This window comes from Benincasa hispida, chromosome 9, assembly GCF_027475165.1.
Source record: "Benincasa hispida cultivar pf3 chromosome 9, pf3_genome.v1.1, whole genome shotgun sequence".
Lineage (NCBI taxonomy): Eukaryota > Viridiplantae > Streptophyta > Magnoliopsida > Cucurbitales > Cucurbitaceae > Benincasa > Benincasa hispida.
Genome location: NC_143486.1, coordinates 44,753,029 through 44,825,117, shown reverse-complemented (window position 1 = coordinate 44,825,117; position 72,089 = coordinate 44,753,029). Strand labels below are relative to the sequence as shown.

Below are 72,089 nucleotides of genomic sequence, written 5' to 3'. Positions count from 1 at the left end.
CCACTGCCTTAATGAACCTGGATAATGTGCCCCTTAATATAGTGCTTTGGCGGAGATGGGTTGTACCTCCAATTGGGACTGCATATGGGGAAACGACGATATCAGTCTACCTAACTGACGAGAAAGACTGGCAGCAGCCCATCATAGATTACCTTAAGCATGGAAGGCTCCTGGATGACCTCCACCATAAAACCGAGGTTCGAAGGAGGGCCGCGCATTTCATTTACTACAAAGGGGTCCTATATCGTCGATCCCTTGAAGTACTTTTCCTTCGATGCCTCAATAAAGAAGAGTTGGCGAAGGCTTTGGAGGAAGCACACACAGGCGTATACAACGTGCATCAAGCTGAACCAAAGCTACAGTTCCAACTGAAAAGAATGGGTTACTATTGGTCGGGAATGATCCAGGACTCAATGGATTACGCAAAGAAGTGTGAAGCCTGTCAATATCACACGAATTTCATTCATCAACCGCTCGAGCCTCTGTATCTGACCATAGTCTCGTGGCCTTTCGAAGCATGGAGGCTTGATCTGGTCGGCCCTATAACACCTAAGTCGTCAGCAGGGCACTTCTACATCCTCGCAACCACTGATTACTTCTCAAGATGGGCTGAGGCTATCGCGCTAAGGGAAGCTAAAAAAGAAAACGTGGTGGATTTTATCCGCACTCATATCATCTATCGGTACGGTATTCCCCATCGGATCATGACGGATAACGGGAGACAATTCTTCAATAGTTTGATGGACAGGTTGTATGAAAAATTCAAATTCAAACAGTATAAGTCATCCATATATAATGTCACCGCAAATGGGTTGGCTGAGGCATTTAACAAGACATTGTGCAACCCGCTGAAGAAAATTGTTTCCAAGTCGAAGAGAGATTGGCAGGAGAAGATCGGTGAAGTGTTGTGGGCTTATCGCACCACTCACCATACCCCTATAGGACTCACCCCGTACTTTCTCGTTTATGGGGTAGAAGTTGTCCTTCCTTTGGAAAGAGAAATTCCATCGCTAAGAATGGCGGTGCAAAAAGGGCTGACTATAGAGGACAATGCCAAATTGCAGCTCTAAGAGTTGGAAGCACTAGATGAAAAATGATTAGAAGCTCAACAAGCATTGGAATGTTACAGGCGTGAATGTCTAAAGCCTTCGATAAGCATGTAAAGCCTTAGTCCTTTCAATTCGGTGATCTAGTGCTCGCCGTAAGGAGACCAATTATCACGACAAGACATACGGGGAACAAGTTTACACCTAAATGGGATGGGCCCTACGTCTTCAAAGAAATCTACACAAATGGAGCGTACAAGATAGTTGATCAAGATGGGCTAAGAATTGGCCCAATAAATGGCAAGTTTCTCAAGAAGTTTTACACTTAACAAATGTAAAAAATTGGCCAAGATGGGCTTAACAAGATAGTTGATCAAGATGGCTAAGAATTGGCTTAATCAATGGCAAGTTTCTCAAGAAGTTTTACGCTTAACAAATGTTAAAAAAAAAAAAAACCTTTGTACGAACTATGTTACGACTTGATCCCTGTCATTATAAAGAATACATAGGCAACTTAAAGAAATTTAAGTTCAATCGCACATAAAAAAAAAAAAAAAAAATCTTTTTGAACTACATTATGACTTGATCTCTATCATTAAGAAGGGTATTTAGGCAGCTTGAAAGAAACTTTGAGTTTAGTCCAGTTAAAAAAAAAAAAACATGAACTACGTCATGATTTGATCCCTTTCTTTAAAGGTACGAAGGAAACTTAAAGAAATTTAAGTTTAGTCCATCAGAAAAGGTACCACAACCACCTAAGTATGATATTACAAGATTGATGTTGATCATCCCCGTTAAAGAATGACACTCCAGATTGAAGATGTTCATCCTTATTGGGGGCAACACAATGGATTGAAGATGTTCATCCCTCGTAAGGAGCCAACACAGTGAATAAAAGGCACACACTTGGAATGCGCTTCGCTTCCTCTTTAAAATCAAACTTAGATGCTCCTCCATCTTCAAGTTCAGAGGCTTCGTTGATGCTCTTCAATCTTCAAGTTTAGATGCTTCAAGCTCAAATGCGAAGGATTCATCGATTCTTTAAAGCTCAAATGCAGAGGATTCGTCGATGCTTCATCAAACTCAAATGCGGAGGATTTGCCAATGCTTTGTTAAACTCAGACGTGAAGGTCTCATCGATCTTCTCCATCTTCAAGTTCAGAGACTCCATCGAAGTTGTTCCATCTTCAAGTTCAAGATTGGCATGGATAGCCCCACTTGCATCTTCAAGTTCAAGGTCGATGTGCATGGCTCCGCTCCATCTTCAAGTTCAAGGTCGGTGTGCATGACTCTGATCCATCTTCAAGCTCAAAGGTCGGTATGTATGGCTCCGCTTGATCTTCAAGTTCATGGTCGGTATGCATAGCTCGGCTCCATCTTCAATGACTTGGTCTACAAAATTATGACGCAGCTTCGCTTCATCTCCAAAGTCTTGCGTGGTTCGCTTCATCTCCAAACTGATGACGCGGCTTCACTTTGTCTTAAAGTCGTGGCGTGGCTTCTCTTCATCTCCAAACTGATAGCGCAGCTTCGTTTCATCTCCAAAATGTTGACACAATTTCGCTTTATCTCCAAAGTCTGGCGTGGTTCACTTCATCTCCAAAGTTATGGTGTGGCTTCGCTTCATCTCCAAAGTTATGGCGTGGCCGCTTCATCTCCAAACTAATGGCGCAACTTTGCTTCATTTCCAAAGTCGTGGTGCGGTTTCGTTTCCTCTCCAAAATGTTGGCGTGGCTTCGCTTCATCTCCAAAGTCGTGGCGTGGCTTCGTTTCATCTCCGAACTAATGGCGCGGTTTCACTTCATCTCCAAACTGATGACACGACTTCACTCCATCTTCAAAGTCGTGGTGCGGTTTTGTTTCCTCTCCAAAATATTTGTATAACTTCACCCCTTCTCCAAAATGTTGGTGTAGCTTCGCTTCCTCTCCAAAAATGTGGGTGTGGTTCCACTTCATATGCGAGATCAAGTTTGGTTTGCCTAGCTCTACCTCATATGCGAGGACAACTCTGGTCCATCCGGCTCCACCTCATATGCGAGGACAACTTTGGTTCGTCCGGCTCCGCCTTGTATGCGAGATCGACTCTGGCCAACCTGACTCCGCTCAAAAGCTTGATGGAATATTCTTTTCATCTTCAAAGTTTGATGGCATATCCACCTCATCTTCAATACTCGATGGCATATTTCCCTTATATTCAAATTTTGATCAAGGAGTAACATAATACGGTAGACCTTTTCGAGATCCTTCCTAGGGTGATCGAATGGGAGAGTTGTAAGACTTGGTAGGGTCTCTCCCACGACGATCAGGATATGCGAACGGTGCTACAAAGTAGACCTTATCGGGATCCTCCCTAGGGTGAAAGTATGGAAGAGTTGTAAGCCTTGACGGGGCCTCTCCCACGACGATTAGGATATGCAAACGGTGCTACAAGGTAGACCTTATCGGGATCCTCCCTAAGGTGAAAGCATGGGAGAGCTGTAAGCCTTGGCGGGGCCCTTCCCACGACGATTAGGATATGCGAACGGTGCTACAAGGTAGACCTTATCGGGATCCTCCCTAGGGTGAAAGCATGGGAAAGCTGTAAGCCTTGGCGGGGCCCCTCCCACAACGATCAGAATATGTGAATGGTGCTACAAGGTAGACCTTATCAGGATCCTCCCTAGGGTGAAAGCATGGGAGAGTTGTAAGCCTTGGCGAGGCCCCTCCCACGACGATCAGGATATGTGAACGGCTACAAGGTAGACCTTATCGGGATCCTCCCTAGGGTGAAAGCATAGGAGAGCTGTAAGCCTTGACGAGGCCCCTCCCATGATGATCAGGAAGAACGAACAGGCATACAGTAGATAGACCATACCAAGGTCATCCTTATGTGCACCAAAGATTCGGTCACGCGGCCGGACATTTCTGCAACAAAAAAAATAGAGAAAAAAAAAAGAATTGTTGTTACGAAACCAACCTTATGAGAGGAGAAACCCACCTTTCGAGATTATTGATGGGTCGACTAGCCAGAAAAAGTGGTTGTATTCCCTTGATTTTCACTTTAACTCCTACAAAAGAGTAAGGGGAAAGTGTTAGCAAACCTATGAAAAATAAATAAATAAATGAATAAATATGAAATTTTCTTAAAAAAAGAAAAAAAACAAAATACGGGAAAAAAAAAGAAAGAAAGAAGAAGAAAAAAAAGAGGGGAAAGAAAATTAAAAAAATAAATAATGAAAAAAAAGGAAGAAAGAAAGAAAAAAAATTGAAAGAAGAAGAGGAAAAATAGAGAAAGAAAAGATTAGAAGAAGAGGAGGGGATGAAGATAATGAAGGGGTTTGAGGACCTATTTATAGAGGTTCCTAGGTTCTATAACAAATTAGAAAATCCAAATCAAATAAAGATTTGATTCAAAATATTAGATTTTTTATTAGATTTCCTAATTTGATTATATCCTAATGTCAAATTAAATTAAAAAAATTTCCTGTCTAATTTGATTTTATTAGATTTTGTCCTTAAATTTACCTTTAACTAAGATTTGGACATATTTCAAATTTTATTCAAAATCAAATTTAAATTGTGGATAAAATCACAAATTAAAATTTGGCCATATTCCAAATTTTATTCAAAATCAAATTGTTCAACCTTGAGATTAAATTGTAAATAAAATCTCAAATTAAAATTTGAACATATTCCCAATTTTATCCCAAAATCCAAATCATCAGACTTTTATCCTCAAGCCAAATTATTAAGGATAAAATCTCAAATTAAAATTTGGGCATATTCCAAAATTTATCCCAAATCTAAATCACCAAATCACCAGACTTTTATCCTCAATTCATAGTTTGACTGACACATCAATTGAGATCAAATTCAAGAACAAATGTATTTGGATTTTGATTCCAACTTTATATTTTTCAAAATTCATCCACCCATGTATGTGCATGAATCTCGAAAGGGGTATTTGTTGAATGAGAAATTTTGGACCAATCAAGTTGCCACGCCGTTTACTAAATTAATGACGAAATTCTAAATCATTAAATTTGGGTCCAATTAGAAGTTGACATATTTCCCGAATTAAATTGAAGACAAATTTCGATGACGCCACGCGGTTGAATCAGATGAGATTAAATTGACCCAATTTGATATTATTATTTGTGTTTAAAGTCCAAACTACAAAAAAAACTGAATTGGACCCAAATTTTAAATCAGGCCCAAAACCAACTAATTGGACCCAAGAGTCAAGCCCATGGATCAATCAAGCCCAAGTCCAACTAATTGAGCCCAAGGGCCAGGTCCATGGACCAACCAAGCCCAAGCCCAAGCCCACAAAGCCCACTTGAGAACTCTATAAATATAGAAGTTCTCTTCATTTGTGGGGGTTAGCATTTTCTACATTCAAAGAGCCCAGAGAGAATTCATCACAAGTAGAAGACTCCCAAGACTTCTGAAGCTGCACTCCTAGAAGACAGAAGACTCTTGAAGACACAAAGACTCTTCCAAGACTTCTACTTCAAGAACGTTCACATTCATCCAACTGAGAGAGAATCAGAGGATCAAGTATTAGAGATCGAACCACATCGCATCAAATCAACTTCAACATCAACACCAACTTGAGTTCAACTCCACGAAATGAAACCTCGTGTGAACAATTGGAAATGAAGAAAAGTATCTATGAACAATTGTACTTTCTATGAACGAAAAAAGGTTATTAGATGTGGCTTCACTTAACATTTGACTTGTAATCGTTTTGCATTAGACTTGTTCTTATGTCTAAGTGTTTACTTTCAATCATTGTTCTACATGTTTCTTCAACATTCATTTATTTGTTTAAACTATTTTAATCTTATAGGTTGTAAACAAAAGTTAAATTATCTTAGTTTTTTCCTAGTCGAAGCTCTATCATAGAAACATGGATCTTGAGGTTGTGGTCTTCTCTATGTATTTGTTTTCATTTTAACCTATTTTGGGAGCTCAAGTGCTTGTTGGTTTTTTTGACATTCAGTGCAAAATAAGCAGGAATATTGCTTAATTCTATAGAACTGAGGATGTTTTTCAAATACTAGAGGATCATTTTGGTGCTTTTAACACCAATAACTGGATTGGTAAAGAAGAATAAAATAAGCATGGTTATGATGAAGAAATTAATGAGGAGGCTTCCAAGTTTTATAGATTGTTGAATAATACAAAAAATAGAGCTTTTTATCCTAGGTGTAAAAAATAATCAAGTTGTCTTTCATTGTGAAGTTGTATCATCTAAAGGATTTTGGAAGTTGGAGTAATAAATTATTTACTTTACTCCCTGAGTTATTAAAAGATGTATTTTTAGAAGGCATTGATATGCCTAATAATTACTATGAGATAAGAAAAATCCACATTGTCGCCTATTCTTTCTATTTCATTCTTCTACATTGTAATTTAGGTACTACAAGTAGGTGAATTAATAATAATAAAAAAAAAAGCTTTCCTGAGATTTTATCAATAATAGTCTAAGTGTACTAAAAGTTTTTGCAAGAGAATTTTCGAAAGATTTACAAATGTTGATACATAAGTATTTATGAAAGCTATAAAATCTTTGAAAGTAGCATTATAAACCTTTACAAATGATGAAAACCTTAAAAAAAAGGTTATTTAACAATATTAATTATCAATAAATAATTTGACAATTATTGAAGACATGTGATATTTGAAAAAGAGTAATTTTCAAAGGTAAGTAACCCTTTGAATATTTTTTTTTCGATGGGACCTATTTTGACAATTTGCAAACATTGAGATAACCTTTGAAAAAAAAGGTGTATTAGAGGTCTACTAAAGGTTGTGATCTTCGGAAATTGCCAACTTTCTTGTAGTGTATAGTGGTTCGAGTAAACATTTTGCAGTAAAACTATATAGTTTGTGCATAAAACTAAATTACAACATGATTTTGACTAATAAACAAGAGTTTAGAGGTTATACATTTGAAGAACTCTTCTTCAAGTAAATCCCTCGAACTAACTCGTTCACGAACGCATCGAACAAGTCACAAACACCCCAAACGAACAACAGCAAACAGCAATGCAACTCGAACTAAAAGGTAAAGGACACAACCACTTGGTTACCTTGGTATTCTCCGTGTGAGAACCCACAAGTGGTGGGCTTTTGCTATTTCAGTTAGGAGGGTGTTTATGGTTTGGAGGAGGAAGACAATCGAGGAAGAACAAAACTATCGCATATCAAGACAGTCACAATCGTTTAGGCAATGAGACTATCGTATAGTCTCTCAAAGTCGATCGTCTAGAAGAACTCTATAGTAACTCAGATTCCTTGGAATAATAAAATCATATTTCATATATCCCATTTTGCCATAAAAACTAATTAACTTCCCACTAAGGGTGGTTAGAGAGAAAAAAAGAATTAATTACCAAATAATTAATAATTTAAATAAATATGATAACCAACTTATCATATTATATTTATAACCTATAGTTTTAATATTGTATCATATATAATATATAAACCACAGTTCTTTTTCTCTATTTTATGGCATTTAATATAAATCATATTTATATTAAATTTGACAACTATGAATCTTATTCATAGAAAATATATTTGAATCATATTCAAATATTTATTCCTCCAATTAAACAATAATGTATCAAATACATTATATCAATTATATCATATATAATTGAATTAATTTAATTACATCATATATAATTAAATTCCTTCTTATTAATTTGTGAAGGAAATCAGACATGAGGATTTCCATGAGCAGCGGAATGATCATTCCAAATTCCATTCGAAATTGAACATACAGAATTACAGTCAAGAAACGAAAACTAACCGGTCATGAACAAAACGAAATTACAGCATGCTTTACAAGATAATCAAGGGAAAAATTATACATACCTTTGAAGACTCATCTTCAAATTCCTTTGATCACAAACGCTCGTTCAATCTCCAAGACTGCATCACACGAACGCTCAAACACAGCGACTGCAACATAGCACGATCACAACGACCACCACACGAACACCGCAAACTCAACGAACGACCTCCAAAACCTCGACCTCAGTCGAGTTGAGTTAGACACCACCACAATGGCTACCTTAGTATTCTCAGTGTGAGAATCCAGAAGTGTGGGCTCTGTATGGACTTGGTTGGAGGAAGAGACCAAAGGAGTAACAATCGTGTAAACGATTGAGCAAGTGGGAGATGACAAAAGTGTATTGTATAGACGAATGCCCAATCGTTTAGAAGAAAGCAAGCTATCATATAGCAAAAGCCCCACGATCGTTTAGAAGACGATTAGCTGAGTGAACTATCGTATAGTGTCACTCCACAATTGTTTAGTTTCTCTTCAGCTATCGTTTAGTGAATCCTATTCACTTGACAGCGATTCGTGAGTGAGTTTCCGAGAATAGCAACTCTCACAAAAACTACTAAAATTAGGAAAACATTTTTCCTTTTATTTCACGGTAACCATGAAACCACCAATAACCTCCCACTCAATTGGTTATTAGAGAAAAATATATAATTATCCAATAATTAATATTATTATAAATATATATGATAACCAACTTACCATATTTATTTATAACCTATAGTTTTAATATTTCATCTCATGAAACATATAAACCATAGTTCTTTTTCTATTTCATGGTACTTAATGTAAATCTCATTTACATTAATCCTCCACTTGATGTATCTCATACATCAAACCGATCATATCATATATAATCGAATTTCCTCTTATCAATTTAAACATTTCAAATCAACACCAAGAACTGATTCTCAACTTGAATCCATTGAGCTACCAAGGGGACCTTATGAACCTGTAACTTGAAGCTCTAATGGTACGCAAATAACTGACTAAACTCTTTAGTCACGGGATCCACCATTCGTTAACTGCTAGGCACTCCACTAAAGATCGACACCTGAACTCTCCTTACTATAGATATATTTTGTGTCCATATTAACCAATCAATAGTGTGATAACCCTTCACAGATTACAGCAACCGTTATGCCTCTATAGTTACATCTAACTCTTTAAGTACCATTTATCCCTCTAATGAATATAAGTCATAGTCCTACTATAACCGAGTCCTCTTTTCCAAAGAGAAGTTATGGCCATTATATTCAAGACCTGGAATCAGCCCTTAAGGGAGCAATCTATCTACTTACCCCTGCTTCGGGGAAAGAGTGAATTCCATCTTGTGTAACTGAGTTCCCAGCTCCCAAATAATATAAATCCCTAAAAAGATAGGCATATTGAGTTGACAATCTAGCCACTCTCACCCATACTAATCAAAGGACTACCCTCAAAGGCAGGAGTTTCCAAAACACTCAGGATTGAGGTCATGTCATGGTTGTTTAGGTGAGATGTAAGCCTCAAGTATCAATGACATTATATAAAGAGACTATTCATCTCGTGGTCCGATCGTATACAAACTCTTTGTATAGGACACCCCCGCTCGCATGTCTCCACATGAATAGTTAGGATCTACCATCTATAGTAGTTCACAACACTTGCAAACCTCTACAAAGTGGGTCGTATCCGTAGTGTCACTAGGATCAGGTATCCCTTCTTTATCCTTATACTACAGACCTTTTTAGGTTATCACCTAAGGCATGATCCACTTGTATATCTCATATACATGCTTAAGTTTACATACAATAACCATGGAGCTTTGTTTATGGATATGAGTAAATGCCAGATAAAATAACTCTTATTTTATTCATAACAATCGTATAGTTTACAAACTACGAGACTTTGGGAGAATTAGGACACCAATCCCAACAATCTCCCACTTGTCTTAATGCCTCGGGAGACTAATGTACAATACATGAAAAAAAAAACAAGTATAATATATAATAAACTAAGGCATACTCTATACCCCAATATCATTTCCCACTTGCCCTAGACAAGATGTCGCATGTCCTACAGACCTAGACTCTCCAGGTGACCATCGAATACTTTAGCTATGAGAGCCTTTGTAAATGGATCAGCAACGTTGTGCTCCGACGCGATCTTCGTGACTATCACATCACCGCGATACACAATCTCTCTGATCAAGTGGTATTTCCATTCGATATGTTTGCCTCTACGATGACTCTAAGGCTCCTTCAAATTTTCCATAGCCCCGTTTTTATCAAAATAAAGAGTAATCGGCAAATCCATATTTGGAACAACTTCCAAATTTGTAAGGAATTTCCTCCCCGATGTCGATTTATAAGAATCTCTAGTAACGATCAAATCCTTATCTCCATACACGAGCATGTAGTCCCTTGTTAACCGAAGATACTTGAGGATCGTCTTGACCGCCATCTAGTGATCTAATCCCCAAATGTCAAATTTGGTACACAATATTGATTCCGAATCCGGATTTGACACCTGATGGCCTCAACATATTCCCCTCCCTGCGTCCCCTGCGACCTGGCTACGTCATCTTCACTTGCTTTGAATGCTTCTAAAAGTGATCAGCATACTTTGTCCTCACTCACATGTATCCAAGAAAAATTCCCAGGAGGTCACCCAACATAGGATTGCTCCAAGCTAAGCACGCTTAACTTTGGAGTTCCTATTATTGAGCCACCGAAAAGGAAGGTGCACCTTGTTGGTATAGGTAGTAACTTTCAATTCTTTTAACCCTTTCTTAACTATACTTTCATGTCCTCAGGATCCCTCTTATTCAGATGTGATATCGGTTCATTCATGTACCCTTTTGAACTCAGGTCGTTACATGAAGCTTACAAAAGTTGAAGCATAAGGAATCCGTCTCATCTCCTTAACCTCTTAAGGTGTCTTAGGATAGTGATTCTTAGACAAAATGATTCCATGCCTGAAGGGTAACAAACCCCTCTTGGAAACCTACATCATGTACCTTATCAACATTTGATCGATGTACGATACTTGAGACAAGGCTAACCTCTTGTTCTTATGATCCCAAATGATCTGGATTCCTAGAACATACTGAGCCTCACCCAAATCTTTCATTTGGAACTGGGCGACTAGCCATTTCTTAATGTCAGTCAGAAATCCTACATCATTCCCAATGAGTAGGATATCATCCACATACAATACCAGGAAAGCTACTGAGTTGTTGATGATCTTCTTATAAACACAAGGCTCATCAACATTCTGATCAAATCCAAATGATTTGACCGCACTATCAAATCTAATGTTCCACGATCTAGATGCTTGTTTCAGCCCATAAATGGACCTATTAAGCTTGCAAACTCTTTGCTCTTAATCTGGAACTACAAACCCCTCTGGTTGAGCCATGTAGATGGTCTTCTCAAGATTACTATTAAGAAAGGTAGTCTTGACATCCATTTGCCATATCTCATAATCATAAAATGTGGCTATGGACAGGAGTATCTTGATAAACTTGAGCATGACAATAGGTGAGAAAGTTTCCTCAAAGTCCACTCCCTCAACTTGGGTATAACCCTTTGCCACAAGTCTAGCCTTAAAGGTTTGCACCTTTACATCTACACCTCACTTTCGCTTGTAGATCCACTTATACCCTATAGGTTTTATCCCATCAGGCTGATCCACAAGCTCCCAGACTTGATTGAAGTACATAGACTCCATTTCATGGTTCATGGTCTTAATTCACTCATCTTTTTCAACATTCTCCATTGCTTGCTTAAAAGACAATGGATCCTCAACCCCATCATTAGAAATGGCCTTCCTGGCTTTAGTCAAACCCATGTAGCGATCCAGTGGGTTCATAACCCTCCCACTACATCGAGGCAATCTCAACTTTTGAGCTGGTTGACTAGATGTACCGACATCAACAACTCTTATTGATCTATCGGTCTGCTCAACAACCTTGTCGAACCCTCAGTAGTCTCAGTCTCACTAGAAATCTCATATAAAACAAGCTTACTTCGTGGTTTATGATCCCTGATGTGGACTTCTTCCAAGAAGATAGAATTTGTAGAAACAAACACTTTATTCTCACTCGAATCATAGAAGTATCCACCCCTCATTTCCCTGGGGTAGCCTACAAAAAGGCAAACTTTCGAACACAGTTCTAACTTCTTCGGGTTAGTCATAAGTACATGGGCCAGACACCCCCAAATCCTAAAGTTGCGTAAACTACCTTAACGGCCTCATCACAACTCAAAAGGTGTTTCAAAAATACTTTTCGAGGGAACGTTGTTCAAAATGTAACATGCAGTCTCCACTGCAAAACCCCAAAATGAGTCTGGAAGATTAACATAATTCATCATAGAGCGAACCATGTCTAACAAGGTTCTATTTCTTCTTTCTGATACACTATTTTGCTGAGGTGTACATGAGGCCGAGAGTTGGGACGTAATTCCATGTTCTACCATATAGTTCTGGAATTGGAGATCCATATACTCTCCACCACGATCAGATCGTAGTGTTTTGTTCTTCTTACCTAACAAGTTTTCAGATTCAGCCTTATACTCCTTGAACTTGTAAAGGGCTTCAGACTTACACTGCATTAGGTAGAGATACTCATTTGAATAATCATCTATGAAAGAGATCAAATATTCATACTTATCTCGAGCTTTAACACTCATCAGACCACAAAGGTCAGAATGTACAAGTTCCAAAGCTTCATTGGCTCTGTAACCTTTTCAAATAAAAGGTCGTTTGGTCATCTTACCTTCGAGGCATGATTCACACACCGGTAAGGAGTTTTCTTTTGAACTCTTTAGAAGTCCACATTTCACCAATTGCTCAATCCTATTGAGGTTGATATGACCTAACCTTAGATGCCAAAGATGAGCATTTTTCTTAAGAGAAACCTTTGGTCTTTTAGCTTTTGTCGTCGTACTGAACATTTTAGTATTAAACAAAGCTTTTATAACTAACAACCTTAGTACATATAAGTTATTCTCCATTGAACTAAAACCAATCTCCATTCCATTCTTGAAAATAAACACTTTACTCTCAGAAAAGGAGTTGGTATAATCTTGTTCAATGAGACAAGAAACCGAGATTAAGTTCCTCTTGATATGAGGAACTAGGAAAACATTATCCAATAACAGATAACGTTTCTTGTCCAAAAAGAACATCAGCCAACCTATAGCAACAACTGAAACAACCTCACCAGTACCGACTCAAAGAGTTAACTCTCCCTGTGGCAACGTTTTCCAGGAACTAAATCCTTGGTAAGAGGAACTGACGTGATTAGTAGCACACGAATCAAGGATCCAGGCAGAATCATCATTCTTTACCAAACACATCTCCAAGACCAATAAATCATATTTACTGTCTTTAGACATCCTCCTCTTTTGGAGAGTAGTGGGATCATTATCAGAACCTAAATAAGCTCCAAATTCCATGTTAGAGAATAGTTCTCTTCTATGAACTTTAATAGAGTCAACAACACTTGCTTTCTCTTCCTGGAGTTTAACTTGGGAACTGACACTATTGGTTCTGTCATCCATCCCTTTGTGCTAAAAAAGTGAGAACTAATGTTCAAACAAATCTTGTAACGAGTCCATGATCTTATGTGCAATGACCATGTTCTCAACCCTTTTGGTCAAAGCATGAGGTATACTAGCCAATATGTGAACTCGGGCCAATGAATTAGCCTTCATCCATACCTCATATGCATTACGAACACTTCGCAGTGCATCAAGGGTCGGGACTTGAGAAAACTCCTCAACCATGACAAACTGGAGGTCGTTTACCACGAAATACCTTTTACAAGACTCTCTCCATTGTATGTAACCGGTCAAATTAGAGGCATTAAATAGAAAATCAAACATGTTGCTGAAAAAAACTTATCGACTCCGTCTCGAGATCCATGGCTTTGACCCATTCATCCCAACATCCACCATTGCCTTCTAATAAGACAATAGATCCTCAACGTCGCCATCGGCTACCATAGCTAGGATTTCTGTGAAACCCAGATAGCAAACAAGTGGGTTCGCAACCCTCCCACTGCGTCGAGGTTCCCTTAACTCTTAAGGTGGAACTGACCTACCAAATGAACCATCATCAACAACTCCTGCTGATGAAGTAGGTCCTTCAACAACTCTTGTTGAAGTTTCAGTAGTTTCATTGGAAAGCTCACATAACATGATCTTACTACGTGGACTGTGTTCCCTAATATGATCCTCCTCTAGGAAGGTAGCATTCATAGACACAAACACTCTGTTTTCTGTAGGATCATAAAAGTAACCCCCTCGTGCACCTTTGGGGTAGCCTACAAAGAGGCACAACCTTGAACGTAGTTCCAATTTCTTTGGATTAGCCTCAAACACATATGTTGGGCAACCTCATATGCAGAAGTGAAGCAAACTAGCTTTACGCTCGTTCTACAACTCCAAAGGTGCTCTCGCAACACTCTTGGAAGGAAAACAATTGAGTATATACACTGCAGTCTCCACTGCAAAACCCTAAAACGAGTCCGATAAGGAAGCGTAACTTATCATCGACCGAACCATGTCCAACAGGGTTCTGTTTCTCCTCTCCGCTACACCATTCTACTGAGGTGTACCCGGCACTGAGAGTTGGGAAACAATTCCATGTTCTATCAAATAGTCCTGGAACCCCGAATCCAAAAACTCTCCACCTCGATCTAATCGAAGTGTCTTAATCTGTCTATCCAATGAATTTTCAACTCCAGCCTTGAACTCTTTGAACTTTTCAAAGGATTCAGACTTCCGTTGCATCAAATAAACATACCTATACCTAGGGTAATCATCAGCAAAGGTGATGAAATACTCATAGCTTCCCCTGGCTCGGACATTCATCGAACCACAGAGGTCAAAATGCACTAACTTTAGAGGCTCTTTGGCTCGATAACCTTTTCTAGGAAAAGGTCTTTTAGTCATCTTTCCCTCAAGGCAAAATTTACACATCGGTAAAGAATTTTGCTCTAACTCGCTTAGAAGTCCATTCTTCACCAACCTCTCAATCCTATTGAGATTGATGTGGCCTAATCGACGGTGCCAAAATTGGAAATTTTCTTTTGGAGAAACCTTTTGACGTTTATTTTGAGTTACAACAATTTTAAACATCTCTATGTTATGGAGGGAACTTGTTGCTAACGGCCTTAGCACATATAAGTTATTTTCCAGATATGCTGAATAGATTTCAACTCCATCTTTATGAATAAACACTTTATTCAATTGAAAATTCAGAGTATATTTACACTGTATCAGGCACTTTATAGATTCAACTCAGGAACTACATAAACATTATCTAAAATGAGAAATTTCTTATGTAAAGTCAACTAAACTCCTCTCACTGCCACAGTTGAGACGACGTGCCAAGTGCCTACTCACATCGTCATCTCACCAGCCTCCAGCTACCATCAGGATCTAATCCCCTGAAAAGAAGAACAAACATGATTAGTGGCCCTAGAGTCAATAATCCAAGCAGAATCATCATTCTCCATTAAATAAGTTTCTAACACCAGTAAATCATATTTACCCTGTTTTGCCTTGGCCTTGGCCTTAGACTTGTTCTTCTCCTTGATCCAGTGAGGACAATTCCTCTTCTAGTGCCCATCCTTGTTACAATGGAAACACTTTCCTTTGTCTCTGGGCGTTGGTCGCCTTCCTCGCTGGGCGACAAGCGGTGGGTTAGCAAGCACCTTCCCCTTCCCTTTCCACCCTTCTTCTTCTTCCACTTAGTAGTGTTAGAAGTAGAAGGTGCAAACTTAGTCCCTGAGGTCAAACCTCGACGGAACTTCTTTGAAGATAAAGCAACATTTTCCTCACCTACCTTCTTCTCCTTACTTTTCAGTAAGGATTGGAATGTCTGCAACTCGTTGAGGAGAGTTGTAAAGGTATAGTCCACTTTGTTCAAAATCGCATTGCTAACAAAGTGTAGAAAGCTATCTAGCAACGAATGCAGGATAATGCTAACCTGGCTGCCCTCATCGATCTGAGACCTATTCATCTCCGCCGCATTGAAGTGGACCATCATATTAAGCACATGTTCTCGAATAGAGGTGTCTTCCTCCATTTAGGAGTTAAAGATGCATTTCAGAGCCTCGTGTTTGAGTTGTCCAGACGGTTGTCTGAACATTCCTCACAGGGACTCCATGATCTCACGCGCTGAAACCATAGGCTCATGCTTCTTAGCCAAAACATCGTTAAGACTGGCCAAGATATAGGCTCGAGCCTTCTCATTCACCCGTGTACAACGCTCATAAGCCTCTCAAACATTTTAAGTGGCGTTAGGAGGTGGAATAGGAGGACACTCCTCCGTAAGGACGAACATAAGATCATCAATGATTAAAATGGTTTTGATTGTGTGTTTCCAACTAGCATAATTCTCGTCAGTCAGTTATCGGCACTAAGTAGAGCTAATGTGGCGGTGGCCATAATTACGTTGCTGAAAAAACGAACAAACTTAATAAGTCTATGCAATACCACATTTTAACACCAATTTTAGTTTTAGCAAAATAGTTTCCAAGTACCCTAAGTGAAAAGACTTCTATTTCACAATGATGCCCCAGCGAGGCAAGACAAACGTCACCGGTGGGGTGATCAAATGCCCCTTCACTGGGATGAGACACTCTAAACCATTAGGCAGAAACAACTCTTGTAACTGCACCTAACAGTCACCATTCGTTCAATCCAGAACTGTTAACACTTAACAATTCCAAGTAAGTGTAACCCCTCGTTTTTGGCCCTAGAGTCCCACCCTAATGCACCCACCATAGGGAAAAAACAGATTAGGACAAGAGATTAAAGCGACCTTATCCTATATAAGAGATCAGATAAAGAAACGTGCAAGACTGCCATCCTATAGGGGGACACTCCCAAGGTGCCTCGAGCAATGCACAGAAGCATTATCCAACCTAACGAGAGAGACCGTGGAATATGCTATCGCACGTCCCACTCCCACTTACTATGAACATTCTCTCCATCCACCTTGATATTGACCTACCCAAACACCATCCTTTAGGGGGATACTCCTAGGGTGCCACAAGGCCGAGGATAGATCTCACAGTGTGAACATTAAGGGAGAAACGGGAAGAGGTTTAAATGAAATATCAGATACCTTAAGTACCTCCCACTGAATGTTCTATCTAGGGTTTCATTAACTTAGACCATCCGGCTACTGATTTTATCTAAGTGAGTTTAATTTGCTTAAAAACAACTTTTGTCTTTGAAATTAAACAAGTTCAAGTAGTCACATTGAACTCTTTAACAGACTCTCCTCAAATTTGTATGCATGCATCAAATCTATCTAATTCACCTTTCCAGGTAGGTTCTTAAGTAGAGGTGTTCCATTTTCGTCAGCTTAAATACCCCAGCCTAGACAGAACCCGCCTTAGACAAAAGGTCATCTATAGATTGATTTGCTACACTTTTAATCTGTTATTATTCAATTTAATCCTATTAAACTGATTAAAAGATTAAACCTTAGGTTGCTAATCTTATTAGAATCGTGATCTTAGGTCTATCTCCACCAAGTTTTAAAACACTTTTAAAACCATGATTCAAGCCTAAGTTCGCATGCATGTCTTTCTTATAGATTTTAGTTTTAATTTCCTTATAACTCTTATAAAAGAAACAACTAAAACCCATCCACATTGCCATGCATAACTAGGTATTTATAACACTTATAAATTTAACCTATGTGTCATGCTTCATGCAATGTCCATTCATTACTATATATAACTTTTATATACTTGTAATGAACCAAGCAAACATGCTTCCATACACCATTATACTATAACACTTATAATATAAAGATGATGCATGTCTATGCTTAATGCATGCATAAATATAACACTTATATTATATAATGCATGAGCATGCTCTTATGTAATTTAAATCATGCTTCTCTAAATCATAACACTTACAATAAGAGATGATGCATGACCAATGCATAACTTAAGGTGGGATTTCAACTATATGGCATACCAAATGACATATAACCAAACATACATTTAAGCATATTCACAAAAGATTAATGGATCAGGATGAACCGCCTCAAAACCGAAAATAAAATTTTATCTATTACATTTTTCCATTGAGCAAACCAGTTCACAAGCAAACCGGGTCTTGAACCTCTTGGGCGAAGCCTCCTTGATCATTTAGTAAACTGGAAAGGTATCCACGATCATTTAGCTATGATCGAGTACCATTTACAATGTGATGAAGCATGAGGCACTTGATCGTTTAACACACCAACGCACAAGTCTAAACGATCGTTTAGACAACGACGATGGTGTGAAGCATGATCGTCTAGATGATCACATAACAAGCACCGTGATTGTGTAGTTAGTAACTAAGCAATGAAGCTTGCTGAGCTATACGATCGTCTAGTGCACGCGCATCAACATGATCCCGAGTATCCGATACTCTACGATCGCTTACCGCATCATTTACACGACCTGACCAATGCTTGGTCGTATTCATCCTCGAAGTACAGAAACTCCTTGCCTCGAAGCCTCATCACGAGCGACTCACAAAGCTCAAACACTTCAAATTTACATACTCGATAGCAAATTAATACGCCTAAAAACACAGGGACCCTTACAATTAACTTTGAATGTAAAAGAATTAAATAACCATAGGCATCATCCCAGAAAACTCCATTAATCCACATCCACAAAACTATTTAACAATTAAATAAAGTGTAGACATGTTTTACCCACTGAGAAAGTAAATGCTATTCTATACATTAATGAATTTGGAATATCAAAACCTGGCTCTGATACCAATTGAAGGAACTCTAATGAAAGAGTACCTCTAAGTAGAAGCAAGATCGTTCCAAATTCATTGTGACAAAAATATCGCATTCACAATGAAACATACAAGTTATGCCTTTAACAACAAATTACGACATGCTTTGAACTTATAAACAACAAAGGGACGAGAGACATGCCAGTTGAAGAACTCTTCTTCTCTTTAAATATTGCTCTTGTCAAGCCAGCAACTCTCGTTGTTGCTGAAATCGTCAATCCTATCGTCCACCAAATCTCGTTGTCATCTACCACCGAACAAACTTCTCACGAACAGGCAGAAAGAGGACACAACCGCTCAAAAACCTAAGTATTCTCGGAGTGAGAATCCAGGAGGTGGGCTCTATTGGATTTGGTAGAGAGAAAGAGGAAGGAACGATCATTTACCACTACCAAGCAAGTGGAAGATATCTGAAGTCTATCGCATAGACGGATGCTTGATCGTTTAGTAAAAGGTATAAAATCGTGTAGTAAAAAGGGTCTAATTTTTTAGATGATCGTTTAGTAAAATCGCTCAGGCACGAGATTATTTAATAAAGACTATGCGATCGTTTAGGTAAAGCGTGCATGTACACGATTATTTAGTAAACTTTGAGCTATCGTGTATGCTCTCGTTTGGTTAGCGATGGGCAGTGTACTAATTCATTTTATCCTTCAGTTATGAAAACTGATTGCAATCTCCCATTATCTCATTTGGTTACAGAGAAAAAATCGCCAACAATTATCTTATAATTTTTTAATTAGAAACAAATATAATCATATTATATTTATAACCTATAGTTTAATATCACATCATATGCAATATAAAAACCATAGTCTTTTTCTTCTCCACTAGATATAAATCATATTTATATCCTTTTCCTCCAATTAATGTATCTCATATATCATGTCAAATATATCATATATAATTGACCAGTTTAATCATATCATATATAATCGAACTCTCTCTTGTCAATTTGAACACTTTAAACTGGCCCAAAAATTGATTCTCAACTTGAATCCATTGAGCTACCAAGGGGACCTTATGGACCTGCGGCTCGAAGCTCCAACGGTATATGAATAGCTGACTTAACTCTTTAGCCACAAGATCCACCATCCGTTAACTGTCAGGCATGCCACTAAAGACCGGCAGCTACACTCTTCTCACCACAGATATATTTATGTGTCCATCGGATATAACCAATCAACAGTACAATCACCCTTCACAGATGCTCATAAGTACAGCTAGCCAATTTACCATTTTGCTCCTATAGTTACATCTAACTCCTTAAGTACCACTGATCCCTCTAATGAACAATACAACATAGTCCTACTATGTGTGGACACCTTTCGAGCCATGAGAAGGTGTGTGGCGCCACATCGTTCAAGCCCCGGAATCAGCCCTTAAGGGAGAAATCTATCTATTTACCCCTGTTTCGGAGAAGGAGTGAATTTCATCTTGTGTAGCTGAGTTCCCAGCTCCCAAATCAGACTAATCCCCAAAGTGGTAGGTTTGAGTCGGCAATCTGGCCACTCGCACCCATGCAAATCAAAAGACTGCCCTCAAAGGTAGGAGTTCCCAACTCACTCAGGATTGAGGTCATGTTACCTATGGTCATCCAAGTGAAGTGAAGTCTCTATCATGAACGATGTTATATAACGAGACTATTATACTTTGTGGTCTGGTCTTATACAAACTTCTTTATATAGGACGCCTTCGCTCGCATGTCTCTACATGAATGATCAGTATTAGACCATCTATAACAAGTCACAACACTTGTAACTATTCTACAAAGTGGGTCGCATCCGTAGCATTACCAGGATAAGGTTTCCCTCCTATATCCATATATTACTGACCATTTTGGTTATCACTTAAGACATGATCTACCTGTATGTCTCCATATACATACTTAAGTTACAATGACAACCAGGGATCTTAGTTTATTGGTTTGTGGTAAAGAAATTAAAACATCCAATGTTTCATTGACAATAGTGAAGAAAATATCATATATTATTACATCACAAACGTTTGTTCAATACAGTATTTAAAAACTACAGGACCCAACGAGAGTTTAGGGCATCATCCCCAACACGAACGACCTTCACGAACCTCGAAATCAATCGAGTTGAGTGAGAACACCACCACAATGGTTACCTTGATATTCTCGGTGTGAGAATCAAGAAGTTGTGGGCTCTATATGGACTTGGCTTGAGGAAGAGACTAGAGGACGACAATCGTGTAGACGATCAAGCAAGTGGAAGAAAGTATGTTGTCTATCATATAGACGATATGCTCGATCGTGTAGAAGATGACAGCCTATCGTATAGACAACTCCTCACGATCATTTAGCTACGATCAGCTGAATGAACTATCGTATAGTCAATGTGCACGATCGTTTAGTCTCTCTATAGCTATCGCTTAGTGAAAACCTTTCACTTGATAGCTTTCTCTATGAGTTATTTCCAAAATTGAGTAACTACTAATTTTAGGAAAACATTTTTCCTTTTCTCTCATGGTTACCATATAAAACCACCAATAACCTCCCACTCAATTGGTTATTAGAGAAAAAGATATAATTATCAAATATTTAATATTATTATAAATAAATATGATAACCAACTTACCATATTATATTTATAACCTATAGTTTTAATATTTCATCTCATGAAACATATAAACCATAGTTCTTTTTCTATTTTATGGTACTTAATGTAAATCATATTTACATTAATCCTCTACTTGATGTATCTCACACATCACACTAATTATATCATATGGAATTTTCTCTTGTCAATTTGAACATTTCAAATCAACCCCAAGAACTGATCCTCAACTTGAATCCATTGAGCTACCAAGGGGACCTTATGGACCTGTAGCTTGAAGCTCCAATGGTACGTGAATAACTGACTAAACTCTTTAGTCATGGGATCCACCATTCGTTAACTGTCGAGCACTCCACTAAAGATGGACAGCATCACTCTCCTCACTACAGATATATTTTGTATCCATATCAACTAATCAACAGTGCGATAACCCTTCATAGATCGCTGTAAGTACAACTAGTTTAATTTACCATTTTGCCCCTGTAGTTACATCTAACTCCTTAAGTACCATTGATCCCTCTAATGAACATAAGTCATAGTTCTACTATGATTGAGTCATTTCTTCCAAAGAGAGGATGTGACTACTATGTTCAAGACCCAGAATCAGCCCTTAAGGGAGAAATCTATCTACTTACCCTTACTTCGAGGAAGAAGTGAATTCCATCTTGTGTAACTGAGTTCGAGTTCCCAAATCAGACAAATCCCCAAAATGGTAGGTTTGTTGAGTTGGCAATCTGGCCATTCTCACCCATACTAATCAAGAGTTCCCAAAACACTCAGGATTAAGGTCATGTCACCTATGGTTGTTTAGGTGAGATGTAAGTCTCAAGTATCAACAGTGTTATATAAAGAGACAAATCATCTTTGGGTTCGCAACCCTCCCACTACGTCGAGGTTCCCTCAACTCTTGTGGTGGATTGAACCTACCAGATGAACTTCCATCAACAACTCATGTTGATGGAGCAGGCCCTTCAACCACTCTTGTTGAAGCTTCACTAGTTTCGTTGGAAAGTTCACGCAACACGATCTTCCTATGTGGATTGTGTTCCCTCATATGATCCGCCTCCAGAAAGGCAGCGTTCGCCAACACAAACACTTTGTTTTCCTTAGGATTATAAAAGTAACCCCCTCGTGTACTTTTGGGGTAGCCTACAAATAGGCACATCCTCGAACGTGGTTCTAGTTTCTTAGGATTAGCCTCAAGCACATGTGCTGGACAACCTCATATGCGGAAGTCACACAAACTAGCTTTACCCCCATTCCACAACTCCAAAAGTTTTATGGCAACACTCTTGGAAGGAACACAGTTGAGGATATAAGCTGCAGTCTTCACTGCAAAACCCCAAAACGAGTCTGGTAAGGAAGCGTAACTCATGATCGATCGAACCATGTCCAACAAGGTTTTATTTCTCCTTGCTGATATACCATTCTACTGAGATGTACCTAGTGTTGAGAGTTGGGAAATGGTTCCAGGTTCTATCATATAGTTCTAGAACTCAGAATCCAAAAACTCTCCACCCCGATCTAATCGAAGTGATTTAATCCGTTTATCCAATGTGTTTTCAACTTCAGCCTTGAACTCTTTGAACTTTTCAAAGGATTCGAACTTTTGTTGCATCAAATAAACATACCCATACTAGGAGTAATCATTAGTAAAAGTGATGAAATACTCGTAGTCTCCCCTGGCTCGCACATTCATCGGACCACAAAGGTTTGAATGCACTAACTCTAGAGGCTCTTTGGCTCGATAACCTTTTCCAGTAAAAGGTATTTTAGCCATCTTGCCTTCAAGGCATGACTCGCACACAGGTAAAGAATTTTCCTCTAACTATCTTAGAAGTCCATTCTTCACCAACCTCTCATTCCTACTGAGATTGATGTGCCCTAATCGAAGGTGCCAAAGTTGGGCATTTTCCTTAGGAGAAACCTTAAGTAATTTATTTTGACTCATGACAATTTTAAACATCTCTATATTATGGAGGGAGTTTGTTGCTAATGGCCTTCGCACATACAAATTATTTTCCAGTTTTACTGAATAAATCTCAACACCATCTTTCAGAATAAACACTTTATTCACCAAAAAGTTGAGAGTGTATTTACATTCAATCAGACACTTTATAGAAATTAAGTTCCGCTTTAACTCAGGAACAACATAAACATCATTCAAAATGATAAATTTATTTTGTAAAGTCAACTAGAGTCCTCCCACTGCCACAGCTGAGATGACGTGTCCGATGCCTACTCGCATCGTCATCTCTCCAGCCTCAAGCTGCCACCAGGATTCAATCTCCTGAAAAGAAGAACAAACATGATTAATGGCCCTAGAGTCAATAATCCAGGCAGAATCATCATTCTCCACTAAACAAGTTTCCAAAACTAGTAAATCATATTTACCTTGTTTTGCCTTGGCCTTAGCCTTCTTTTTCTCCTTCAACCAACGAGGACAGTTCCGTTTCCAGTGCCCATCCTGGTTGCAATAGAAACATTGTCCTATGTCAATCGGCGTTGGTCACCTTCCCTGATGAGTGATAGGTTGCGGGTTAGCAGGTGCCTTCCCTTTACCACCCTTATTCTTCTTCCACTTGGAAGTGTTACAAGTAGAAGGTGCAGACTTTGTTCCTGAGGTCGAACCTCGATGGAACTTCCTTGAAGATGAAGCAACATTTGCTTCACCAACCTTCTTCTCCTTACTTTTCAGCAAGGATTGGAATGTCTGCAACTCGTTGAGGAGAGTTGTAAAGGTATAGTCTACTTTGTTCAACACAACATTGCTGACAAAGTGTAGGAAGCTATCTGGCAACAAATGTAGAATGATGCTAACCTGGCTACCCTCATCCATGTGGGACCCATTCATCTCTGCCACATTGAAGTGGACCATCATGTTCAGAACATGTTCACGAATAGATGTACCCTTCTCCATTTTGGAGTTGAAGATGTATTTCAGAGCTTCATGCTTGAGCTGTCCAGACGGTTGTCCGAACATTCTCTGCAGGGACTTTATGATCTCATGTGCTGAGACCATAGGTTCATGCCTCTTGCCCAAAACGTTGTTTAGACTGGCCAAGATGTAAGCTCAGGCATTCTCATTCGCCCGTGTCCATCTCTCATAAGCCTCCCGAACATTTCGAGTGGCATTCTGAGTCGGAATAGGAGGACACTCCTCCATAAGGACGAACCTCAAGTCATCGATGATCAAAATAGTAGTTATCGTGTGTTTCCAACTAGCGTAGTTTTCACTAGTTAGTTTATTGACACTTAAAAGAGCTAATGTGGTTGTAGCCATTTTTACGTTGCTGGAAAACATGAACAAACTTAATGAGTCTATGCATTACCACTTTTAACACCAATTTTAGTTTTAGCAAAATGGTTCCCATGAACCCTAAGTGAAAAGACATTTATTTCACAATGATGCCCTAGCGAAGCAAGACAAAAGTCATCGGTGGGGTGATCAAATGCCCCTTCACTGGGATGAGACATTCTTAACTATTAGACAGAAACAACTCTTGTACTGACTCTAACAGTCACCATTTTTTTGTCCAGAACTGTTAACTTTAACAATTTTCCGTAAGTATAACCCCTCATTTTAGGCCGTAGAGTCCCGCCCTAATGCATCCACCGTATGGAAAAAGAAAAATAGGAAAAGAGACTAAAGCAACCTTATCTTATACAGGAGATCAGATAAAGAGTCGTGCAAAACTGTCATCCTATAGGGGGACACTCCCAGAGTGCCTCGAGGCGATGCACAGAAACGTTATCCAGCCTAATGAGAGAGACCGTGGGATATGTTGTCACACATCCCGCTCCCACTTACTATGAACATTCTCTCCATTCACCTTGGTATTGACCTACCCAAACACCACCTTTAGAGGGAAAATTCCAGGATGTCTCGAGGCTGAGGATAGATCTCATGGTGTGAACATTAGAGAGAAACGTAAAGAGGTTTAAGTGAAGTATCATATACCCCAAGTACCTCTCACTGAATGTTCTACCTAGCTAGGGATTCATTAACTTAGACAATCCGGCTACTGATTTTATCTAAGTGAGTTTAATTTGCTAAAAAACAACTTGTCTTTGATAATTAAACAAGTTCAAATCAAGTCCCATTAAACTCTTTAACAGACTATCATCAAAATCATCAAATCTATCTAATTCACCTTTCCAAGTATGTTCATAGGAAGGGGTGTTCCGTTTCCATCAGCTTAAGTACTCCAGCCTAGACAGTACTCGCCTTAGACAAAAGGTCCCATAAGAAGGAACTATTATACAAGAGTACATCTGGCAGAAGCAGATCGTTCCAAATATATTATGACAGAATTACCACATTTATATTCAAACAGAATAGATATGCAATATACTACAAATTACCGGCATGCTTTCAAACTAAAAACAAGAGAACAAAAAATACATACCAGTTGAAGAACCTTTCTTCACCGAAATCTCACTCTCTCTAAAGGGACTTCTCCTCTCGCTCTTGCTGGAACATCCATGCAATCGTTCACCAAAACACTGATCGTCTATCCACGAACGGCCTTCACACGGATACAAGAATGAGGATGACACCACCACTTACAACCAACAGTATTCTCGGTGTAAGAATCCAAAAGTGTGAGCTCTGTTGGATTTGGTAGAGGGAAGGAGGAATCGAAGATCGTATACAATGACCAAGCAAGTGGGAGAAGGCATGATCTATCGTATAGATGATGCTTGATTGTTTAGAAGAAAGTACATGATCGTGTAGTAAATAGGATGCAATCGTATAGACAATCGTTTAGTAAATGCTCGGGCACTAGACGATCATTTAGAAAGAGGCACACGTGTATACGATCGTGTAGCAACATTGAGCTATCGTGTAGTCTCTCGGTTTGCTGTGCGATAGGTTGTCTATAACTCATGAGCGAATTATGTGATCTCATGCAAAATGAAAACGATTTTCATTTTATTCTTCAGTTACAAAAACTAAATCTAACCTCCCAATATCACACAGTTACGGAGAAAACGCTGGCACAATTATCCCACAATTGTCCAATTAAAATAATAAATATAATCATATTATATTCATTAACCTATGGTTTAATATCACATATAAACCATAGTGTTTTCTCCTTCACTAGATATAAATCATATTTATATCCATTTTTCTCCAATTAATGTATCTCATACATAAAGTCAAGCATATCATATATAATTAACATGTTCAATTATATCAATTTGAACACTTCGAACTGACCCAAAAACTTATTCTCAACTTGAATCCATTAAGCTACCAAGGGGACCTTATGGACTTATGACACCAAGCTCCAACGGTACGTGAATAACTGACTAAACTCTTTAGCCACAAGATCCACCATCCGCTAAATGCTAAGCATTCCATTAAAGACCGACAGTTGAACTTTTCTTACCACAGATATATTTCTGTGTCCATCGGATATAACCAATCAATAGTACGATAACCCTTCAGAGATGCTCGTAAGTACAACTGGGCCAATTTACCATTTGGCCCCTGTAGTTACATCCAACTTCTTAAGTACCACTGATCCCTCTAATGAACAATACAACATAGTCCTACTATGTGTGGACACTTATCAGGCCATGAGAAGGTGTGTGACACCACATCGTTTAAGCCCCAGGATTAGTCCTCAAGGGAGCAATCTATTTACTTACTCCTGCTTTGGGGAAGGAGTGAACTCCATCTTGTGTAGCTGAGTTTCTAGCTCCCAAATCAGACGAATCCCAAAGTGGTAGGTTTGAGTCAGCGATCAGGCCATTCACACCCATGCAAATCAAATGATTGCCCTCAAACGCAGAAGTTCCCAACTCATTCAAGATTGAGGTCATGTTACCAATGGTGATCCTAGTGAAGTGAAGTCTCTGTCATGAACGACGTTATATAACGAGACTACAACACTTCGTGGTCAGGTCTTATATAAACTCCTTGTGTAGGACGCCCCTGCTCACATGTCCTCACATGAATGATCAGGATCACAACACTTGTAACTATTCTATAAAGCTGGTCGCATCCGTAGCGTTACCAAGATAAGGTTTCCCTCCTATATCCATATACTACAAACCATTTTCGTTATCACTTAAGACATGATCCACTTATAAGTCACATAATGACAACTAGGGATTTTAGTTTATTGGTTTGTGGTAAAGCAAATAAAACATCCAATGTTCAAAGACAATAAGTGAAGAAAATATCATAAATTATACATCACAAGCGTTTATTCAAAACTGTGTTTACAAACTAAAGGACACGAGAGTTTAGGACATCATCCCCAACAATATAGGTAGATTTGCTACATTTTTAATCTTTTATTAGTCAATTTAATCTTATTAAATTGATTAAAAGATTAAACATGAGGTTTCTAATCTCATTAAAATCGTGATCGTAGGTCTATCTCCATCAAATTTTAACACTCTTTTAAAACATGATTCAAGCTAAGTGTGCATGCATGTCTTTCTTATTGATTTTAGTTATAATTTCCATTATAACTCTTATAACAGGAAACAGCCAAAACCATTCACATTGCTAAGAAAAACTAGGTATTTATAACTCTTATAAATTTAATCTATGTGTCATGAAGGAAATCAGACATGAGAATTTCCATGAGCAGCGGAATCATCGTTCCAAATTCCATTCGAAATTAAACATACACCATTACAGTATAAGAACGGAAACTAACAAGTCATGCGACAACTAGAAATTACAGCATGCTAACAAGATAATCAAGGGATAGAGTATGCATACCTTTGAAGACTCATTCTTCAAACTCCCTCGATCATTCTCCAAGTGTTCAAGACAATACAGCCCTTGGACGCAACGATTAGTGCAACACGATCAATAGCACAAACACAACGAACACAATGACCACGAACCCAATGAACGGACTCTAGAACCTCGAAATCAATCGAGTTGAGTAAGAACACAACCATAATGGTTACCTTGATATTCTCGGTGTGAGAATCCAGGAGTTGTAGGCTCTGTGTGACTTGGCTTGAGGAAGAGACTAGAGGACAACAATCGTGTAGACAATCAAACAAGTGGGAGATAGGTTGTCTATCGTATAGATGAATGCTCGATCGTGTAGTAAATGGCAACCAATCGTATAGACAAAGCCACGAAATTGTTTAGTTATGATCAGCTGATGAACTATCGTATAGTCAATGTGCACGATCGTTTAGTCTCTCTATAGCTATCGCTTAGTGAAACAATTTCACTTAATAGCTTTCACACTGAGTTATTTCCAAATTGAGTAACTACTAAATTTAGGAAAACATTTTTCCTTTTACCTCACGATTACCATAAAACCACCAATAACCTCTCACTCAATCAGTTATCAGAGAAAAAAAGATAATTATCAAATTTTTAATATTATTATAAATAAATATGATAACCAACTTACCATAATATATTTATAACCTATACTTTTAATATTTCATCTCATGAAACATACAACCATAGTTCTTTTTCTATTGTATGGTACTTAATATAAATCATTTTTACATTAATCCTCCACTTGATGTATCCCATACATCACACCAATTGTATCATATATAATTGAATTTTCTCATGTTAATTTGAACATTTCAAATCAACCCAAGAACTGATTCTCAGCTTGTATCCATTAAGCTACCAAGGGGACTTTATGGACCTGTAGGTTGAAGGTCCAACGGTACGTGAATAATTGACTAAACTCTTTAGTCACGGGATCCACCATCCGTTAACTGTCAGGCACTCCATTAAAGACCGACAACTGTACTCTCTTTACTACAGATATATGTTTGTGTCCATATAAACCAATCAACAGTGCGATAACCGATAAGTATAGCTGGGCCAATTAACCGTTTTGCCCCTGTAATTACATCTAATTTCTTAAGTACCACTGATTCCTCTAATGAAGATAAGTCATAGTCCTATTATGACTGAGTCCTCTCTTCCAAAGAAAGGATGTGGCCACTATGTTCAAGACCCAAAATCAGCTCTTAAGAGAGCAATATCTACTTACCTAGCTCCCTAATCAGAAAAATCTCCAAAAGGGTAGGCTTGTTGAGTTGGCAATCTGGCCATGCTCACCCATACTAATCAAAGGACCACCCTCAAAGGCAGGAGTTCCCAAAACACTCAGGATTAAGGTCATATCACCTATGGTCGTGTAAGTGAGATGTAAGTCTCATACGGCGTTATATAAAGAGACAAATCATCTCGTGGTCTGGTCTTATACAAACTCTTTGTATAAGACACCCCCATTCGCATGTCTCCACGTGAATGTTCAGGATTAGACCATCTGTAGTAGTTCACAACACTTATAAATCTCTACAAAGCAGGTCGTATCCGTAGTGTCACCAAGATAAGGTATCCCTCCTATATCCTTATACTACAGATCTTTTAGGTTATCACTTAAGGCATGATCTACTTGTATATCTCATATACATGCTTAAGTTTACATACAATAACCATGGAGCTTTGTTTATTGGATATGAGTAAATGCAAAATAAAACAACTCTTATTTTATTCATAACAATGTGTACAATATTTACAAACTACGAGACTCCGGGAGAATTAGGACACCAATCCCAACATGTCATGCTTCATACACCCTTATACTATAACACTTATAATATAAAGATGATGCATGAATATGCTTAATGCATGCATAAATATAACTCTTATATTATATGATGCATGAGCATACTCTTAAGTAATTTTAGTCGTACAAACTACTATATCATAACTCTTCCAATATAGAGATGATGCATTACCAATGCATAACCTATGGTGGGATTTCAACTATATGGCATACTATATGACATATAAATAAACATACATCTTATGTACATTCACAAAATTAATGGACCGGGATGATTAGCCTCAAAAATAAAAAATTAAATTCTATCTACTACATAAAACCATCGAGCAAACTGGTTCACAAGCGAACCGGGTCTTGAATCGCCCTGGCGAAGTCTTCATCTTGATCGTCTAGTAAAAGTGGGTGAGTAACCACGATCGTTTAGCAACGATCGAGTACCTTTTACTATGCGATGAATCATGAAGGCCACTCGATCATTTAGTGCACCAAGTTTAAACGTAAGTCTAAGTGATTGTGTAGACGACTACTATGTTGTGAAGCATGAGCGTCTAGACGATCGAAGAGCAAGCGATAAGTAACATTTACTGAGCGATCATGTAGTTAGTGACTATGCGATGAAGTATGCTGACCTACATGATCGTTTAGTGCGTGCACGTTCAGCTTGCAACTGAGTATCCCATACTCAACAATCTCTTACCCCATCATTTACATGATCTGACCAACACTTGGTCTTCTTCTTCCTCGAAGTAATGTGCATCACCATGCCTTGAAGCTTCATCACGAGTGACTCAAACTGACTCAAACACTTTGAATTACAGACTTGATAGCAAGTTAATATGCCAAAAAAACACAAGGGCCCTTACAATTAACTTTGAATATGTAAAAAACGTAATAACTAGAGGCAATCATCTCAGAAACTCCATTAATTCACATCCACAAACATATTTAACACTTAAACAGAATGTAGACATGCTTACCACCAAGAATGTAAATGCAATTCTATACATCAATGGAATAGAAATATCAGAACTTGGCTTTGATATCAATTGAAAGAACTCTTATTCAAGAGAACCTATGAGTGGAAGCAAGATCTTTCCAAGCCCATTGTGATAGAATTAAAAGCATTCACAAACATACAGAATAGTTATGCAATTTCTAACAAATTATAGCATGCTTTAGTAATTAAAAACAGAAAGGAACAAAAGACATACATTTGAAGAACTCTTCTTCTGGATTTTTGTCGCTCTCGCGATCATTGGAACAGCAACCTCTCACTGTCGCTTAGAATGCCTACTCAATCTCTCGTTGTCGCTTAGATCATGAACGATCTTCTCCACGAACAAACACCCTTCGACACCACCACTCGACAACCTTGGTATTCTCGGAGTGAGAATCTAGAAGGTGTGAGCTCTGTTGGATTTGGTAGAGGGATGGAGGAAGGCAACGATCGAACTGTACGATCAAGCAAGTGGGAGAATGTACTGTCTATCGCATAGACTGTGTATGCTTAATCGTTTAGTCAATCTTGCTAGGTACACGATCATTTAGTAAAACACACTTGATCATTTACACGATCGTTTCGTAAATCTCGCTTGACACGCGATCGCTTAGTAAATCATGCTACATCGTTTACACGATCGTTTAGTAAAAGGCGCTCTACACGATCGTTTAGGCTATCGCTTAGAAGGCTATCGTGTAGTCTCTCCTTAGCTAAACGATTAGTAAAAACACTTAATGAAGAGATTACTTTCAAAATGAAAACATTTTTCATTTTATCCTTCAGTTATGAAAACTGAACATAACCTCCCACTTCATGCACGGTTAAATGAGAAACCACCCACAATTATCACATAATCGTTTTAATTATAAATAAATATAATAACTAACTTATCATATAATATTTATAACCTATAGTTTTAATATCACATCATATGTAATATTTAAACCATAGTTCTTTTCTCCTTTATTCAATATAAATCATATTTATATCAAAATCCTCCAATTAATGTACCTCATACATCATATCAATTATATCACATATAATTTAACCAATTTAATTATATCGTATATAATCAAAATCTCTCTTGTTAATTTGAACACTTCAAACTAACCCAAAAACTAATTCTCAATTTAAAACCATTGAGCTACCAAGGGGACCTTATAGACCTGTAGCTTGAAGCTCCAATAGTACGTGAATAGCTGACTAAACTCTTTAATCACGAGACCACCATCCGTTAACTGCCGGATACTCCACTAAAGACCGATAGCTACACTCTTCTTACTATAGATATATTTATGTGGTGCATTGGATATAACCAATCAACAGTATGATAACCCTTCACAGATCGCTTGTAAGTATAGTTGGGCCAATTTACCGTTTTACCCCTGTAGTTACATCTAACTCCTTAAATACCACTGATTCCTCTAATAAACAATACATTATATTCCTACTATGAGTGAACACCTCTCGGGCCATGAGAAAGTGTGTGGCGCCACATCGTTCAAGCCCCGGAATCAGTCCTTAGGGGAGCAATCTATCTACTTACCCCTGCTTCGGGGAAAGAGTGAATTCCATCTTGTGTAGCTAAGTTCCTAGTTCCCAATCAGATGAATCCCCAAAGTGGTAGGTTTGAGTTGGTAATCTGGCCACTCGCACCCATGCAAATCAAAGGACCACCCTCATAGGCAGGAGTTTCTAACTCACTCAGGATTAAGGTCATGTTACCTATGGTCATCCTAGTGAAATGAAAGTCTATTTCATGAATGGCGTTATATAACAAGACTAAACACTTCGTGGTCCGTTCTTATACAAACTCCTTTGTATAGGACACCTTCACTCGCATGTCTCCACATGAATGATCATGATTAAATTATTTGTAGAACTTTAAAACACTTGTAACATCTCTAAAGCGGGTCGTATCAGTAGTGTCGTTAGGATAAGGTTTCCTTCCTTTATCCATATACTACAGACCATTTAGGTTATCACTTAAGGCATGATTCACTTGTATGTCTCCACAACATGCTTAAGTTACAACAAAAACCAGGGATCTTAGTTTATTTGTTTGTGGTTAATGCAAATAAAATATCTCATATTTCATAGGCAACAGTGAAGAAAATATCTCATATTATTACATTACAAACGTTTGTTCATACATGTGTTTACAAACTACATGATCCTACGAGATTTAGGGCATCAACCCCAACAATGATGAGTCCTTATATTATTACTATCCTAAACAAATCAAACGAAATAATTTGCTAAGCGAGGTAATCGATTAAGAGTATGTAAACGATCGTTTAATAATCTTAAACAATTGTCTATATTTTCTAAAGGATCATTTAAGAATATGTAAACGATTGTTTAGAAAATCTTAACGATCATTTAAGACTATCTAAACAATCGTTTAAGATTATCTAAATGATCATCAAAGAATATTTAAATGGTCGTCTAAAAAATATAAGCGATCATTTAGATTATTTAAACAATCTTTTAAGTAGAAAATATAAGCGCAGATTATCTAAACAATCTTTTAAGACTATGTAAACGATCTTTCATTTGAGAATATCTAAACCTATACAAAAATACATAACTCCTTCAGATGTTGGACTATTATCTTTATTTCATTCAATTGTTGGCCCATCAGATGATGTTGGATAGTAGATGTATCTCCCATCTGACGAACCATGATAGTCAGTTCGCCAAATCTTTGTGAACTTCTTTAATTTTCTCCCTAAGAACCTTGTAGGATTTGGAATGACGATGTCTTGAGGACTTCTGCTACCTATTTGATGTTTCTTCACGTGCCCTCTTACCCTTCAGAGGGTTAGTCTGAACTGGCATACGTGGTTCCAGCTCTATACATTGTACATTTACAGGTTGATCTACATGAGGTCCATGTTCTTCGTTCCCCTAAAGGACTCATAATTATCGATGGAGTGTTCAACCCCTTCGATCCTTCTTTTTCCAACAACATAAACCATATTAAGTCCTTCCAGTCGGTCCTCCTTGTACCTTATTTCCTCTGCGCTAGGTACAAGTCTTGACACAACAATAGTCTGTACATAATCAAATAACCAAGTCAGAATGCATGAATATATAAACAAATGAGTAAGTTAGAAGCGATCGGTTACTTACTTTTTTGGGCTAGAAAACTTTATTGCTCAATGATTTATAAGATGGAGCACGAGAACAAGTCCATTTAAGAATTCTAGGAATTGTAACCTTGTTGACTTTATTGGCTATGAACTTACTGGATATAGATAAAATTTTGTAAGCCCAAACCTACGATATAAGAACTTTGTTACACGTACATAACACACAGGTTCAATGTATATTAAAGTGAATCAGAAACAAAAGTACATACCTGGAATGCAAATGCGAATCCCTTTATACAATAATATGAGGCATGGTGATCATTTTCTGCTTTCTTTGAAGCATATGCCTCCTTCTTCCCGTGCATGATAGTCTTCATACTATTGAATGTACGTTTATAAAAGAGAGAAGACTAGTCGCAATGTACAAAGACTTCATGGTCATCGACAATCCCAAATATATTCACATCGAATTGGGTTTTCTTGTCTTTTCCAATCATCACCATTTCAATGAATAGTGAAAATGCAATCTTGACAGCATCTTCGTCATTAGTAAAATTGAACTTATCAAATGCGGTCTCCACATCCTTGCAAGAACTATCCTTTTCATTTGGGTCATTCGGTCCAAGAATGAGTTCTCGCAACCTTTCACCGCTTGTTTCCCTTTCTACTGTTTCCCTAGTCGGCTACAACCCAGTTATCAAGTTAAATCGTCTTGGGAGAATATTACCTTCTTCCCTAGAATGTTGAATGATATAACGTCTGGGTTTGCATCCGCTACCTCCCTTAACAGAAAATGGTGCAAAAGTTGTCCATTAAAAACAAGATCTGTATCCAACAGTGGATCAAAGGTCGTTTTCCTATAAAGCCTCATATGTTTTCTTGTCAACTTATTCTTAATCACAGAGGCAGTTTTGTGGACTTGGCAAGAGACTGTAGCAGGAAAATATTTCTTAGCAGGGATGACCATCTTACCAATCTAACAAGTGTGTACATTACAACAATTAGTAAACAATCACATAATAAAAATAAAATGATCGCCTAACACAAACTAACCGATCGCATAACAGATATCTCAACGATCGCGTAACAGTTAGCTAAATGATCATACGATATAAATCTAAACGATCGCTTAGTATTCTTTATTTGATCGCTTAGTAATCTCTATTCGATTGCTTAGAAATATCTAAATGCTCGCTTAATATTCTCTAAACCTCGCTTAGTATTCTCTATCTGATCGTTTAATATTCTCCCAACGATCAATTACGAACAAATACGCGATTAAACCCTAAAAGATAGTCAAACCTCGAATATCAACATGCATTCTTCAAGGAGAAGAGTCTCATAGCTTTCAGATCATGACGACGGTGGCAAGTGCGTAAAGACGACCGACAAGAAACCTACAAAGAGTGCTCGACTGAAGATCGAATAGAAAACAAGAGCAAATTTGAGAGAAAAATCTTCAAAGAAAAATGCTTTGAGAAGGAACCGAAGAAAATGAAGGGACTTATCGTTGTAAAATATTTGTAGAGGCACAGATACCAAATGACCTGAAGACTTTTTAAAATTGGGAGTACTTTTGGACTTTTGCATAAACAAAAGATCAGTGATAGAAAAGTTTTTAAAAAGATGTCATTGATATAAAAGTTTTTGGCTTTTGAGCCAGAAATTTTCCATTGTTGATCTGTTTTTGGTCGTTTTTTCAAACTCATTTGGCCATTTGCATTTAAATGTAGTTAAGGATACCGGTTAATATAATTTCTTGCAAAAACACTGTCACAATGTAAGATGTCATGCTTTCTTCCCCCTTTTTTCCCCTTTTCCATTCTCCCGACTTTCTTGTTCCAATTCAAGTCCCCGTTGGCCGTCAATTTTCCCGGGAAAATTCGGGATGGTATTTTCCCAGAAAATCTATTCAATTGTATTTGGGAAAATGGCGAATCTTAGTTCCGAAAATAAAGTATTTCTGAACTGGGTCTGAAATTTTTTATAAACGAAAGACAAAAGGGTTAAATTCTTCCATCTTTTATTCGTTTTCTGGATTTTGATCGTGCAACAGGTCTGTTTCAATGGAAAAAGAAGTTGAACCATGAGAGGATGAGGCTTCCGGGGGCTTTAGAAACAAGGTAAATATGCAACTCCACACAATTGTAAGATTAGAGAAACTCATTGATCCATCTTTTAGGTCATTTTTCTATTGTAGTTTATTTTTTGTTCTCGTGTTGCATAATACCTGCCTCTGTATTGGGTCCTCAAATGATAAGAGTTCTGTGTAATTACCTGCTTCAAATCCACCAGCTTCGTTGGTCACCATCTCTCACTTTATTCATACCTAGAAAGTTCTTTTTATATGTTCAATCCCCAGTAGTTCTGAGATGCCGAAATAAGTGTACCACCATAAATTTATCTTCCATTGACTGCTCTGGCATTGCACAATCTCTCATATCAAGGTGTTCAGTTTTGCTTGAGAAGGAAGGGTATGCCTCAGCATTACCTAATCCTTCTTTTAAGGAATTTTTATTGGAGATCTCTGATGTTGTACCGGAGTATGTGCGCAGAATTAGGCGAGTTGCAGAGTTAAAGCCTGAGGATGTGCTTAAATTGTTTCTTGGGTTTCAATCAGCGGTTGGGAATAATGGGATTCAAATTAAGAAAGTTGAGTGTTTGTGGAGAATTTTGAAATTCACTAATGAAAGTAGTAGGAACTTCAAGCATATACCAAGGTCGTGTGAGATTATGGCCTCTCTTCTCATTCGAGTTGGGAAGTTTAAGGAAGTCGAGCACTTTCTTTCTGAGATGGAGAGTCAAGGAATTTTACTGGATAATCCTGAAGTTTTCAGTTGTTTAATTCAGGGTTTTGTGTGTGAAGGTAATCTAGAAAGGGCTGTTTCGATATACGAAAAAGTGAGGCAGCGATGTATATCTCCATCATTGTCATGTTATCATGTTCTGCTTGATTCTTTGGTTCGGATGAAGAAAACACAAGTAGCACTTGGAGTATGTATGGATATGGTGGAGATGGGATTTGGTTTGGGGGATGAAGAGAAGGCTGTTTTTGATAATGTCATTGGACTACTTTGTTGGCAGGGAAAGGTTCTTGAAGCTAGGAACCTTGTGAAGAAGTTTGTGGCTTTGGACTTTAGGCCTAGCGATGAGGTTCTTTATCAAATTACAAGGGGTTACTGTGAGAAGAAGGATTTTGAAGATTTGCTGAGTTTCTTCTTTGAAATTAAAAGTCCCCCAAATGTTTCTTCTGGCAACAAAATCATTTATTCTCTTTGCAAAGATTTTGGCTCTGAAAGTGCATACTTGTATCTACGAGAACTTGAGCATACAGGCTTCAAGCCTGATGAAATAACCTTTGGGATTTTGATTTGTTGGAGCTGTCGTGAGGGAAATCTTCGAAAAGCTTTTATTTATATGTCTGAGTTATTGTTTAGTGGCCTAAAGCCAGATTTACATTCATATAATGCTCTCATCAGCGGGATGTTGAAGGAGGGCCTCTGGGAGAATGCCCAAGGCGTTCTTGCTGAAATGGTAGATCAGGGGATTGAACCTAATTTATCAACCTTCAGAATTATTTTAGCAGGCTATTGCAAAGCTAGACAATTTGAAGAAGCAAAAAAGACCGTTCTTGAAATGGAAAGATGTGGTTTTATTCAACTTTCTTCAGTAGATGATCTATTGTGCAGAATATTCTCTTTCTTGGGGTTTAATGACTCAGCAGTGAGGTTGAAAAGAGACAGCAATACTGGTGTTTCTAAAACAGAGTTCTTCGATACCCTTGGAAATGGGCTTTATCTGGACACTGATGTGGATGAATATGAGAAAAGGCTTACTGAAATTCTCAAAGAGTCTGTAGTACCTGATTTTAATTTGCTTATAATCGAGGAGTGTAAAAACAGAGACCCTAAGGCTGTAGTAGGATTGGCAGCTGAAATGGATCGATGGGGGCAAGAACTAACTTCAGTAGGTTTGATGGGTTTCTTGAAAAGACATTGTACATTGAATTCCAGAATCAAGCCTATCATTGATGTTTGGGAGAGAAGGCCATATATGATTGCTCAACTAGGAGCAGACACTTTAAATTTACTTGTGCAAGCATATAGCAAATGCAGGTTGACTTCTAGTGGAATTGGAATACTAAATGAAATGAGCCAAATGCATGTTGTAATAGAGAAAGAAACATACAGTGTTCTGATAAATAGTTTGTGCAAAACAGGAAACTTAAATGATCTTCTTGGTTGTTGGGATAGAGCCCGAAAAGATGGTTGGGTTCCAGGGTTGCATGACTGTAAATTACTTATCAGTTGCCTTTGCAAGAAAAGAAAACTCAAAGAAGTTTTCTCCCTCCTCCAAACCATGCTGGTGTCTTATCCACATTCAAGGTTGGATATACTTAATATCTTCCTTGAAAGGCTTTCAGAAGCAGGGTTCGCTGCAATTGGACAAGTATTGGCAAAAGAGCTTATGGCTCTTGGATTTTACTTGGATCAAAAGGCATATGAACTTCTTATCATAGGATTGTGTAAAGAGAACAATATTTCAATAGCGATTAATTTATTGGATGATATAATGGCTATGAGTATGGTTCCGTGCATTGATGTTTGTCTTCTGGTAATTCCTATATTATGTAAGGTTGGTAGATATGAAACCGCAATTGCATTAAAAGAGATTGGAACTACCAAGCTATCGTCTTCTTCGATTAGAGTGTTTGGTGCACTAATGAAAGGTTTCTTTATGATGGGAAAGGTTAGAGAAACCTTGCCTCTAGTTCAGGATATGTTGTCTAAAGGTATTTCTCTAGATGCTGAGATTTATAATAATCTGGTTCAAGGGCATTGCAAAGTGAAAAACTTGGATAAAGTGCGGGAGCTACTGGGCATTATTGTTAGGAAGGACTTGAGCCTTTCGATATCAAGTTACAAGAAATTAGTGTGTTTGATGTGTATGGAAGGAAGAAGTCTCCAGGCATTGCATCTAAAGGACCTCATGCTTAGAAACAGCAAATCTCATGACTGTGTTATCTATAACATTCTGATTTTTTACATTTTTCAAAGCGGGAACAGTTTGCTTGTGCCAAAAATTTTGGACGAACTATTGTACAAGAGGAAATTGTTACCTGATAACATGACCTATGATTTTCTAGTATATGGATTTTCCAAGTGCAAAAACTTTTCCAGTTCCACATTATATCTCTTTACCATGATCCAACAGGAGTTTCGTCCCAGCAATCGGAGCTTGAATACTGTAATAAGCTACCTTTGTAATACTGGACAGCTCGGAAAAGCGTTGGATCTGAGCCGGAAGATGGAATCTAGGGGATGGATACATAGTTCAGCTGTACAGAATGCAATAACAGAGTGTCTCATTGCAAATGGTAAGCTTCGAGAAGCAGAATGTTTTTTAAATAGAATGGTTGAGAAGAGTCTCATTCCTGAACATGTAGATTACAACAACATAATCAAGCAATTTTGTCAAAGTGGAAGATGGTTGAATGCAATCAATCTTATAAACTTAATGCTTGAGAAAGGAAACATCCCAAATGCTACAAGTTATGATTTTGTCATTCAATGTTGCTGTACCTACAAGAAGTTGGAAGAAGCAGTAGATTTCCATACCGAGATGTTGGACCGGCATCTAAAGCCGAGCATCAGGACGTGGGATAAACTTGTTTCTTTATTATGCAGAGAAGGGCAGACAAAAGAAGCAGAAAGGGTTTTGATAAGCATGACAGAGATGGGTGAAAAACCAAGCAAAGATGCATATTGCTCCATGCTGGACAAATACCGCTATGAGAATGATCTTGAAAAGGCATCAGAGACAATGAGAGCAATGCAAGAAAGTGGTTACGAGTTGGATTTTGAGAGACAGTGGTCTCTCATAAGCAAACTAAACGACACCAATCTCAAGGACGGCAACAACAATAATAGTAACAAAGGTTTTCTCTCGGGACTTCTTTCCAAGAGTGGATTTTCTCGGGCATTGATTCCTTAGCAAAGCCAAGATAGAGATTAGCAAAGGTTAGCTTTGTTCATTTTTGTTACATCAATAGCTTTCTCTCTTGTCGTCTAGAATAAATTGTTCAATAAAATTTTACTTTAGCAATGCTAAACCTTTGTCATCAACGATAGGACCGATTTACGATCTACCTTGAAAATCAAATGTAGTAGGATTAGGTGGTTGTCTTGCAAGAATAATAAGGTATGTGCAAGTTGACTTGATTTGACATTGACGGATGTAAAAAAAAGGTGGGGGGGGAGGAAACTTGTGGTGGACAAATAGTGTGTCAAACGTAAAAACCCCTGAAAAAGATAGTTATTAGTCAAAATAATTTAATTGAGAATGTAGATGTTTCAAAAGAAAACTTGAACCTTACTACTCATAAGAATATCTAAGGTCATGTATTTGAAGTTAAGAATAATATTTTAAAAAAAAAGATGAACCGAAATGATATAGTTGTTGACGATTTTTTTGCTCATAATATTATTTCTGTAAAAGTTAATTATCAATCAAAATTTGTCGAAGAATCTTGATACAGAAAGAATTGGCTTAAGTAAAAAGAAGCAATTAAGGTAGAATTACACTCTTTTTCCAAACATGAGATTTTTAAACCATTAGTCTAGATACTAAAAGATGTCAATTCTCTAAGATACACATGAGTATTTGGAAGGAGGAAAAAATGAAATAATGAACCATATGATATAATGGACGACTTGACTTATTGCACTACTTATGATTGATTATGAGAACATTTTTCATGGTAGATGTAATAATATTTAGATATTTAATTGGTTTGTTGCATATGAAAAGTTTGACTTGCGTCTTATAAATGTAGTCCCAACATATTTATATAGATCTATTTGTAATGATATTTGTATAATGGAAGGATTAAAGATAATATGCATTTGATCGAATTACATCCTTATATGAATTAAGCACTTCACATGAATATACTATAATCTCTAAGTGAATATTTGTTGAGAGAATGATATAAAATAATGTTATTTGTCAATGTGTTGAAATCAATATCAAAATTTACTATTATTGCTCTATGTGTTGATGATTTTGATATATTCTTGAAGAACTCTCACATATGATAGAAAATTTTAAGAAATATTTAAAATGAAAGATCTTGAAAAATAACGTTTTATCTTGACTTGTAAATTGAATATTCAGCTGATGGGATATTTATCCATCAATTAGTTTATATAGAAAAATTTAAAACAATTTTACATGGACAAACCAAATCAATTTAGAATCCCAATGATAGTTGGCTCATTTGATGTGAAGAACTTGAGAGGACAGTGAAGACAGTGAAAAACTTCTTAGTCAAGAAATACCATATTTGAACACTACTTGAAATACCATAAGTGCATGTATGTATCTGCCTGATAGAACACTACTTGATATAGCTTTTTAAGTAATTTATTTGCTAGATACAACAAAAAGACATCGAGATGAAGTTAAACATATATCCCCTGCGTGTATATTCTACTCTAATAAATCAAATTTTGATATGGATAGTTATGCAGTTTCATGTTATTTATCTCACACACATAAAGTTAAATCTCAAATATATTATTTATTTGCATATGGAAGAATTGTAATCTCATGGTAGCAAACAATAATTACCATTACTTCCTCAAAACATGCTAAAATTTTGGAGATTAATGAGGGTAGTTGAGAATTTGTTATATGACTTGACATGTTCGTGAAAACATAAAATATATATTTATAGCTCAAATCAAGGAGATAGAATGAAATGTCTTCTACATCCATGATCTTGAGGAAAATAATACTACCGTTGTTCAACAACTTTCTTTAAAAAGATGATTAAATATTTTTCAATAAAGGTCTTCGACACTTAACCTCGAGGAAAATAATAATATCAATATTCAATAACTTTGAGAGATGATTGAAGAACTCTTTTTTTTTTTTTTTTTTTTTTACAAAATACCTATCATACCACTTTAAAAGTTGGTGCATAAAATTGGAATGCATGTGGTATTATGAGAATTCAAGTGATGTTTAAATGAGAGAGAATAAATATTTATATTGTAATTTTTTTTTAACTAATGTTTTACCGTAATGGGTTCTTGTTTTAGTTCTAGAGAGACAATTCCAAATTAAATTTTTTTTTTACTAGATGTCCTATAATTTTCCTAGATTATACATTTTTCCATTAACCTCCTCATTTACTCTCACAGCTCCCTCCTACCTATTTATGCTGATTATTGTAACCACCATCCCTCACAACCTAAGTAGAAGTTATAAACAAAATTTGTAAACACACCAATTAGAAAAGTTGAAAGACAATCACATTGTATTCTCTCTTATCTCAAACTTTACTCTTTTGCTCATATTGTGCGAGTGGATGAATGTACGTGTGTACATGCGTGCATATATTTCTTTCTTTTATTAGAACCATATTCTAAAATATAAAAAACAAAAACGAAAAAGTCGAACACAATATTACTAAACAAGTTCAACACAAGCAATTTCTTTGAATAATTTTTTGTGGACGTGTTTGTTAACCATTTGGTTTTTAGTTTTTTATTTTTGAAAATTAAGTCTACAAACACTACTTCTACGTATTAGTTTATTTGTATTGTTGTATAGATTTTATGAATATATTCAAAATCCAATTCAAGTTTTGAAAATTTAGAAATGGTGTTGTTAAAATCTTGTTTTTGTTTTTGGAGTTTGACTAAGAAGTCAATATTTTCACCCTGAACGATGAAAATTGTGGTTAATAAATTGTGAAAAAAATTAAACTAAGTATAAATTTTTAAAATCCAAATAATTATCAAACATGACTTAAGAAAGTACGGTAGCTCTCAATTAACCCAAAGAAGGAAGAGGTGGAAAATTGTTTGCAAGTACATGATTCATTCATTTTTGTTGTCCTAATGACCAGACATTCTGGTATTTGATTCATTTGCTATGGTGCTCTAATGACTAGATATTCTCATATTTTATTAATTTTCTATAGTGGCTCTAATAGCTAGGCATTCTATTCTTGGTTAAATTAAAAAGTTAGTCCATTCTTAAGTCTGTATTGATTGATCTCTGAATTTTTAAATTATAATGATAGTCCATGAACTTTTAAAATTTTAAAATTTAGAGTCATATTAGACATAATTGAAAATTTAAAATTTCATTAGACATAAATTCAAATTTATATGTGATTAACCAATTAAGTTTTAAAAATTTTAAATTTGTTAGAGATCTATTAAACACAATTAAATGTGTGAAAACTTTAAAAAGACACAAAATTAAAAGTTTTAAAACGTATTGGACGCTTTTGAAAGTTCAGAGATCAAATAGACATAACTCTCTAGGTTGAGGGACTGAATATATAACATCGGCCTTTTTAAAAAAAATATATCATTTTTTCGCTATACTTACAAATGATTTTAATCTCTGTATTATCAGTAATCTTAATTTAGTTCCTACTGCTAGTTTATTGTTGTCGTCGTTTATTCAAAATCTTTTATTTTCTATTAGTAATTTTATAGTAAATTTTCATAGATAAAAAAAAATGTCAAACGATTTACAGAAATAGCAAAAAAAAAAAAAAAATACTGATACACTTCTATTAACGTTTATCAATGATAGAATTCTATCATTTTTTATCACTAATAGACTTCTATCAGCCTCTATAAAAAAATTGTTTAACTTTTCTTTTTCTATTTTTGAAAATCGCTCTAATTTTATTATAAATTTTGTAAACATATTCACATATTATATTTTCCTCTATTAATACTATTGTTGTTATTGAATTAATCGCAATAAATATTAACTCGAAGTGCAAGAATCAAAATAATATTTTAACCATATTTTTTCTAATAATTTGACTTTCTTGCATTTGAAGCACATAGAATAACCAATTAACTAATCACATCATTCATACAAATATAGGAGTTGTTTGGGGCACTGAGATAATATAGAATGTCTGGAGTTCTGATGTCTAGAGAGTTCTGATGTCTGGAAAATTCTGATGTTTGTGTTTAGAATGCAGAGTTAATGCAGAGTTGTGTTATCTGAGTTCATATATCTGTGTTTAGGTATGCAGAGTTGTTATATCTGAGTTCATATGTATGTGTTTGGGTGTACAGAATTCATATGTCAGTGTTATTTGGTTCAGTTTTTTGCACTCTAAAATAATTTGCCTATATGAACAATATTTTTTAATCTTATAATTCAATTATTGTATCAATTCAGTCTTTTGTATTCAATTATTTTCTTTTAAATAATTCTTTATTATTGTTGTTTAAAAAAAAAAACAATCAAAATTTAAGCTTAATCGTAATTAGTCAATGAAATACCAATATTTAAAAATACAAAATTTAATTCTAAGTTAGGGAAGGACGTACCAACTTTTTTTCTAAAACTTTTTTCCACTTTTTAATACTATATATATATATATATATATATATATATATATATATATATATATATATATATATATATATATATAATTTCAATCATGACTTAAATTTTGAAAAAGTCTTCAAAAGTAAGACAAATAAAAAATAAAATTAAAATTAAAAATAAACGAGTGAAAGTAGTATTTATAAATTTAATTTTTAAAAACTATCGAGAACTTAAGGGTTATGAATGGTCAATTAAATATTTTAGTGAGACATTTAAAAAAAATGGTTTTTCTTATGTTTGATTTTAGGGATTTCGTTGAGATTTTTCTCATATACATTCACGAATGAATTTTCTACTAAAGTTTTATAATGGACTTTTGAATAGTAGATTCTGAATATTGATGTTGTAAGAGATTTTTTTTATTTTTGAGAAATTGTGTACAAAGATTTAATCCAAAATATTGTGATTTTTTCAATGGGCATTATACAGGTAAATAATTGATATACTAAGCAAGTAAAAATGAAAACTTGAATGACATAATTTATAGATAATAAATTATTAATATACTCTATCACAAGACACTAGAGGAAAAAACGATATATGTAAATTGAAGATAAAAAATGGGTTCATGGAACTAGATTGAAATACCACGGTTTCTTAATAAAATGGATATAGTGGAAAAAAATTACATCCGAAGTATAATGAAATAAACTCAAGAAAAGAATAAAGAAATAAAAACATAAGTGGGCCATAGGAAGGGATGAGAGAAGGACGAGAATGACAATCTAGTATGAAAAGGGAAAAGACATAAGAATTGGGGGTGGAGAAACTATGTTAAATGAGAGTTATTGTGCAAATGTTGAAGGAAGTGAAAAGGGGAGACAATATATCAGTGGGCCAAACGGTAATATAAGAGTTATATCAACTCTCCATCCCACACACAACATAACAACCCTCTTCAATTTAGTGGAAGTGTAAGGATCTTCACCACCCTCTTCAATTTAGTGGAAGTGTAAGGATCTTCACCATCAAGACCACAAGATATCCAAAGTTTCTAATGTTCAATCCCTTTATAAAGATTAGAGTCAAATAAAGTACCCCAAAAGCACATCAATTTTTTCATTGAACTTGTATGTAATGTTGAAGGAGCTCAATAATGAGCTTAAACTTGAACCCCAAGACCACATTACTGAATAATCATTTTGGGGTTTCAAGATTTTGGAAGATTTAGATGTGAACTTTTCCACAAAAAGTTCAACACTTATTTCTTTTTATATGCAAATAAACTTGGTGTATATCATGGACAAATCTTGAAAGCATAATTCCATCCAAGTTTACAAAACTAATTAAACCCATCCCAACTCTGCCTCCTATGAATCAGTAGTATGTAGGTTATATATAAACAAAGTTCTAAATCACATTTTTCTCATGCTTACAAATGTGCAAACTCTTCCAATGGAAGTGTGAGTTCAGTTGTACCCATAAGAAAACAAAAATACATAGGAAGCAAGATGCTATCCCCCCATCATTTCAGGTCATCATCCATGCCTATTTGAAGACCTTACTCTCCTCTCAAATGTAAAATGTACTAATGCTGAACTACAACCACCTCGTCGAAATTCCAGTCTCGTACCAGGTCCCTTCTTACTGCCCGGCTCCGCACCAACCTTGGTGTACCGTCCATTACATTGCTGTTGGAAATGGTTGGTTGGGGAGTTACCTTGGCTGACGCTGCATACGATGGGTGGTGCATTGGAGGAAAAGAAGGTCTCCATATTAGGCAGTTGGCCATTGCAGAACATCTTCCCTCATTGTCTGAACTCGAAACCGAATAGCTCCTAAACGAGTGTGAAGGGCTCTCTACGCTATTGCAAACAAGACATGCCAGGCTCATATTTATTATCCAATGATCTCCTACACTCAAGTTCCTAGCTGCAAATCATTGTCAAGAACAAAAAGTACAGAAAGTCAGAACTTGATGATATACTCAGCACCTTCCTGAGCTGGAAAAGAGGGGAAAAAATACTCGGTAGACTCAACACTGGAAATCAATCTTATGAGTTTCTTCCAACCAAAAATGAACATCGTAAATAAAACTTGCTATTATTCCACATATGCAAGAAGATTGTGGGGACAAAAAGAACAAGATATGTTGGTAAATGTCATATATTAGCAGAACTCAACTCCCTTGACAACATTTACTTCAACAAGCAAGCATATAAAAAAGTGTGAATTTAAAATTCCCCCGACCATTTGACATTACTGCATTCTACTCATAGACTACCACCTCACTTTAAAAGGAACCCGATCGGTTATGAAAATCATAGGATTAATAAGCAGCACTCAGAGGTTTTCAACCATTTTCCGCTTGATTGATCAAAGAGTCTATTAACTTTATGTCAAACCATTTTGGGGGTTTTATCAACTTCAGACGTCAAAGAAGACTCGTGCACTGTACACAACTGCAGGGATTTGTTTAATGAAACTCGCCATCCCGTATTTTTTGGGGCTGTTTTAACAGCAACATGCCCATCATCAGAATGTTTGGTTTAGGGTTTGTTTTGAATTGACTAAAAAAAAAAATGTTTTTCAAAAAAATCATTTTTATTTAAATTCTTTTGATAAAAACGGTTTAAAATACTTATTTAAAAAAATTGAGAGAAATATACTTTGAAAGTGTAACAAAAGCTATTTGAATGGTTGTCAAAATACTTCAACTTTTTCCAATATGACTTATTTTCAAAATTAAACACTTGGAAAGTTGAACCAAACACACCCTTTAACTTTGGTACAATTATGCTGCAATACGAAATACATGAGAAACAGAATTTAGGAAATGTAAGGATGAATATATTGTCTATATGAGAATTGAACTGAAAATATATTCTTTTCACAAAATATTCAACTTTTCACTCACTACCAGAAGGCAAAATAACTAGTGACGAAGAAGTCAAGTATTTAATTTTAGTGAATACCGGTAGCTCGCTAGTCCTGACCTCATTTTTCTAAACCCTTGATTACGCAAGATAATTGAACTACAGTCAATATAGCAGTTACATAGTTATAACCCTATAGAAAAAGAATTAATGTGCCTAATTGAGAACTTTTACATCTCATTGTCTGATAATAGTAGACATTTGGAGTAACTTATGAACACCTCATTTGATCACATGGACTACTATGACAGTAGGAGATGTGATAGGTCATTTGATATCCAAGTAGGTCATCTAACGACCAAGAATCAAACCCACAGGCTTCAAAACATCTAAGTTTATAGTAGCTAAACTAAACCAACTCATGGTGGTTCATCCTTCCCACATTATAACCATGAAAGGAGTGCAAAAAGGATGAATTCACCCATGCATAATTGCAATCTTAAGGGGAAAGAAATATTCATTATTACGGAGGGGAGCAAGCGACCTGAAAATGAAACAAACCAAAAAAACAAAAACAAAGAATCGACCAAATGGAGTCAGATCAGTCAGTTTGAGCAACGTGTCAGTCAATTAGTCTATAAAATAGAAAACCAAATATTAATTAGTTGGTTCAGTTTTGATAGATCTTGTTAGTTTCAATCAAGTTGGTTATGTTTTTTTGGTTTCAATCAGTTTACTTAGATAGACACTTCGATTATTTCAAAAAGTCATTTTAGGCATTGGTTTTCAATTTTCCTTAAACCACAAGGTTGGTTTAGCATTAGTTTTGGCCAAAAATCAAGCCGAATCTACCCAGTTATATCCTTGCACATAAATTCCTTGAAGCTCAATAAATGAAACGGAAAATATTTGAGAATGCAACTGGAATTTGGGAAAACAGAACATATATTTATGCGGTAAACCGAGAGAAACTAAGAAAACCATATTGCACACTGAAGATCACTTATATAGGACGACATCAGAGAGCTCAAAATATTCAAACATGGAGATTAACAAGAGATGAAGGAATAAACAAGAACTAAATTATTAAGAACATTCCATGATTGCTAGAGATCCGCTAACTTGACTTTTCACTGCATAGTTATCAAAAAGGAGTTGAGCCAGTAAATCTGTTTAATTGATGCGGATTTATTTCTTAACACAATTCTATGGTTAAATGATGAAATATATTACACATGATTACAAAGTTGAATCTTTAGGTATTCTTCAGACAAATTTTTGAAATATTTTTAAAGGATCATCAGATACAAGCAGGAGTTTAGAATCCCTTTCACCCTTAGCATTTACGTCTAGCAGTCACCATGCCATGCCCAAACAAAGTGTTTCATTAGAAAGTTAAATCTTGGTTTAATTCCTATTTGATGCCTAAGCTTTCACATCTTTTACATTTGGCCCTAAACTTTCAAATGTCTTGATCGAATAATCCACTTCAGTTCTTCTCCCTAATTTTTCATTAATAATCTAATAAAATATAGACACATGACATCAACCGATCCATTAAATACGTGCATGCCTGTGAAATACTAGTCCACCATCCACTTTATAAGTCCACTGACCAAGTAAATTGACAAAAGATATGCCTACCACTTCTACATTAGATTGCCATTAAATAATTTATAGAAAAAATAAGATACACAAGCAGTTAGAACTAAAATGGCTATTTTGCAAGAACTAAAATAGAATAAGCATGAAAGTTCATACCAAAATAGACCGAAAGGGAAGAACAAGTGCTACACAATCACCCACTCAACCCTAGCTCCCATTCCACCAAAAGCATACAATTAGGATTATCATAACCAATCACCAAATGAAATCAAATAAAACAAAAGAACCCAATTGATAAAATCTGTTCAGCAACAAAACCAAGGGTTGCAAAATCACAATTCATTAGTAAAAAAAAACATATCCTAACAAATTTCCCAAACCCCAATTGCTCCAACATTTCAAATCAACACATAATTGAACAGAAACCCTTCAGAAAGAAATGGAGGAAGAACACAAATCACACTCACAAAACCCAATAGAGAGAAAAAGAGAAGACAATCACACAATTAGATTGGAAAATAAAGAAACCCCACATGAAAGAAGAGGCCAATCATAAAGGAAACAACCAGAAACAGAGGTGAATTGAATCAGAAAACAAAAGAACATGAAATCCACCTAGAAACTTCCGAAGCAAACAAAATCAGAATTAGAAAAAAGGAAAATGAGGTAATAATTGAGAGGGCCCAAAACGTGAAAAGGAGGTAAGATCTGAGAGAAAAACCTGTAATTCCCCCTTGGTGGCGAAAGGGGAAGCTTAAGATTCCCGAAGAGCTGAAGAAAAGAGTGGGATCTGTGATGAAGTGAGACCCTGAGAGTGGACTTTATTATTATTATTATTATTGGTTATTTTATAGGCACAAACTCACAAAGAAAGGAGGGATAGAGGAGAGAGAATCAAGATTCTTCATTTTTTCTTTCTTTCTTTCTTTAGTGCTTTGTGCTTTTGAATTGTGCTCCAACCATTTTTTTTTCTCTCTGTTTAGATAAGAGAAAATGGGCAGCCATGAATTGAGAAGTTAATGGTTCCATTGGTTCAATTCACTCGTACATTTTGGTAGTTGCATCAATTTTAATTGGAACGTTCCGTTTTATTAATTTGAACTTTAAATTTAAATAAGTGTATTAATTACATCTTTCGGTTAAATTTTTCTCAATCCTCATTAAAAATGTCTCTCACACATGTCCGGAGTTACGTATTCTCTTATGATATGTACTTATTTGTTGCTCTTTTATAAAATAAAATTGCTAAAGAAAATTACAATAGACTTGCCATAGTATTTTTCAATTTTAGGCTAGAGATTGTTAGCACTTCTTATCTAACTATGATTATCTTTATTTTCATTCAATTAATGGGAAATTTTTTAATTTCAGGGCGGGATTGTACTTGGTCCATCGGTTTTTAGTAGAAACAAAACTTATGAGCACCATATTTTTCCTCAATGAATACCCTATTATTAAATTAGTCACCAGTATTAGTTTGGTGTTCTTTTAATTGCCTTTCAAGATTCTATTTGATCATTGTAGAGTTTGATAATTTGACTATAATACAATTATTGAAAGTAGAGGAGGTGAAGTTGACTGTTGTCATTATCAGGTCCCTTGTGTAGGAGATTCTTGAGATTAGTGAGGACGTGAATGTGCGAAAATTTCAACATATTAGATGATCATAGAATCATATAACAAGGGTACTTAATAGGATCTATTCTCATGTGTGATGGAAGGATTTTTCTATGTGAATTCATTGAATTTCTAAGGCAGAATATTGTTTTTCTAGTTCTTGTTAGTTTGGATTTATAATGTGTTATAAAAATATAAAAAATAAAATTTAATTTTTTTTTTTTAATAAAAAAACTTATTAGAATTTATTGCCCTCTTAAGATATTGCAATCTTGAAGTATAAAGAGCCTCAAAGTTTTCAATAAATTTGGTGAATATTGGAATTATTGACCCCAAAATGGAGAGGACTACTAGAATAGAAAATTTGAAAATAAGGAATTAAATGGATACAGAGTTGTGTTTCATATTTTAAAATATGTGTTTGGTAGAAAAATTTTAAAATTGAATTCTAATTTAAACAATAGTTATCTACTAAATATTAGTTCGTACTAAATTATTATTAATTTATTTATGATCATGGTTTTATATTTTAAAAAATTGTATAATTATTATTTTGTAATATTATATAATTTATAGGATAAATTAAAATTTTGGTTCCAATAGTTTGGAAGAAGTTAAAATTCAGGTCTTATAATAAATAATTAGAATTTTACCACCTATGGTTTGATAAAAGCTTCATAAATAGTCCTTATGATGTAGACTATTAAAGAGAACGAACTATATATAGAATTATTAACAAACCATTTAGGCTATATATATGAAGTTATTATCAAACCATAAGAACTAAGTTCTAAATTTTAATTTTATTAAAACCATAAAAACTAAATTTAGAATTTAATTCAATCTATAATATATTACATAATACTTATTTTAATTTAGTTAAAATATCGTTTTGATCCCTAATTATTCCATTTAAATATTTAAATGTAGTACTTTTAATAAAACTTAAAAATGGTCCACGCCTATTAAATTGGACTTAATAATCCGCTGAGTTGGCAAAGAGAAAATAAAAATAAAAACATTCACTTCGGTCTTGGTTGCTTGGATAAGTTTCACCTACTTTGCTCTAGGGATGTCCACGGAACGGGGCGGGCCGAAATGCCATTCCCCATCCCGTCCCCACTCTCCATTTCGTTCCTCATCCCGTGAAATTCTCACAAGGATCGGAGCAGGGATTCCCATGGAAAATTTGCAGGGATCGGGTTCTCCGTGGGGAATTTTTTCCCGTTACTTTTTTTTTTTTTTTGTAAAATGCTAATTAATTTTAATTAAATAATTAACTTTATCACTAAATTGTTTATTATGGTTGGTTTTATATGATAATTTGAATTTAAAGATAAAATACATAAATTTTGGCCTAAAAAAGTTAATTAATTTTTTAGTAGAAATAAATAAATATAAACCAAATTATTCACATATATAATCTAAATTTAAACATATTCATTATTTTTTTCAATAAATAATCAAATTTGAAATTTAAATGTAATATTTATATAATAATAATAATAATATAACATTAGATAACTATATTAAATAAATATGTAAAAATTAATCGGGGTGGAGACGGAGAACGAGAAGAGGCCAAAAAATACATTCTCGATTCCTTTTTTTCTTTAGTTCAGGAGAATTTTTTCCCCACTCTCTCTCCATTTTGTTTGGGACAGGATCCTGCGGGACCGTCCATGGAGAAATTGAACATCTCCACTTTACTCTTGAGCTCGAAGGCATGATGCCATGGCAGCTCTCATGACCCCAAGGCCTTCGTTCCCAATGTTGACTCCACCACATAATCCTGAGGCCCTCTTTAGGTTTCAATTTACACAACAAAATTCTCCCGTCCCCACAATTCACAGACAACTCAAATTCCTCACTAGAGCCATCAAACTCCCGTAAACCTCTCATTCTCTGCCACTTCTCCTTCACATTGGACGCCACAAGCGGCTACGTGGAGAAGATTGAGACCATGTTCGTAGTAGGTTCCCAGGTGTTCGATTTCTTCGCGAATTTGACGATTAGCATAAAAAAGAAAGTGGCGATGGTGGATGAGATCGCTTCGCTGTCGTCTCTACAGCCGCATTCGGCAAATTCCTTGAAGATCCCGGTGAACGCAAAGAGGATCGCACATTCTGAAGGAGAACGTGACGGAGTTTGAATTGGTTTACAACAAAGATGACGAACACGGAGCTTGCGGTGGTGAGTTCGGTTGGCCAGTTGGGTTTGACGGTGTTGTTCCATGTGCAAAATTTCTGATAATGTGAAACCCCATTGGCCGATTCCTCAATTTATTAAGCCAAATTTCCTCCCACTTTGGTGATTGTTCCGACGGTCGGATCTGTTGGACAAATCAGTGAAGGTGGAAGAGAAGAAGATTGTGGCGGACGTGAATCCGATGAGGCATAGAAGAAAACCCAGATTGGGGACCGTCGTGGAGCTTCTTAGAGTGACAGAACATTTGATTTTTATTCTCAGTGGTTTATTAGTGGCTTGAAGAAGAAAAAATGATGGGATGAGAGGAAAGAGAGAGAAAATGAACGATAAAATTGATTTTTTTTAAAAAAAATCCAATTGTGTCGACTTTTCCATCTAAGTTTACATTTATTTATTTATTTATTTTGCCAAGCTAGTTTTAAGACCATTTTGATGAGTAGGGAATACTTTTAAGTTCTCATAAAAATAATCAAAATTAAACATTAAAAAGTATACCGAAAAAAATGGAATAATCATCAAAATACGGGGGATCAATATGATATTTTAACCTATTATTTTTTAAAAGATTAAATTGAATTTATAACATAACATACTGTATTTCTAAATGTTTTTATCTTTATTTAATATAGTTCTGCATTTTAAATTTTAAAATTCAAATTTTGGATACAATGAAAATATAAAAATGTTGTTTTCAAAATTTTCATTGTTTGAATCATAGAATCTGAAAATAGTTTCCAAAAACATAATTTGGTTTGTCTGCCAAACACATCGTCGATGAACTCAGTGAACTTGTAAACATATAAGACAGAATCCAGACTACGAACCAAACAGACCCTAAACTTTTCGTGAGCATCAACATGGTAATTTGGGTTTGGTTTGGGTTTCAAGTTCAAGACAAGTTTGACAGTAGACTCCACTGCATGCTCAAGGTTGCTGTCGTCGTAGTCCGTTCTAGGTTCAAGTAGCATAATCTGGGACGAGATGTGAAAGTTTGGTATTAGAACAATAAGATTCTACAAGGCATGAATGGTGAATGGATGTTAACTATATGTAGTCAGAGAGGTGCATAGTATCATAGGAACATGATGAGTCGTGGCGGCAACAAATGTTTTGGGTATAAGAAATTGAAACTCAATGAATTACTGGTAGGTAAAATTGACTAGATCAAGATATGATTGGAAAGACAAGACATGCAAGAGAAGAGTAAGATGTATAGGTGACATAGAAAAACAATGTAAGTGAGGGAATGGGATTGGTTGCCAGAAGAAGAAACATTATTGGTAGCAAGTTATGGAAAAGAGAAATAATGTGGGTGCATTCTTTATATACTTGTGAATGGTTGATATGGCAAATATGGATTAGGAGACTGTCAGTTATATGGAGTTCTAGAATCAAGACACTAGAGCAAAAATTTGGCATTTAAATTGAATATTACAATTTATGTTATGTACTTACTAGATGAAATGAATTTTAAGGACAAAATTCTTCAAAAGGGGGCAATAACTTGTAAGAACCAATTTAATATTTAGTAAGGAGTAAAAAAAAGAAAAAAGAAAAAAAGAGGGAAAAGTGGAATTGGGAAACAAGGGCAAAAAGGGATTTTTACAAAAGATGAAAGATATAATAGTCATTTAGTATAATGTATTAGGAAAAGAAAAGAATTGAGTACCTCCAATTCAAGCCACATGGGTGTGGGGGATTTTGTGAAAATTTCCAAGTTTTTATTTTGGGTATTTTCTCTTGTTTTTAGTTGAAATTTATTATGGTTTTGAGGGAAAAATGATGGAAGGTGACAAGTTTGAAATTGTTTTTTTCTTTTTTTCTTTTTTTTTTTTTCTAGGGCTTAAAGGATTGGATGGAAAGAATGACTTACAACTAATTCAACAGGTTAAATAGAGAATAATTTGGGAAAAAAATAAAAGAAAGAAAGAGAGAGCAAAGCTTGAAACCCAAGGAAGAAAGGTAAGAGAAAGAAGGTGGAAGAAAGGAAGGAAGAAATAAGAAGGGGTGATTAAAGAGAATAAATAAAATTATGGGAAAATTTTAGAAGTACAAAAGTGAAGGTGAAATTGATGGGTGAGAGATTGTGAATGGCGAGGCTCAACGTGAAGAATGAACCTTGGGGAAAAAAAGTGTATAGGAGAGAGATAAATGGGATGATTTAAATTTTTGTATTTGATCAATTGAGAGGTCAAATGAGTAATTCTATATATGGTTATTGAATTAATATTCTAGGATAATCAGAAGGGGGAATAACGAACAACCCGATGTGTGATTGATAGTAATTCAAATTCTGTGAGTGGTTTATTTTACAAATGTTTTATTATTTAGCTAATTGTTATAAAATTTAACAGTGATGTAAGAGTACTCTCATATGATTTTCATATAAAGTTTATGAATTTCATGGTTTATATTCAAGAATAATTATCAAAATTTATTTTGTAAAGTTGAAGATAATTGTCAAGATTTCGAAGTAAAATCACGTTTTTAGCAAGATCTTATGTTTTAAAGTATTTCAGAGAAAATATGTTTCAAGTGAATTTCTAGATTTATGAAATTTCGTTCAAAAGCACGATTGTGGTTTTAGAACGATTTTACGAGATATGTGAAAACATGATTTTTAGAAATGACGAATTTTATGTATAAGTTTGAAGTGGTTTTCAAACTACTAGATCGTTGTACCCATAGTGATTTCCCACTCTACACAACAAGAATGTTTCCGTAGTGTAGCCATGATATACATGAGGTCTTTGGGACCTACTTCGGCACACACATAGGCTTTGGACCGTCTATCAAGGTGCACCTTTTGAGAGCTGCTCTGCATGCACGTATGACCATATTTTTTTTGCCATTTACCTTGAGATTACTTGGTGAATAGTATGACCACGTTTGCTCTACTATGTATTTTGAGCTTGCTCGATATATAGTAGGACCATGTTTCTCTGCTATATACGTCGAGTTACTATATACCATGTAAGGGGACAAGTTTGGTGAAGGTTTCTACATGTTCATATTCACGTTTGGAAGAGAATGCTCATGATTTTATTTATGTGATAATTCCCAAGTTTCTGAATTGTTCATGTTTTACATCGATTTATAGTTTATGCTTATGATTACAAAAATATATTTACGATATTCTATATGCATTAACTCTCTCAAGTTTTTGAATTGCACATGTTTTAAATCAATTTACAAAATTTTTATTTCTATTTAGTATGATTATTGTTTCCTCACGTTATTTTCCTATAAAATTTCACCACTCACTGGTTGTTTTTAGCTCAACCTTTTCAAAACGTTTTTCTCCATTAGGTTGCTCTTGAGTTTCAATAGGGATTTGTGGACTAGAAGCTGCCACCCGACTCATCAGTTTGTTGCGACATGTAGGTAAACAAGGTATTTAATTCAAGTAAACTTTCAAGTTTGAGGCAAGTTTGATAATAGACTCCACTGCATGTTTGGGATTGCTGTTGTCACAGCCTGTCCTAGGTTTAAGTAGAGTAATCTAGGGCTGAGTGTGATAGTGTACATGAGATAGAATATCATGTGTGTAGTCTGCTCACAGAATGTTGTTTATGCTAGTACAACTGTGGTTAAATTATAAGGTTTAATAATTGACTGATTCATGCTAGTATTGATGGTAACTGTTTGCTTTTTTATCGAGTGGTATACTTTTTATGATTGATATGCGTGCTCCTTGGGTTCACACTTATTACTGTTTTATATTCCTTCAGATTCACTCCTACGATTGATATATGTTCCTTCGGGTTCATACCTATGATTGTCTTGTATTATTCGGGTTCACTCCTACGACTGATATGTGTTCCTTTAGATTCACACCTGAGACTGTTTTGTGTTCCTTTGGGTTCACTCCTATGACTGATATGTGTTCCTTCAGGATCACGTTTACGACTGATTTGTGATCTTCCGAGATCAGCATGACTGATATGCTATAGGATGTACACTGTTGCCTAGATAGGAAGGTTAACATGTTACCTAGAGGGCCCAGTAGTAGGTCACTTACTGAGTATTTCATACTTTTCCAGGTAAAGGCAAAGAATGTTACAGGCGCATGGTGAAGAGATCTGTTGAAGGTTCCATATGGGAATAGTGCTAAGGCTTCCGCTCAGTGTCAAGTTTTTAAAAGATTTTGAATGTGTTTTCATAGAACGATTGAGCTTGGAGATTTGACATTTAAATGTTTGGTTTTGTTTAAATTTTTTTTAGGGATCCCGAACCAAATCTTATTTTTGTTATTTATGTATTTAGAAAATTATTATTTACATTAATATTGTCAACTGATTTTTACATTAAAATTTGCATGATTGGTAGTAATGACCCATTTAAAGATCTCAAAAAGTCAGTTCGTTACAATTGGTATCAGAACGTAGGGTTAATGGTTCTATAGATTGACTTACAATGTAGGTTTAGAATGTCTTTATGGCCTATCAACGGATTCCTTGTCATCGCCAGATACATCTTACTAATTAAAATTTTTATGAAAAGATTGATATGAAAGTATGTGCTTTTTTGAATGCATGGGTTATTTTCTATTGCTTGTTTAGCATGTTGATAAGGATAGCATGAGATAGTTTTTCAGTTATGGCTTAATCAGAAAAGGGGGGAGGGGAGGGGGGAAAGGGGTTAGAGAGCCATTCGACGTTAGTTTAGCTCTTCGAAGGACATTAAAAAAAATTAAATGTTTTAAGTTGAAACGTACTAAGCCCATGTATTATGTTTGCAAAAAAAGAAAGGAAAGGTCACATTTAAGCTGGTAACGAAGATTTTCCAACATAGAATACACTATGAGTTTGCATTGTGATTTTATTGTGGATAATGTAAAGACATTGTGATTTTATTGTGGATAATGGATACATGGGCGCATAATGGAAGTCGTACTAATGTAAAACACATGTCGTGCATGAAATTAAGATTGTTGATAGATGGAGGAAAAAAAGGATTTGAGAGGTTAAGGACTTTTAAAGAATCAAATTCAAGATGCTTCAAGGGTATTTGAGTTTTGTCTATGTCGTTATTGCGATGAAAAGACTTAAATTTAATTAGTTGCACTAAGAGGAAAGAGTATTTGGAGTTTAAAAACAAAGTCGACTTTTGGAGAGGACCCTTCTAAAGTTTGAAGTTTGGAATGGAACTGTAAATCATGAAAAATTATAGACTACATGTCTTGGTATAGAGATTATACTTCACTTGGAAAATAAAAAGAACATCTTAAATTTTGCAACGTCAACAAAGATAAGTGCGAAGAAAACAATAGTAATTAAGAAAAGTTTTAATATTTTGAGAAGATAAAGGAAGTCAATATTTTGGAATCAAGAACATAAGTTTGGTTTGACTTTCTAAGTTAAGGGTTGGATATTTACGAGTGTTTGAGTTTGACTTCAATTGTCTTTGCTTTAAAAATTTGGGGATGTTATTTAAATGGAGAGAAGGGGTAGATCTTTACATGCAATAAAAGTTTGAAACACTTATTCACTTAGATTGATGAGGCAATTCGAAAGCAAGAGGAAAAAGTAAGGACTAAGTATCAAAAGTTTTTCTAGAGTTTGAACTTTCGAGGACAAAAGTTCTAAAGGTAGGAAGAATATAACATCCCAAAATTTTAGGTGAATTTAAGTTGAATACTTTAAGTTATTGAGTTTGTTTTCCATTAATTTTGGTTTTTGGAACCAAAATTTAGATATTTGAAGAAGATATTTAATTTAAATTAATTTGATAAGATAATTAATTTAAATTGATTGGCAAAAGGATTTGGGATTTAAATTAGAAAAAATGGAATTTGGAGTCTTGATAGATTTGAAATTTAAAAAAGGAAAAGGAGGAACTTGTGGTTTAAATTCACTAAAGAGCCAAAAACTTATGCTCGAATTGTGTAATGATGTTACCCTGAGATAAATTATGCGTCCAATTGTAGCTATATTATGCATTCAGCTATGTGTTTGTCATAAGTTTTCTTATATTAAGTCCAAGTATAAACAGGATATAATTTTCTCGGTGAGAACTGAGGTTGAACTTAGGGACTCATTTACTAAAATGTTTGTGTGGTTAATGTGTTTGTGGTGAGAGCTAATTAAATTACAATGAAGGAAAAGAAATTAAAGACATGTCATCATGAACTTATGCGATGAAATTAACTAAGCAAGCGATGAGAAACTTAAGAATGATCTCGAGAATTTTAAGAAAGAAGCATCTTTAGCTTGTAGTGGAAAATGAATGGAGAAATTAGGGATGGGGGAAGTCAATTCTAAGTTCCTAAATCTAAAATCAAGAGTAATCCAGGCTCTCTAACATCTGTTCACCGCACACCTCTTGTGGCTAGCTACATTTGTCATATCTCTATAACACATGAATGATGTTATGTTAAACATAAGGTTTTTGGGACCGTTGCCGGAGACTCAACAACTAATTTTTTTTGTGTGTTTTTGCAGGCACCCCTTCAATCTAAGGTGTATTTTTAGCTTGAGTGACGAAGCTACAAAAAGTATATCAGTGAGGGCACCACACCTGAATTTGATATTAACCTAGAGATTGAACGAATATTCCGTCGCAAAGCTGGAAACAATAGAAACCAAAGAAAGAACCAACCTAGGAATATGACCAACAATAAAAACAATGACCCTTAACGGGGGAATGGTCTACACAGACAGGTGCAGCAGAACCCAATCCTACTAGCTAATGACCGTAATATACCAATGCAGAATTATGCAGCTCCAAAGTTGTATGATTATTCTATAAGCATCATGCGGTCAATAATTGATGAGAATGCTCGATTCGAGATGAAGCTAATAATGTTGCAAATGATCTAAACCGCAGGATAGTTTAGATGGGTTCCTGGAGAAGATCCTCCCGCCCATCTAACCAGCTTTGTGGAGATGTGCAACACATTCACTATTCCTAGGATTATACTAAAAGATCAGCCTCTCTTTTTTTCCTTACACTCTCAAAGATGAGGTAAAGCAATGGGCCTATTCCTTGGAACCAAATGAAATCGTTTCATGGGACTAGCTTGTTCAGAGATTTATGTAGAAATTCTTTCCACCTACCATCAACGTAAGGAGGCGGTGAGACATTGTTACCTTTGAACAGAAAGATTCTGAGACCTTGAGTGATGCATAGGCCAGATTTAAGCGCCTAGTTTGTAATTGCCCGCATAACAACATACCTGACTGCATCCAAATGGAAATTTTCTATAGTAGACTAAATCGAGCTTCATAATTAGTAGCCGACACATCCGTTGCGGGTGGGCTTATGGACAAGAGATATACAGTAGCCAAGGAAATTCTAGACAGGATCTTAAAGAACACTGATGAATGGGTACATGATGGGTATCGCAACAAGAATTGTGATAAATGCAAGATGAATGGTGCATTGATTGAGTCACAAGTGGTGAGCCCATTAGTCGCCCAGATGACTATAGTCACTTCCCTCCTAAAGTCGATGGCTATTAACCAAGGTGCTTTGAGTGCAAACTCTACTCAACTTAAAGCACTGAATTAGGTCGTTGTTATAAGTTGCGTGCAGTACGGGGAGCCTCACTCTTATGAAGTATGCTTGCACACACTCAGGTCGTTTATTCAATTCACAACAACCCATTCAGCAAGACATACAACCCGAGTTGGAGGAATCATCCCAATTTCTCTTGGGAAGGAAATTAGCAACAGCTTAAGTAGTAAAATGCACCTCCACAACAAGCACATAGACATAACCCCTCAGGATTCCCTCAGTGTAGTCAAGGCCATCAACTTGCCCATAACAGCCCACAACATGCATCAAGTTCTAATGCATCCTCATCCTTAGAGCTGCTTCTGAAAGAATATCTTCAAAAGAATGATGCGTTGATCTAGAGCCAAATGTTATCGATTCGAAATTTAGAAGTTCAGGTAGGGAAAATTGCCAGCAAATTGAAAAAATAGACCATCAGGCACCCTACCGAGTAACACTAAAGCCCCTCACAGTAATGGCAAGGAGCAAGGTCAAGCAGTGACATTGTGAAGTGGAAGAACATTGGTTAACTCGGCAACAAACTCTCGAGACTCTGAAAATTTGACATCTCTTGCTGTAGCAGTACTAGAAATTTTGACTCCTACATTTCAAATCGATTCCACAAATTCTGAACCAACTGATAATCTTTCCAGTGATACTACGCATGATTTCAACAGACCACCAATAACACTAAATTCTTCAGACAAAGATGCCTTTGCATTATACAATCTAGAATCCTCGTCGTAAGATCATGTTGCAGCGAAGGAGAAAAACAAAGTAAGTAAAGTCTTGCCTGCATCGCCATCATTCCTCAATAGGCTAAGAAAGAAAGATGACAACCAACAGTTCAAGAGATTTCTAGACGTCCTTAAGTAGCTTTATATCAACATTCCCTTGGTAGAAGCTCTTGAACAGATGCCCAGTTATGTAAAATTTCTGAAAGATATATTATCAAATAACCAAAGGTCGATTGAATTTGAAATAGTTGTGTTGACTCAAGAGTGTAGTGCGTTGTTTAAAAACACCATCCCCGCAAAGATGAAGGACACAGGAAGTTTTACTTTACCCCGTTCAATTGGAGTAATGGATGTTGGCCATGCATTATGCGACCTTGGTGCAAGCGTCAACTTGATGTCGCTATCAATCTTCAAGAAGATGGGAATCGGTGAGGCTAGACCCACTACTGTAAACCTGCAGGTGGCGGATAGAACCATAACGTATCCAGAGGGGAAGATTGATGATGTGCTTGTTAAAGTTGGCAGGTTTATCTTCCCCGCAGACTTCATTACTTTGGATTATGAGGCTGACACAGACATCCCAATCATCCTAGGATGCCCATTCTTAGCAACGGAAAATGCATTGATTGATGTGGAAAGAGGAGAGTTGACCATCTGCATTGATGATCAGTAAGTGAAATTCAATGTGTTCAACGCATTGAGATTTTCAGATGAATTAGAAACTTGTCAGTGCATAGATGACATGGGGATGAGTTGCTGGGAAATGTGTGAAGAAGAACTGAAAGAAGAAGAAGAATTAGGGATGGAAGAGGTTGTCCACGTCGTAACTACATCTAACTTGAGCTTTCAACCCCTGAACTGGGATAGACGTGAATTAGCAAGAATTAAGCTATCATTGGAAAAGCTCTCTAAGCTCAAGGCCTTACCTGCACACCTCAAATATGCCTATCTTGGAGATAATGACACTCTACAGTCATATCTCCTTTGCGTTAAGCATGATGATGAGGTGTCCCTATTGCAGATCCTGAAGAAATATACGAAGGCCATAGGATGGACACTAGCAGACATTTAGGGGATCAATCCCTTGTACTACATGAAGAAAATCGGAAACGAGATTTCCTTGACCAGCGGAAGCAAGACTATTCCAAATTACAATCATGAATCAACAATACATTTACAGTAGTCTTCAAAACAAACGGTTATACAATTATACAGTGAAATTACACATGAATAAACTCAAATGCATAGAAAGAAAAACTCTATGCACATCGGCAGAAACGTCTCCATGCTCCCTTGCGCCTCTTATCGAACGAACAACAGCAACCACGAATGCTCGATCTACACGACCGCAACACAGCACGAAAACTTCGCACTCGTCCTCAACGATCTCCCCGGTCACGATCTCCTTCGCAACAGCGAACGGCCTCCAGAAAACCTCGACGATGTCGAGTTGAGTCAGACACCACCAACAAGGCGGCCTTGGTATTCTTGGTGTGATAATTTAGAGGGTGGGCTCTGTTTGGACTTGGTATGAGGCAGACAAACGGAGGAAATAACGATCACGTACACGATTGGGCAAGTGGGAGAAGTGAAGACCTATCGTATAGGTCGATGCCCAATCATTTAGATAAAACTATGCGATCGTCTAGCAAAAGCTATGTGATTGTTTAGTTCAATTTGTCGCCTACAAACTCTACACTATCGTTTACCTTGGGCCAGCAATCGTCTAGCAACACTATGTGATCATTTAGTAAACACTGCACGATCATTTAGCTTGCACCTACACGATCGTTTAGCTCGTCCAGCCGTCGTTTAGTAAATCTGTATTTACTTGACGACTTACGTGAGTTTCTTTTCGTCGGAGAGAAAACTCAAAATTCTTTTCAAACTTTTGAATTTTTTTTTTTTTAAAAAAATAGGAAACCACTTTTCTTTTAAACTTACGATTACTATGATCCAATAACCACCCACTACTTTGGTTATTTCAAAGAAAAGGTATTAATTATCTAATAATTAATATTATTATAAATATAAATGATAACTAATTTATCATACTATATTTATAACCTATAGTTTTAATATTTCATCTCATGAAACATATAAACCATAGTTATTTTTCTATTCTTTGATACTTAATGTAAATTTCATTTACATCAATCCTCCACTAGATGTATCTTACACATTATACTGATTATATCATATATAATCAAAATACCTCTTATCAATTTGAACATTTCAAATCAACACCAAGAATTGATCTTCAACAGAATCCAAGCTACCAATGGGACCTCATGGATCTATAGCTCCAAAGCTCCAACGGTACGTGAATAACTGACTAAACTTTTTAGTCACAAGATCCACCATCCGTTAACTGTCAGGCACTGCACTAAAGACTGACAGCTGAACTCTCCTCACTACAGATATATTATGTGTCCATCTTAACCAATCAACAGTGCGACAACCCTTCACAGATCGCTCGTAAGTACAGTTGGGCCAATAACCGTTATGCCCCTGTAGTTATATCTGTCTCCTTAAGTACCACTGACCCTCTAATGAACATAAGTCATAGTCCTACTATGACTGAGTCTTCTCTTCCAAAGAGAAGCTGTGGTCACTATGTTCAATCCCCGGAATCAGCCCTTAAGGGAGCAATCTCTTTACTTATCCCTGCTTCGGGAAAGAAGTGAATTCCATCTTGTGGATTGAGTTCCCAACTCCCAGATCAGATAAGTCCCCAAAAAGGTAGGCATGTTGAGTTGGCAATCTGGCCACTTCACCTATACTAATCAAAGGACCGCCCTCAAAGGCAGAAGTTCATAAACACTCAGGATTGAGGTCGTGTCACCTATGGTCGTTTAGGTGAGATGCAAGTCTCTAGTATCAACGGCGTTATATACAGAGTCTAGTCATCTCGTGGTCCAGGTCTTATACAAACTTTTTGTATAGGACACCCCCGCTCCACGTCTCCACACGAATGGTCAGGATCAACCATATGTAGTAGTTTACAACACTTGTAAACCTCTACAAAGCGGGTCGTATCCGTAGTGTCACCAAGATCAGGTATCCCACCTTAATTCTTATACTACAGGCCGATTTAGGTTATCACTTAAGACATGATCCACTTGTATATCACATATACATGCTTAAGTTCACATGAGATAACCAAGAAGTTTTGTTTATTGAATATAAGTAAATACCAGAATTAAATAACACTTATTTTATTCATTGAACAATGTGTACCTTTACAAAACAAAGAGACTCCGAAAGAATTAGGACATCAATCCCATCACTACATGAACAAGATTAGGTTTCAAGAGGGAAAAGAAGGCTCGGTTGAGAGGCAACGTAGGTTAAACCCTACCATGCGAGAAATGGTGAAAAGGGAGATAATCAAATGGCTCGACATAAGAGCATTTATCCTATCTCCGACAATAGCTGGGTGAGCTTAGTTCGATGTGTGCCCAAGAAATGAGGAATGATAGTTATCACAAATAGAAACAATAAGTTGATCCCTACCAGAACTTTCACTGGTTGGTGCATCTGCATGGATTACCGCAAACTAAACCAGGTGACCAAAAAGGATCATTTACCTCTACCATTCATCGATCAAATGCTAGATAGATTGACTTTTGCTTTTTGGACAGGTACTATGGGTATAACTAGATAGCCATAGTGCTTGAAGACCAAGAGAAGACCACCTTCACCTATCCCTTTGGCACATTTGCCTTTCGACGCATGCCCTTCAAGCTCTACAATGCGCTAGGGACGTTCCAACGTTATATGATGGCGATATTCTCTGAATTCCTTGGAAGTCTTTATGGATGACTTCTCTATATTTGGTAAATCATATAGTGCCTGCCTTACTAACTTATAAAATGTGTTGAAAAAGTGTGAAGAAACCAACCTGATTCTCAATTGGGAGAAGTGCCACTTCATGGTTATTGAGGTCATAGTGTTGGGCTACAAGATTTTCAAGGCGGGCCTAGAGGCGGATCAGGAAAAAATCGATGTGATTGCTAAACTACCAGCATCGGTGAGTGTGAAAACTTTAAGATTCTTTTTTAGCCATGCATGATTTTATAGGAGATTCATCAAGGGATTCTCCCAAATTGCCCAACCTTTAAGTGCACTTGTTGAGGTGGACAGGCCTTATAATTTTAATGATGTTTGCATTCATGCGTTCAACACGTTAAGGGATGTGTTAATCTCTACACCCATCTTGGTGGCGCCAAATTAGACGCAACCATTTGAACTCATGTGTGATGTGAGCAACTACGCAGTCGGAGCATTGTTAGATCAGCGCAAAGACATTATCCTTCATCTTATCTTCTATGCCAATAAGACCCTTAATGATGTCCAAGAGAACTCAAAACCACAAAAAAGGAAATATTGGTCGTGGTATTTGTTGTAGATAAATTCATACTATACTTGGTGGGCTCTAAGGTAGTCATATATGCCGATCATTCTACGATCAAGTATTTGATGAAAAAGAAGGATGCTAAACCCAGGCTGATCAGGTGGGTGCTGCTGGTTGAAGAATTTGACTTAAAAATCAAAGATAGAAAGGGGACAGAGAATCAGGTTGCAAACTACTTGCCATGGTTGGAGGACACGAAAATTAAGAGAAAGGAAAAGAAGATTGAGGACTGCTTCCCACATGAAAAACTAACGAGTCTAAACGCAAAGGAACCATGGTATGCTGACGTAGTCAATTACCTAGTATGCAACTAGATGCTAGAGGATTCCAATTGTAAGTAAAGGAAAATGTTCATGCGGTGAGTTTTGATCACGTTCAAAGGATGGGGAACATATCAAACAAGAACGAGATGCCAATGACTTCAATCTTAGAAGTGAAGTTGCTTGACATATGAGGAATTGATTTCATTGGTCCTTTCCCTCCCTCTACTAGACATAAGTATATTTTGGTTGCAATTGACTATGTCTCCAAGTGGGTGGAAGTCATCTCCCTTGTTGGGGTTAATGCCCTAAATCTGTAGGGTTCTATAGTTTGTAATTGTATTGTACAAACATCTTATTTATTTAATAAAATATATGATGTTTTATTCGACATTTAGTTGCATTAATCTACAAACCAGTAAACTAACATCCAAGGTTATCTTTTAGCTTAAACATGTACGTAGAGACATATGGGTGGATCATGTTTAAATGATAACCTAAATGGTCTGTAGTAGATGGATAAGGATGGATACCTTATCCTGGTTACATTACGAGTACGATCCGCTTTATAGATGTTATGTTGTAAAGTGCTACAAGTGGTATGATCCTGATCATTCATGTAGAGAAATGTGAGCGGGAGTATTCTATACAAAGGAGTTCGTATAAGACCGGACCACGAAATGACTAGTCTCATTAGATAATATCGTTTATAATAGAGACTTACATTTCACCAGGATGACCATAAGTAACATGACTTGAATCCTGAGTGAGTTGTGAACTCTTGTATATGAAGGTTGTCCTTTGATTTGTATGGGTGAGAATGGCTAGATCTTCGACTTAATAAGCCTACCATTTTAGGGATTCGTCTGATTGGGGAGATGGGAACTAGAGGTGTTCAAATAACCCGACAACCCGAACAACCCGAACTACCTAACCTAAAATATAAGGGTTGGGTTGGGTTAGTTTTGTTTTTGAGTTGAGTTGGGTAAACTTTTTCTATTTTTGTTGGGTTGGGTTGGATCGTGGGTTGGCTAAAAAAATTTAGGTTGACCCATCCTAACCCGAATTATATATATATAAATAAAATATACTATATATTTCTCTTTGTTTACAATTTGATTACTTTGTATTGATTAATTGTGAATTTTAAATGTTTTTCTTTTAAAATTGTTATGATATTTGTCTTTATTTAAAGTTTGCAATAAACATCTTAGATATTTGGAATTTGACATTTGAATTTTATGAGATTTTAGTTATTAGTCATGTGTTGTATATAAATCTACATATTTTTAATTACAAAGAAAAAAACAAGTTATAACCCGACAACCCAACCCAATCCAAATTTTAAGGGTTGGGTTAGAGACTTTATTTGGGTTCTTTGTGTTGCTAACCCAAACAACCCCATTTTTGGGTTGGTCTAGAAAACACCCTCAACCCAACCCAACCCATATACACCCCTACTAGAAACACAACTACACAAGAAGGAATTCATTCCTTCCCCAACGTCGGGGTAAGTAGATAAATTGCTCCCTTAAGGGTTGATTTCGGGCTTGAACAATGTGGCGTCACACCCTCTCTTGGCCGAAGAGGGGTTTGGCCATAGTTGGACTATGAAGAGGGGTTTGGCCATAGTTGGACTATGATTTATTGTTCATTAGAGAGATCAACGATACTTAAGAAGTTAGATGTAACTACAGGGGCAAAATGGTAATTTTGGTCTAGCTTTACTTACTAGCAATTTGTGAAGGGTCATCGTACTGTTGATTGGTTATATCCAATGGACACAAAAATTTATCTATAGATCGAAGAGTGCAGTTGTCGGTCTTTAGTGGAGTGCCCAAAAGTTAACGAATGATGAATAATTTAATTAAAGAGTTTAATTAATTATTCACGTAGCGATGAAGCTTCAAGCTATAGGTCCATAAGGTCCCTTCTACAGTTCAACAAAAATTAATGAGAATCAATTTTTGAATTAATTTGAATTATTCAAATTAATTGAGGGAATTAATTATATGTGATATAATATAATTATGTTTGATATAATTACTATAATGTATTTGATACATTATAATATAAAGTTGATTTGAGAGGAAATAAATATTTAAATGTGATACAAATATTAATTATGTGAATTAGATTCATACATAATTAAATTTAATATAAATAAGATTTATATTAAATATCGTGATCGAGAAAATTAACCATAGGTTATATTGTATTGATACAATATTAAACTATAAGTTATATGTTATATTTGATATAACAATAGTTTAATATATATTATATTATAAAATAGTTATCACAAAAATATACGGGGCAATTGCAACTTTAATAAAAAAAAATTGAAATCACCGTTAAACAATTCTTGTTCTCTCTCATTTCTACCGTTACATCTTGGTTGATGTGAAAATCATTAATTATCAATAAAAAATAAATATTGAAAAATTATTTTCTCTCCCTTGTTCATGTTCATGTTGATTTCTTCTCTTTCCATTAATTCTATATCCATCATTAATTTTTTCCCATTTCTCTCTCCATCATGCATTTGTCTTTTCTTCCTTTTCTCGATTAAACTTTTCTTCTTCTAACCCAAAATTTCTCTCCTCTCTTTTTATATTCTCCTCTCTCTTTGACTCTCCATTTGTGGAGCTTCTCTCTTCTGCATTTTTCTCTCTTCTTCTACATTCTCTTTAGATTCAATATTCTCTTCTTCAACTCTTTCTTGATGCTGTTATGAAAACCGACGAAATCGATCGGCCAATAGTATGCTCGACTGGCCAGCGTATACCTCGTTTTCACAATCTTTCGGTAACCGACATATGAAAACCGATTCATTAGTGGCCAGTGGTGGTTTTTGTCCAAAACTGACTCCGTCCGACCGTTGAACACTCCTATAACTAAAATATTATTTTTTTTAGAAAATAAAAGAAAAAGAGAAACAAAAATATGTAGTGTATTCTCTAACTTCTCACTAACCTGATTTTGGTAGAAAATAGAAGGAAGAGTTTCTTTCCCATTATAGCTGAAAATTTTCACAAAATGACTCGAAACCCAAAAATTTTTCTACCAATGACCTCTTCCTAAAAACTTTTCTACCACTGACATTTTCCCCATGCGAAATTTCAAAATTACCCCTAGTTTTTAAAAAACCTTCAAACCATTTGGTGAACGCACCTCTACGAATACTTTAAGCGAGCATTTAGATATTTACTAAGCAATCAGATAGAGATTATTAAGCGATTGTTTAGCTAAATGTTACGTGATCGTTTAGATATCTATTATACGATCGTTTAGGTAACTGTTACGAGAACGTTTAGTTTTTGTTATGCGATCGTTTAGATATCTGTTATGCTATCGTTTAGGTCTTGTTATGCGATCGTATAGAGAATACTAAGCGATCGTTTAGCTAAATGTTACGCGATTGTTTAGATATCCATTATGCGATTATTTGGCTAACTATTACGCGATCGCTTAGTTTTTGTTATACGATCGTTGAGATATCTATTATGTGATCGTATAGTTTTTGTTAAACAATTGTCTAGGTTTTGTTATGCGATCGTTTTAGAGAATACTAAGCGATCGTTCAGCTAACTGTTACGCGATCGTTTAGTTTTTGTTAAACAATCATTTAGGTTTTGTTATGCGATTGTTTAGATTTTGTTATTTGATCTTTTAGATTTTGTTATGTGATCATTTAGATAAATTTGTGCTAAATTTTTAGAATACAATTGGTGTTGTACATTTAACTAAGCAAATAAATAACTAAGCGATCGTTTAGATAAATTCATGCTAAAATTACATATTGTATAGTATAATTAGTGTTGTATAGAATATAATTGGTGCTAAAATTACATATTGTACAGTATAATTGGTGTTGTACATAATATAATTGGTGCTAAAATTACATATTGCATAGTATAAATTTGTACAGTATAATTGGTGCTAAAAGTACATATTGTATAGTATAATTGGTGTTGTACAGAAAAAACGAAGCAAAAATTACATATTACTTAGTCTAGATAGGTCAGTGCCAGGTGTTATCAACGTTTGTCTGCACGTTTTCTTGTTATGTCCTCTCTGACCACATCATGTACGCCTGTGTATTTGTCGTGGCTCCTTTCCAATTGAAGGTATCTTGACGGTTTGACGTTAACCTACACTTACTATCTTTTACAATGGTAGAATTGGTTCAAAATCTCCAACATCTCTATCCCATTCTTGACTGTGTCCGACTGAGAAGATTGGTTCGGCGTAAGCAGCAAGCACACACTCAACTATAAACCATTTTGCACATAATGTTTGAGCATTAATGTTTTTCAGGGTTGTTGTTAAATATTGCATGGGAGCATGGGATCTCGAGGAAATTAAACTCCATACAAGTACATGTCCATGAACGAAGATCAACAAACCCCCCCAAATATCCATCATCCACATTAATTATATGCATATCCACCATAGAAACACGATATGTTCTAGACATCAATTATGATTCTTTAAAAATACTCAATGCGTAATTAGTGTTTGGACTTTATTAAGTGTCCAATAACCCAACTTTTTGCTTGTCGATGATTACTAGTTCTCATTCCAAAAGAACATGTATGTCCGTTTCGTCACTTTGAAGGAATCACTTTCTTTCATTTTTTTGGCACGGACCCTTCATTTGCATTCCTTCACCAAACACCGGACAGTTAGCAAGATCTTCGTTGACTTTCTTACACGGTAGTCCAAATTCTTTCTTATTGCAAGCATCGATAATTTAACTGACAAGTCATATTTCGAAAATAAAATTTGACTGACCTTTATATCCTCGTCATTTAGATAGTCATGAGGTATTGTGACGAGGTTGTCATACGATAGGCCCTCTGATGGTCCGATATATCAACAAATGGTTCGGTTGGAATAGTAGAATGTATTAGAACCGAAGGCATCACAATCGGTGGAATGGGAGTAGGTGGGGTTGGAACATGGATGTTAGGTGTTGGAGAAGTTTGCAGACCTAAAGATTGTCCATATCCATATTCAGTATTGAATTGTGAAGTACAATTGGGTTCACTGTTCCAATCAAACCAGACTTCACTTCAGTCATCCCCTAAGTTACATGGCTCAATATGATCATCAAGTGAAGACATGGTAGGAATTGGATTGGGTTGATTGGTTGGATTGCAATGCTGGTATACTCCATGATTATCACAAGGTGTAACTGATACAAATAATGACATCCGGGATGCCTCACTGCCTTCTAAAAAGAAGCTAAGATCTTCATCATCGACTATGTAAATTGAGGGAGTCGGGACCAATAGATTATAGCAACATTTGATGTGTATATCAAACATATCCGGATCGATATTCAGTCGTTGGTGCATCATACTCACTAATTCACTAACTGTTATATCATTTATGACTTTCAGACCTTTCATATGACCATGAACATAATTTCTTTCGGACTCATCCCAATCCCCACCAAATCGTACAAAGATGCGAAGTAGCGCTATTGATCTATAATTGGATAAACAAATCATTGATAGGTGAACAATCGTGTATAAATTACTATGCGATCGTGTATAAATTACTACACGATCGTGTATAAATTACTACATGATTGTGTATAAATTACTATGCGATCGTCTATAAATTACTACACAATCGCATAGTAACGTATAAACGATCACATAGTGATGTATTAACAATTTTGTATATATTACTAAACGATCGTGTATAAATTACTACACGATCATTTATAATTTACTATATGATCATGTATAATTTAGTACACGGTCGTTTATAATTTACTATACGATCGTATTGTAATTTGTGAATGATCGTGTAGTAAATTATACACGGTCGTATAGTAAATTATAAACGATCATGTAGTAATTTAATACTAAACAAAACTTATTATGAAAGCGATCTGGGAGAAGAAATCGTACATTGAATGAAGAGCTGAAGAAATCGTTGAAGGAAGAAGAAATGTGGACTGAATCTGACGATGAAAGCTACGAGAGAAAGCTACAAGAGAATCCATAGATGTTGGGCTGAACTCTGAGAGAAAGCTACGAGAGAACAATAAGAGAATTTCGTTGGGAGTTCGACGACAGAAAGTGAATAATGAGAGTGACGTTCCATTCTCTTTAGAATATTAGTTGGGAATAAATGTTTTGGTGGTGGATTGAATGCACATTGAATGAAGGGCTGAAGAAATCGTAGAAGTAAGAAGAAATGTGGTGCGGTCTGAATGATTTTTAGAAACTGGAGTAATTTTGAAATTTCGCATGGGAAAAAGGTTAATGGTAGAAAAGTTTTTAGGAAGAAGTCATTGGTAGAAAAGTTTTTGGGTTTTTGAATTTTTGGTCATTTTGTGAAAATTTTCATTATAGCCCTAGTATCATTTACAATCAAACCAACATAAAATAAAATGGATATATATATATTTTTAATGAATATATGTTATGTATTCTCTCAATCCATCGATTTTATTATTTATATTTATTTATTATTATTTTTTTAATCGTGAGATGTCTTTTGT

At 36.0% G+C, this 72,089-nt stretch overlaps 4 protein-coding genes across 6 annotated transcripts; 2 read left to right on the top strand and 2 right to left on the bottom strand.

The window, feature by feature from the left end:
- Positions 1-34,382: 34,382 nt before the first annotated feature.
- On the bottom strand, positions 34,383-34,939 carry LOC120084730 (uncharacterized). The gene is made up of 2 exons (XM_039040549.1): positions 34,700-34,939; positions 34,383-34,655 (listed from the first exon to the last, which is right to left on the bottom strand). The coding sequence occupies exons 1-2, from the start codon at positions 34,937-34,939 to the stop codon at positions 34,383-34,385; spliced, it is 513 nt and encodes a 170-aa protein (XP_038896477.1).
- Positions 34,940-35,718: 779 nt separating this feature from the next.
- Positions 35,719-40,198, top strand: LOC120085893 (Pentatricopeptide repeat (PPR) superfamily protein). Of its 2 annotated transcripts, none has more exons than XM_090317368.1 (2): positions 35,719-39,349; positions 39,419-40,198. In XM_090317368.1, the coding sequence occupies exons 1-2, from the start codon at positions 36,226-36,228 to the stop codon at positions 39,964-39,966; spliced, it is 3,672 nt and encodes a 1,223-aa protein (XP_090173494.1). In that variant the 5' UTR covers positions 35,719-36,225; the 3' UTR covers positions 39,967-40,198. The 2 variants fall into 2 exon arrangements, with proteins under 2 accessions (XP_090173494.1, XP_038898089.1); XM_039042161.2 differs by having other exon boundaries at positions 35,727-35,863; positions 36,029-40,198.
- Positions 40,199-45,613: 5,415 nt separating this feature from the next.
- LOC120086102 (PyrD) lies at positions 45,614-49,693 on the bottom strand. Of its 2 annotated transcripts, none has more exons than XM_039042547.2 (2): positions 49,552-49,693; positions 45,614-46,281 (listed from the first exon to the last, which is right to left on the bottom strand). In XM_039042547.2, the coding sequence occupies exon 2, from the start codon at positions 46,241-46,243 to the stop codon at positions 45,938-45,940; it is 306 nt and encodes a 101-aa protein (XP_038898475.1). In that variant the 5' UTR covers positions 46,244-46,281; positions 49,552-49,693; the 3' UTR covers positions 45,614-45,937. The 2 variants fall into 2 exon arrangements, with proteins under 2 accessions (XP_038898475.1, XP_038898476.1); XM_039042548.2 differs by lacking the exon at positions 49,552-49,693 and adding an exon at positions 48,987-49,109.
- Positions 49,694-61,190: 11,497 nt separating this feature from the next.
- On the top strand, positions 61,191-61,562 carry LOC150033845 (uncharacterized). Its single transcript, XM_090317090.1, has one exon. It carries the CDS (start codon positions 61,191-61,193, stop codon positions 61,560-61,562), a length of 372 nt encoding a protein of 123 aa, XP_090173216.1.
- The last annotated feature ends 10,527 nt before the right edge of the window (positions 61,563-72,089 follow it).

Excerpts from the sequence above, each read along its gene's own strand:
- LOC120084730 (XM_039040549.1), bottom strand. The coding sequence starts at position 34,939 with ATGGTCATCCCTGCTAAGAAATATTTTCCTGCTACAGTCTCTTGCCAA. Across the intron at positions 34,656-34,699 it reads TCAACATTCTAGGGAAGAAG|CCGACTAGGGAAACAGTAGA; the intron begins GTAATATTCTCC and ends ACTGGGTTGTAG.
- LOC120085893 (XM_039042161.2), top strand. The coding sequence starts at position 36,226 with ATGATAAGAGTTCTGTGTAATTACCTGCTTCAAATCCACCAGCTTCGT.
- LOC120086102 (XM_039042547.2), bottom strand. The coding sequence starts at position 46,243 with ATGAGCCTGGCATGTCTTGTTTGCAATAGCGTAGAGAGCCCTTCACAC.
- LOC150033845 (XM_090317090.1), top strand. The coding sequence starts at position 61,191 with ATGAAGGACACAGGAAGTTTTACTTTACCCCGTTCAATTGGAGTAATG.